Below are 72,089 nucleotides of genomic sequence, written 5' to 3' on the forward strand. Positions count from 1 at the left end.
GCCTGCCTGCCTGCCTGCCTGCCTGCCTGCCTGCGTGCCTGCGTGCCTGCCTGCCTGCATGTCTGCATGCCTGCATGCCTGCATGCCTTGCATGCCTGCATGCCTGCCTGCATGCCTGCCTGCATGTATGCCTGCATGCCTGCATGCCTGCATGCCTGCATGCATGCCTGCGTGCATGCCTGCATGCCTGCATGCCTGGATGCCTGCCTGCCTGCATGCCTGCATGCCTGCATGCCTGCATGCCTGCCTGCCTGCCTGCCTGCCTGCCTGCCTGCCTGCCTGCCTGCCTGCCTGCCTGCCTGCCTGCCTGCCTGCCTGCCTGCCTGCCTGCCTGCCTGCCTGCCTGCCTGCATGCCTGCATGCCTGCCTGCATGCCTGCATGCCTGCATGCCTGCATGCCTGCATGCCCGCCTGCCCGCCCGCCCGCCCGCCTGCCTGCCTGCCTGCCTAGCTTCCTGCCTAGCTGCCTAGCTGCCTACCAACCTAGCTACCTACCAACCTACCCACCCGCAGTGGCTGCGCGAGCCTCCTTCGTTGCACTGAGTGTCCCTGTGTGCATTCGAGTCACTACGTGTGTCAACCAACCCGATTAACGCCTAATGGCCACTCTGCTCATTAGGCTCGTGCCGCCACGGGGCGAGAACTCAAAAGCTGCTGCCTTCCAGGATTGAAGACGTCTTGGTCCTCGAAAGTCCTGATCGGACACCCGTCGCGTGCGTTCGATAACTGCGCAGCGCTCTGCCCGGTCGGTGCAACAGCCTCACTTCCATTCCCTGCGTCGGATGAAAGGCTTTTGCTATGAATAGCACTACAGGGCAGTGCATGCCATATGCCCGGGACAGTGAGACGTTGCGGCAACGTTAGACTTTCCCCTGTCACTAGCTCGCCGATCTCACGTCTGTCGTCACTGACCGTTTCCTGCTGAACGAAATGCTCTTTTCGCAGCGTCCTTGAGACCGCGTTTTTGGAGTTATGAGACTCACTTCCAACATTCCTGAACTCGCGTTGTCGCACCTGGTCTCATCTCGAGTAGAGCTAACCTGGGCGGCTGGATTATCGCAGTGCGAGATCACCGCCTTCAATACCGTGGCGCTGCGTTCCCGCAGGATACTTTCTTCACCTAACATTCCAGTTTCTCGACAAGCTGACTCACTTTTCACTTCTGCCTGGCTGTTTTTCTTTCGTTCTTTTGATATGTTGGAGTTCAGAACCTCCGTCATCGAGCCTGCAGAAATTTCATCGCTGTCCTGTTTGTTGGCGGACAATTTCGTCTGGATTGCCCCCAGATAATCACAATTCAGCTGCTTCTTTTCATTGCTATGCAATGACTAATGACCCCGCACGCACTACCGATTCCTTACAAAACCGATTAAGAGAGCTGTGCCTTAGATGTCGTCATCTTCATCAACTCCCATCAGTGCGCAATGAATCCAGAACACACCGGTAAAGCAATGCTGTCTTAAACCAAGCCTGGAACCAATACGGTAAAAAGTCCAATTCTCTGGAAATGTCCGCCGCACCCAAAACGTCTCGTGTTAAACTGCGCCTCACTCTCGCGCTGTGAAGTTGAGAACGTCGTCTTCATCAGCTTCCATCTGCTCCGTCCCGCGGCGGTGCCTGTTCACCGTCGTGTTCTACGTAGCACAAATCCGTGCTCTCGCTCCGATTGGAATGCAGTAAACGTTCTCTGTAGCCACATCTGATTCAAAAATACGTTGAAGGGATTATCAAAAATACGTTGAAGGGACATGGAGGTCCAATGAAGCTGGCGTATATCAATAGGTTGCCGCGTGCTAACCTGATTGGAAATGTATCATTATAAAGCTAGAAACAATCAAATTATAATTCAGGTGTGCCACCACCGCCTGTTTTCACAACTAAACTGCGGTGCATCAAAACAAATTGCATGCTTGGGCAATTTGGCTCAACATTAGACAGCGCTCTGTCTGTCTATCTCTTTTTATGTCTGCGTCCTTGCGCTGTTCTGATAAAGTGACAAGACATGTTTTTTTCTCTCTTTTTTGCCCGCAGATCACCAAACCTAGGCAACACCGCAAGTGGCTTCGGAATGGTCATATCGGAGTCCTTTCCGGCCTCAACGTAACCGTTTGACTGGAGTAGCGGGACTAAAACATTCCATTTTTAAGCCCAATTTTCTCAGCATTAAAGGCAGTGTGTTCTGCCTGAGAAACGCCAACATCGCCAAAAATAGCCTGAGAACTGATTTGTACTACGAACAAAAACATGTTTGAATTGTCTTTAGTGTCCTTTTAAGCTCTTCTCGCAAGGTCGTTGTCGCGGGAAAATGAACTTTCCACACACATTTCTTCAAAATAGTCGATGCCACGACAGCGCTGAATTAACTGCTCTCTACGAAAACAGACAGCGCGTAGCACAAGACAGAGAAAGATGAACGCGAGCAGCCGTGGCACGCGGCCCGCATCTTGGCTCCATTCTGCTTTGCCTCGAACGCTGTACTCAATCTTCTAGGGCAAGAGACCTCCAGACTGCAGCGGGGCCGTCCCTCTCGGCCTGTCTCTGGAGGTCCCGGCGAAGGCGGAGAGCGTCAAGGGGCCGTCAGTAAGAAACTCGCTGTGCCCATTGTTCCAGCGGGCGGCGATGTCTGGAATTTGCTACACCTGAGAGAACGATGGGCCAAGCAGCGCCGGAGCTTCGACGAAAGCGTCGTCCAGCGCAAGCCAAGAGGAAACCGCGATTGACGCCGGTGCTTCAGAGGACATATCTGCCGTGTCGAAGAGCGACGCACCCGAGGCGCTGGAGGCAAAAGACCACCACGAGGGCAAGATGAAGACCGCAGAGACGCTATCGTCGAACACGCTATCGTTTGACGCCGACCCGGGCCCCTCTACGAGCGGACTCAACACCCGAATGCTCCGAAAGAGAGCGCGTGCTCCAAGCAGTACGGATTCCAGCACAGAAAGTGAGGGCGAGTACAAAAGGCGACGCCGGTACTCTAGCACGTTGTCGCTCAAGGGCGGCACAAGCAGGATCATCGACGAGCAGCTTGTCCAGCCACAGCAGTTGGACAACTGATATTATGTCGACCGAGACCGACTGCTTGTCAAGTGCCAGTTCCTCGACAACTTCAACCCCAAGCAGTGGAAAGTACAGGCGGCTGCGGCGTTCAAGCTGGAGCTCGTCCAGCAGCGGCGGACGGAGCAAGCGGAAAGCTATAAGGGAGCATCGCTCAAGGAGCAGACCATCGGGCAGCACTCTCGGCGGCAAACGTGCTCCTAGGAGGCGAAAGCGGTCGACAAGCATGGCGTTCCGAAGCCTAGGAAAGGGAAAGGCTCGTCGAGCAGCAAGCGCGGTGTTTGACATACACAGAAAGCCACCGAGCACCAGCGAAAGCAGCACCGCACGCAGGCAGCTTAATTTCGGTGCCAGCACTTCATCCTGAAATTGCAGCCCCCGTGAAGGCACGTCCAGAATGGGGCAAGAATCAAAGAACCTCAAAAAGGCTGCTGCAATGGCGCCCTCAGGGAGTGACGCAGCTGGACGACGCAAAGGGAAGGCCGCGGGAAAGGCAGGGAAAGGTGGCAAAGGGAAATGTAGCGCTGTGCGCAAACCACCGCCGTCTGAAGGCGACCAGATTGGACTTTAAAGCAAGCCGCCAGCGGTAGCTGCAAAAGGCCGAAAACTGGAAGCTGGGAGCCGTGAAATGAAAGTTCAAGGCCCTTCACTCCTAGACCAACCTGCATGCTTGAGAATCTTCAGTGCGTCAAGAAAAAAATTGGCCATGTGCCGCCGCCACTGCACACTACGCGTGCGTATCAATCGCCATATTGGGAATGCTTTAGGCACTAAATTGAGACATCTGGACGAGCCTTGACCGATGACCGCCTTTAATTCCGCGCACACTAAGAAGTATGCTTGCAATTCGGCAGTAAATTCTCTGGGGCACCTTGAGAAGGTCTGGTGCCAGAAAATAAATAAAAAAAAATGGTTTCAAAAGAATGATCTCTATCAATTCAGTCCTTCGTAAACTCACATTAGTTTGGCGCACTGCTCATAAGAATTCTATGATCGTCATACACAGCCGCCGCGGTGGCTCAGTGGTTATGGTGCTCGGCTGCTGCCCCGAAAGACGTGGGTTCGATCCGGGCTGCGGCGGTCGAATTCTGATGGAGGCGAAATTCTAGAGGGGCATGTACAGTGCGGTGTTAGTGCATGGTAAAGAAACCCTGGTGGTCGAAATTTCCGGAGCCCTTCAATACGGCGTCCCTCATAACCTGAGTCACTTTAGGACGTTAAAACCCATAAACCATACCATCTTCATGCATGAATTGTAAACTGCTCACCCTGAGTCTCTTCAAGAAACCGTACAAGAGTTTACAACATTGATGAACGTAAACGAGTTCAGATTTCCTGCGGTAGTTCTGCTTTCTTCCTCAAGTAGCTTGACAGGAAGTAGACTACATCGAGATGAAGAGCAAAATGACCTATATGTGTGCGGCTCCCCCCTACGAAATCGCATATGCAGCCGTAATCTAACGGTCACGGACCTGGTTTATTAAATATCCTGCTGTTCTTGGCCCGGAAAGGCAGTGGGTCAGATGCACACTAAGCGATAGGGCAACTGATATTGTTAAATCGTGCAAAAGCCAAAGCTGGGAGCACGGCGCCTAAGGCCTTGTAAACGAGCTACATGTGGACAGCCCGGAGATGAGCCTTCGCCACTGGTCGTTCCAAATTTCTCCCTCCGAGAACTCGACGCCGGCCTCAAAAGCGCTAGCAGTGAATACTCCGAGATACGTAGTTGGGAAGCCAAGACAACTAGAGTTTGACGTCATTGCTAGGGATGCGAGATTGCAAAATATATGCTGCCAGCTCTGGCTCATCACGCTCAATTACGGTGAAAGCGTCTATTCATTGCCCCCCTATTAGTAAGTGTTTCAAAAAGTGGCAGCATTTAACGTAGTTACGTCGAGTAGACGTGCGAAAGCGTAATTTCCCTGGTTGGCTCATGGTTTTTCTTTGTTGGGTCGTCGGCATGTGTGGCGAAGATATTAGTTCGATAGTAGCATTAGTTTAAGAAGACGACGGCGTGCGGCGGGTATGGTGGGCTCATATTACAGAACCTGGGGTTTTGTGGCATAGGCATACTCAGATTTTCCTTTTGGGCACTATTTCCATGCAGTAAAGACAAAGAAACTGCTGCGATAGCCAGGGAAGGTGATGTGGTCGCGCCATCGCGGGTTCTAAACCATATATCTTAAATATCTTAAAGGCATACCAAAGCCTTCGATATTTCTTTCCCCAACAACTACAGCCGAAATCTCTTCGTATATAATGCGTCTAAAAAATAACTGTTCCGTTGGATCTGATAACATCAAGGGTGAGGTAGTGAAAGCCGTATCTGATATTATCGCACCTTTGTTGTCCCATATATGCAACCAAATGCTCAAAGAAGGCAGGTTTCCAGATAAATTAAAGATAGCAAGAGTTTGTGTGATACATAAGACAGGAAGCTATAATGATACTAACAATTATCGCCCAATATCCGTTTTGCCGGTCTTCTCAAAAATTGCTGAACAAGTCATCAATACCCGCCTTACTTCGTACTTCATTAAGACCGGAGCTATTGCGAAAGAACAATATGACTTTCAGAAAGTGAAATCTATGGAAAAAGCTTTACTTCACATAAAGGATAAATTAATTAACAATATAGAAAACAGAATTTTTACACTTGGGCTATTCTTAGACTTTAGAAAAGCCTTCGACTCGGTCTGTCACGAAATTTTGCTGCGCAAATTACAATTCTATGGGATACGAGGTTCCGCACTTAATCTTATTCAGAGCTACTTATCATCCAGAGTACTGTTCACAATGATTAACGACATACCTTCCAGCCACGGCCTTATACGCACTGGTGTGCCACAGGGCTCAATACTGGGTCCTATTCTATTCCTAGTGCACATAAATGACATTGTTAATATTCTTCCTTCCTCCGAAACAGTTTTATACGCTGACGACACAAATATTTTCTTTCATGACGCGAGTTTACAAGCAATAGAATGTAGAGCAAATCTCTGGTTAGAAAACCTTACATTATGGTTGAGGGCCAACAGGTTAGAACTAAACATCACGAAGACGAAGTATGTAATATTCAGAGCTAAAAATAAAGTCATAGATGATGAGCCAATCATATTATACAATTCAAATGTTTTACAACGGGTACAGTCAATAAAATTCCTTGTAGTTATATTTAATGAACACCTGCTGTGGACTGACCATATTAATCAAGTAAGAAAAAAAATTTCGTGATCAGTGGGCCTTCTAAATAAACTTAGGCTTCTATTACCGGTATGGCTCAAAAAGCAACTTTATTTCAGTTTAATTCATTCACATCTTCACTATTGTTTACTGATATCGGGAGACTCAACACAGACTAATTTAAATGCTTCGTTTTTACTACAGAAAAAGGCCATACGAGCAATTGCTAATCTAGGCGACTTGAATAGCACGAACCCGTGGTGGAACAGCTTGGGGTTACTGACAATTTTTCAATTAAAAACTCTTCGGCTAGCACTTGAAACATATAACAGATTTCATCTTGGAACTAATTTTTTTGCTACACCAGAACTACCACAAAACCCATATCCCCTTCGACACATGACAATAAGAGCACCAAAAGCAAGAACAAATTACGGATTCCAAACAATTAGATATCAAATGACTACCTTTTTGAATGAAAACAGAAATTTTCATGACCTCCTCCATCAATGCAGAACCCAAAAAATATACAAGGATTGCTCTGTTGACTACATGACTAACCGGTACATCCTGTGACATATTGTAAATTGATAACAGTTAACATGATTGTATATATTTTTTTCCTTTTTATAATTCCCTGTAACCAAACAGCACGCATCTTAACAACTTTGAAGATACCTTAACATTGTTGTACAGTTTTTTCTTTGTTTTTCTTTTAACATGCCAGCAAGTGTAATGGCGACCGCTACATTTATGGTATTTGTTTATTTTGTGTGTGTATGTGCTGCATGCAATTTGCTTACCCCAGGGAGGAAGGCCCTCGTCAGGCACCACGCCTTTTGGCCTCCTTCCTGAAGTGTATGAGACACACTTCATAAAAAAAAAGTCGGAGCAATATTTATGTTATTTATCCATTCACATAACTATGTCATAGCGCTGGATTGACGCTGCGGTTTCGACGTCGTTGACGTTGCTATGCTTTCGGCGGAAGCACATATACATCGCAAGATCTTGCTCGGTGTTTACCATCCGCGGATACTGCTTTCGCAGTAAAAGTGTTGCACCTATGGGATTAGGTGTGTTGGATACGGGGAGGATATTTTGGACCATTTCTGTTCTCGTTCTTTGTAGAACGTACGCTGTCGCGTAGCGGTTACGGCATTCACGGCAGTCAGGAAAGAACCAAAACGCTTCCGATAGAAACTCTAATTTGGATGGCTTGCGCCCACAAGGAGCTGAACGACTCGCCAGCGGCGGCGGCAATAGCCACAAGCGATTGAAGAAGAAGTGAATCGCCGTCGCTCCCGGGTGCGCACAGTCCAAAGCTGACGAAGAAGTTTTGAGATAAGGCGCATAAGAAGAAGAAGAAGAAGAAGAAGAAGTTTATTCACATCACATTACATGATGCAGGAAGCCTGCAGAAAAAGCTGCCAGAAGCCAGCTTGACAGGGCCGCAGGCCCCCTTTCATTGGCAGTTGGCGGAATGTCGTAAAGAAAAGTTTATACACAGCATATTTTATCACAACATGTAAAGAAAAAAAAAGTGAAAAAAAAAACAACATATTACAAGAAAAACGCTAAAACATATATACTGTTACCACATTTCAGTGTAACACGTACTCACATTTTTAATACATTCATGGGGAAATATCATAGACACAAAATCTCGTTTTACTTCGTTTTGAAAAGATCGCGCAGTGCTTTGAAAGTTATATTGTCGAGTTGGATATTTTTAGCTTGCAAACTGTTTAGTAACCGGGGTAACTTGTTTTGCAGCATTTGTAGACCACATGTAGTTCTATTTGTGTTAACCTTCCATGGTTCAAAATGACGCGTCTGGTATGAAACTACATTATTTTCTAGCTGAGCTATGTTCTGAATAGTACAATTGTTACATTTAGTTTCTTGTTTGAACAACTTGCAGAGCCGGTAGTCATAGGATTTTGTTACTGGAATTACATTGTATTTTTTAAATAATTCATGTGTGTGGTAGTGCATTGGTACGTTTTCGACAGCTCTTAAAAACTTTTTTTGGAGAATGAGCACTCTGTCTATATTAGATTTAGTAGTCGATGCCCATACCAAGTGACAATAATTAAGTCTAGGGGAGAAAAGACCATTATAAATCAGCATCAGAATGTGGCGAGGGAATGCATGGCGATTTCGCGAAACAATGCCTACTATTTGTGATAGTTTTTTTGTAATATAATCTATGTGGGCATCCCATGACATTGTGTTTTGAAAAATGACACCCAGAGTTTTAAAACTAGACACAATCTCTACAGGAGTTGACCGTAGTGTAATTGTGTTTTGTGTGTCTATGTTTTTGTTCCTAGTATGATACAAAACTGCTTTAGTTTTATCAGCATTAATCTTCAAGCTATTTTTTTGGGTCCATTCATCAAGCTTAGCAAGCGCTACATTTGCTGCAGCTATTAGGTGATCACTTGATTCTCCTGTGAAAAACACGCTTGTATCATCCGCATAATTCACAAAAGTAGCGGATGGAGCGATACCGTAAACATCGTTCACGTACAAATTGAACAAAAAGGGGCCCAGGATGCTGCCTTGCGGCACACCCTGGGAAACATGAAGTGCATCTGATAAAGAATCACCAATGGCTACAATTTGGGTACGATGTTTAAGGTAGGACTCCATAAGAACACCGGCCTTTCCGCGAATGCCATAATGTTCTAACTTCCTAATAAGTATTGCGTGGCTGATAGTGTCGAATGCTTTCGAGAAGTCAACGTAAAGGCCCAAGACTAGCTTACCTTTCTCCAAACCACTTAAAATGTGTTCTTTCTGCGTCAAGAGGGCAAGTTCAGTGCTAAATCCTTTGCGGAAACCGAACTGGCTACTAGCTAGCAATTTGTGCTTTTCTTGAAATGCTGTCAATCGGTTTAAAATAGCTTTTTCAAAGACTTTGGAAAAGACCGGGAGAATCGATATGGGCCGATAATTTCCCATATCATTTTTGTCACCTTTCTTATATAGCACGCTTACTCGAGCGACCTGCATTTTGGGCGGAAATATGGCCTGCTGAAAGCATAAATTAAGTACATGCATTAAGCATGGAGCGAGATAATGTGCAACGTGTTTGATTGGTTTCACCTGAATTCCATCTACGTCTTTGGCACTGCTATTTCTTAAATTCAGAATTATGCTTGCAGTTTCCGTTTCACTTACTGGAGTCAGAAACACCGAGTTATCATTACGCGGAAAGTTTGCTAGGTCATTGGAGCAAATGGCGGTGTTACCTTGAACAAAATGTTGGTTGAATGCGTTCGCGAGGGTTTCTCCTGTTAACTCAGCATCATGTCTTTTATCTTACACACTTTTTCAGTTCCTATCTTGTAATTTAGCATCGAGTTCAGTCTACGCCAAACTGCATCCATTTGTCCTGCTGCAGGCATAAATACATTGTCTAAATATTCACGTCTGGCTTTTTTTATATCTTTATCTAGACGATTACGGAAAGCTTTAAATTCTAGTAGTATTTTTTTGTCTTTGCTTTTGACAAATTGGTGGTACAAGTTATTCTTTTTTCTAATCCTCGGGGAAAGTTCTGCGTTAACCCATGGTTTTCGGATTTTTCTACCGTTCTTCCTTGCTACTAAAGGGAAACTCTCCTCATAGATTGGTTTCAGTATTTTCATGAATGTGTCATAGCAACGTTCGCATCTTCGCTACCAAAAACTTGATCCCACGAAGTGCGTGAAACTTTGCTATAAAACTTGGAAAGGTTGCAGTGTGTCATATGTTGAACGAAATATGTATGTCGTGCTTTATTTTTGCTGAACTGACTTTTGGCGCACAAAAATATAGGCAAGTGATCACTGAGATCTGACGTAAGTACACCCGCTTTGATTCTACATGCGTCAATATTTGTAAGGAACACATCAATTAATGAGGATGAACTTTCTGTCACTCTCGTCGGCATATCAATAGTGTTCCTAATACCATGCGTGTTCAACAAAACAGAAAAGTCAGTTTGCAAAGAAGCATTCATCATATTTATGTTAATATCACCACCAAATATAATACTATAACGATTAATATCAACAAAGGAGAACAGCGTTTCTAAGTAGTCAAAGAAAGGCGCCATCTTTCCATGTGGAGGACGGTAACAAACTACCAACAAATTGTTGTGAACAAGAACAGATACAATTTCATAATCATCTGTAACGATGGAAAAATTTTCAAGCAGTTCATAGTCGTGCATTTTGTTTATCAAAATGCAAATTCCGCCACCCCTTCCAGAGGAGCGATTTAAGTAACAAGATTCATACCCAGCAAGTCTATAAACGTCGGTGCTGTCCGTTGACCATGTCTCAGTTAGCAATACACAATCTAGTGACTCATTTAGCTCATCAAGAAGTAAATCCAGACCTAATTTTTTATATTTGATTGATCTTATGTTCAGATGAAAGCATTTGAATGACTGCAAAAACGGTTTCCCTATGTGTTTCTGGAAGTCGTGCGGCAAAACGTAGGACGCCATATCCATGGGTCATCCGCCTTTAGGCAAGCTTCTCCAGGTCGCCAACGCTCGATACCAATGCGGCATTCAGTCCATCAGCCTTTCGTACCAGAATTCGGCCATTGCTATGCCACACGTATTTGTATTTCTTAACTTTTGCCCAGTTCTTAGCTTCGAACAACAGTGCACGGGTTCTTTTCGTTAGGTTTTCTAGCACGAAGATATTTCCGTCTGCTTCTTGCAGTTTCTTTCTGTTTTGCCACCACGCGTCCCTGTCAGCTTGCCTTGCGAAACGACAAATTATGCCTGGGATCTTATCTTTTTTTGCTGGCAGACGGTGAACTGCCACTACATCATTCTCTGAGAGTGCAGGAAGTTTAATTTGGGCAGTCAGTGCATTTATCTTATCCAACAGGTTTTCTTTATCAGTTTCTTGGATGCCATGAAATTCTAGGTTGAGGCGGCGGCTCCTCCATTCAAGGTCATCAATGTCATCTTTCAGTTGAGCGACATCATCATTCTGTGTTTCGACCTTTTCCACCCTCTTCCTTAGTTCTTTCACCTCGCGCTCGTTCCGCTCTGTGCGTGAAAGCAAATCATCGTACTGGTCGCTTAACAGCTGCAATGAGTCTTCGATACCGTCAATCGTTTCTTTAAGAGGCAGCAGCTGGTCAAGCTTATCACTAATTGCCATCATCCAGATCCTCAGATCCACGCTATCATCACTGGCGAGTTTTGCATCCTGCGTAGCCGGCGTGCGTGCTTTCGAGCGCCTACAGAAGATGCAGCGCCAGGCTTTACGGTATTCATCTCCCTTTGTTTTGAGCGTAGCATCGGTAATTCCGGCGCATTTCCCAGTGTGGTATCTGTGACCACACTCACTGCAGTCAATAGTGCCATCTGACGAAGTGCAATCTACAGAACACACAGAGCACTGCAAATGTGGGGGCATTGTCACAAAACGTCACGCCTTGGCAGCAGCAGCAGCGATTGAAATGATACCTAAAACATTGATATGTGGACCTGACTTCCACTAACCTGCAAGATCACAATGAAAGATGTGGCTTGAGATGCTGCTCGCTCGTCGGTGCCGCTGCTGCCAATGCGAAAGAACCTATGGTAACCTCAAACAACACAGAACCAGTTGAGCGCGGTTACAAATACTCCAGATAAATCTCGTCGTATCTCAAGTCAGAGAGTGATATAGCCGCGTGCCCCGTGACTGTGATAATAAAAAAAACATTGCAAAGCTTCACGCCATTACCAAAATCGTAAAGAAGCATCGGCACAATCCTCCTTGAAATTTTCCAGTGGAGTAGCTTGGGCGTGTTGGTAGTAGATCTTTCTCAAAAATGCTCTCCGGTGTACATCTCTTCCTTCGTCCGTGTCTTCTTTGCGCTGTTTCGGGAATCAGGTTCTCTCAGGCCTGCAATTGAAAACATGTTAAGTTCGTTGCGCGTGGTGTATCGTTTCAGGCGCAAGACATGCACTACTTCCGACTGTGCGCGGCGTCGCTGGGATGCTGTTGCTCCATTAAAAACAGCCTCATTGTCCTAGCCGACATTGAATCATTTAAAGCCCCATATATAGCGGGGCAAAAGTTTGGTGCTGAGTCCGCAGCGGCGAATGGGCGTCCAGGTCCACGCACCGCACGGTCACTCGGCTTGTATTCCGTGTGGCGTTGCCGTGTGGCTACGGCTGTCGCTGTGCGGTTGGCCCCCAATCCGCCGACAAGCGAGCCTGTCTACTTCTTCCGCGGGCTGCAGGTAGGCAGCGACGTCGAGGTGCTCTTCATCGCTGACGTTCGGTAGCATGGTGTCTAAGCGTGGTCGTTGTCTCCTTGCCGGGGGCGAGCCCAAAGGCGTAATCTGCGTGTTCTCCGTAATCTACGTGTTATCCGGGTGCACCCTCTGAGCCCCTCTGCATTGCGGGCGCGACATATAGCGATATCGCTTGGTTCAAGACAGGTCGAGTATGAGCACAGGCGGCCAAACTTATAGCGTTCCCGTCCTTCCGCAGCTTACTGGCTACCGCGGGTTTAATACCTGCTTCCGTCGTCAGAAGCGCTCTGTGCGCATCTCGGAGTCCCCATGCTGCCTCGTACGATGACGTTCATATTTCGGTACTCACCGAAGAAAGCAAAGCGCTGCAGGTAAACATGAGACACGTGCTCGTGGTGAGTATGGAGCGATGATATGGTGTAATACTGCGTGCTGGAGCTTCCGCACACGAAAAAGAGAAAAAGAAGAGCCAACCATCATGTGCTAGTCTCTTACCTTTCATTTCGCAGCCGGCACCACAGAAAGCCCTGACTGCGAAAGGAGGTGCTGAAGCCAGGGCTGCCAGCAAGCTGCGAAAAAACGGGCAATCCTATCAGTTTGGCCGCACATGCTCACCCACAGGTGGTCTCGAGTCAGGTATTGTCGCTACATGTCGCGCGCGTACTCCAGAGCGGCGCGGAACAGCAGTTCGTGCGTTCTAGACAATCGTTTTGCCCTCTGTGCCCGATTACTTTTTCAAGTGTGAGTGTGTCACACTTCCGAACGAGGACGACGCCTATGCCCACGCTGCTTGCGCCTCTATTAATTTCTGTACCAGTGTCTTCGTTAAATTCCGGACGAACCGCAGGGGCAGTAAACGACGCTGAAGTTCCTTGAGGGCTTCAGCTCGCAGCGCTTACCATTCGAATGGCAAGTGTGCCTTTGTCATCCGGATGAGAGGTTCGAAGATGAGTGAACATTTTTTGACAAACCGTCTGTAATCCACACGCAGTCCGACAAATCAGCAGCCTGCTTTCTTATCATCAGGCAGCGGGCGTTGGGCAATAGCGGCTGTCTTCTGCGTGCAGGGCGTTCACCGACTTACTGATGATGTGGCCGAGAAACAGCTCCTGGTTGGCGAAGCAGCCCTTGTCAGGCTTCAGAGTAAGCCCGGATGATCTGATCGCGTTCTTTACTGCTTTGAGCCTCGGCAGCTATTCGTCAAAGATCGTCTCGAAGCCTAGAACGTTGTCTAGCCACACGAGGCAGGTTTGAAAATCTGAGCCTGTCAATGCCGTATCTATTATTCGCTGAAAAGTTGACAGTGCGGAACAAAGCACGAACTGCATGAGCTTGAACACGTATGTGACGGCAGTGTGATGAAGGCTTTCTTTTCTTGGTTTTTTTCATGAACTTCAGTCTTCCAGTACCCGTTGTTCGTATTCAGCGACGAGTAGTAATTGACCTGACAAAACCGGTACAGCGTATCGCCGATTACGGTCAAGTGGTAGATGGCGTCCTACGCCGTGTTATTCAGTCAGCAGTAATCGACGCAGAACCGAAATGTGTCATCTTTCTTTCTCAGCAGAAAAGCCGGTGCGTCCCGATGGCTCTTCAACGGCTGAACGACGCCATCGGAAGCATTTCTTCTCATTGGTCCAGGATGGTTTCATGATCTCGCGGGGACACAGGGTAGGCGCTTTCACCGAGAGGCCAGGCGTATTCGTCAGTTGTGATGCAAGGCTCTGCTATCGACGTTGGTCGGACTCTTGGCGACGAAGAAAACCATTGTCTGTAACTTCGAAGATTGCGGATCGGGTTTTGTCCATTCTTTGCAGGGCTGGGTTCATGTCGAAGTTGGGCGGGTTGTCTTGCTCAGGGCAGTCTGCAGCAGATCGGTCGGAGAGAGCAGACTCATCTTGAATGTCGGTGAGTTCGTCAAGAAGGCACTCGTCATGCCTGTAGTGAGGTGTCTATATTCTGCATTGAAATTTGTCGCTAGCGCCTGCCCATTACGGAAGCAGGCGACACGTCTGGCGATACAGGTATCTGTAAGAGAAACTTGATCCTTCCATTATTGATGCGTTGGACGCTCTCAGCATTCCCGACACCAACAGGGAAGATGATGCTTGACCGGGGTGCGACGCTCATTTCGACGAAGACTCTCAGGACAAGGTGACGTGCCCTGGTTGTTTTCGTCCATGGAATGATGAGCTTGGATCTAAGGTCGAATATTGCCCGATGCTTAGTCAGCAAATCCAAACCAAGCATAACATCGCGGGAACACTGCTGCAGGACTATGAAGGTCGCAGGATAGGTACAGGGTCGGTAAAAAGTTCCAACACCACAGGCTCTGCTTCTGAGCCTCATATCCTACAACATATGATGGCACCAAAGCTATCAATCTTTTTACACGGGAGAATTATACTTCTATTATCCTCTATAGACATTTTAGGCTTCGAGGTGTCCTAACCCTTACAAAAATGGATATCAACTTTCTTTAGAATTTGTATTAACATTCTATTGACTCTAGTAACCTTGTAGTAACTTTTACATTCTATCAACAATTGTTCATACAACGTTGATAGAAGTTACTTCTTTGTATGTACTCCTGTCAATAGAAAGTTACTAGAAAATAATTTTTACATTCTATGTACCTTTGTCAATACAAAGTTGGTAAACTGTTACTTCTTTGTATTTACTCCTGTCAATAGAAAGTTACTAGAAAAGCTGGGTGCAGTTTGACACGTTGAGAGAAGTAAATGAACAAACTGCATGGTGTTCGAGGTGATTAACACTATCTTGTTCGCATAATCGTGACGACATCTTACCTGATTGCATGGTGGAATCTGTTGCAGCTAGTCAACAATTTTACTATATCGAAAAGCGACCAACATTATTCGCAGCAAATGCGTTTGGAATGTAATCAGGATATGGGAAAACGTTTTAAAACAGAAGATATATTCCATTTTAATACTTTATGTTCTTTACGGACTGCTGTGAGCAGAAATACTCTAGAAAGTGACAAAACATTTTTGGTCATGCGAATAGATGCCTCAAATCATGTACTGTAGGCGAACACTTCAAAGCTATGAAAACATCCTTGAACACGAAACAAACATTACACTCACATTCCCTTAGCCAAGCATATTCTATTAACATTCGTTGATAGGAAGTTCATGCAATTTCCTTACTGCTTTCTATGTACTGCTGTCAGTAGAAACATACTATAGACACCGACAGAACGTTTTATAATGAGAATAAATGCCTAAATTAATTAAGTACTCTAGCCTAACATGTCAATGCAACTAAAGCAACCTTGAACACGAAACAAACATTTGCAGTCACATTTTCTTAGGGCATATTTTATCAACATTTGTTGATAGAAAGTTCATACAATTTTCTTACTGCTTATATACTGCTGTCAATAGAAATATACTACGAACCGAGAAAGCATTTTGGTGATGCGAATAAACAAATAAAAGCCTAAAATAATCAAGTACTGTAGCCGACAACTTCAAACCGGCAACTTAACTAACCTTGAAGACGAAACAAAAATTTGCAATCACATTCCCATAGCCGAGCACGGTGTGGATTTTTAGAAATTTCAGTTCAATTTTCTCAATACTAGATTTACTGCTTTCGCATTTTCGAGTGCGGGGAAAAGGGCAAAGTTCATAACAGAACATTTATCCCGAAATTCAGAAACGTGCCGTGAATTGAAGACATTTAGTGACAATTTTTGATTGTATAAAGTCTACGAAAAAAGTTGCCAGCAAACGAAATAATTTTGGTACAAAGTGAATGAATTCATAGAATACTCAAGTATTATTGCCTCGCACTTCAAGGAAATTAAAAGAACTTTAAGAAAAAATAGGAGCTAGTGACATATTGTGTTACATAAGCGCAATGATGACTTCGTTACAGCGAATCAGTTTCGCTGATGGCTCATTCTACACGAAAACAATGCTTTCTGCTGCGTATTCGTCCTTAAATTCTGTACTCAGGCAGTCATTAAACAGATTTCACATTTCAGAACTAACAAAGAATTTTAGCAGAGCTGTACAACAACTCTGCCAATTCGAAACACGTTGGTGTTGCTATTGTTGTAATTCTTGATAGGTCATATTTTAACGTGCAGTTGAACAGTGATGTACCGTACGACGGTGCTAAAACACACTAGCATTAAGAGCGTTTCGCTCTGAGGTTTCAGAGGGATTATTGTTGCGAGCTACAAAAAAATTCAAGTTTAGCATTGCACCGATGTGTTTCCACACTGATTGAATGACACGTTCTCGCTAGCCCAAATGGCGCCCAAGTTATATCACCAGCTTCCTGAACCTGCACCGCAAGCACACTTTCCCTGCACACTGCCCGCCATGCAAATGTGCCCGGTACACCATGCCACTCCACGTGGGAGCGCCCAATTCAAACCCTCGCACTACCCTTCTCCTCAAGCGACCAGCAATGGCTGATCGCACAGGACTGAAAAACCCCGCGCGAAAAGGGCCGCACCGCTTCGCGCTCTGAGTAAATTCTATGTAACGTGTGCAGGCTTACAGCTTCGAGAACTCAAGTTGCTTCGTTACTCAGCGACTGTACATGCGAAATTTCAGGTAACAGCGGCCCGCTGTACTCAACGGCGGTAACAAGGGCTTTGCATGAGGAAGGTGCACGGCAATTGGAGCACTATAAGCCCTCATTCTTGACTTGTTACATTTTTCGGTAGTACTGAGCCACAGAGGAGCTTCCAGTATGGAAAAAGCTAGGGTGAGAGCAGCCCCCACTTTGAGCACCGCTAAAGCACAGGCGCAGTGCCTCTTCCGCATCTTCACTTGCATCTCCTTCAACGCAAACACGGTACGAAGCTGTGGCGAGGGAAAACGTGGTGAGAGCTGTATTTTCTATCTTCCCGTAATGCAATGATTAAGGAATCCTGGAATAAAGTGTTGGGTTTTAACGTAGTCATACGGAGTAGACGCGCGAAAGCATGTGTTCATTCTTCGCCTTTTCTTACTGCCATCAGCGGACGTGAGGCCGAGCCGAGGACCGCATAAGGCAGAGGCAAAAAGCAATCAAGGAAGCACACAAAAAGACTACGGTAGCGCGACTGTCGGCGGGGCTCGCTCGAGCAAAGAGCGTGCAAGGTGTCCAATGACGTGATATAAACACACACAAAACAGAGGCGATGCTGCAGCGCAGCCTTGAAAGTTTCGCGCGTCACGCTAGAGCGGCGTGCGAACGCTCGTGTTCCCTAGGTACACACACGTACACTAAATCGCATGAGCCAAGCTGTGTAGAGTACGCTAAGCCACACAATATGCGAAAATAAAAACCGAAACCAGTAGCGTTTGGCAACATCATCATCATTCCTTATTCTGCGACGCAGTTACGGGGAGCTGAGTTATAGCCTTAGAACTAGGCAGACAGTGCAGCCGTGCAGCGGCTGCGGCTTTCCTGGCCCCAGATGCGTCGCCTGTAGCTGCCCGGCATGCTGCCCGGTTTTCCAAGCTTTCGTTCGCAGCGCCGCCAGAAACAGATGGTTGTGAGTAGTCGCATTTTTTCACCGCAATCATTCCAATTTGCTGACTTTGTAATTGAAACAAAATATTTTGTCGTTTAATGCAACAAGTTTGTGGCAAAAAGGGCTTTATCAATTTTTTTTTTAACGCGTGTAAAGTTAGGCGACATTAGCGCCACCTTTCCGTTCGCTGGCGGCGGATTGCGAGTCTCATGTTGGCCGTGCGCTACACTATCTTTTTTAGGACGCTGAAACGACTCTGTTGGCGGGGTGCGACGGTTGTGATGTGGGTGCGTTTCTTCAGTTTGTTTGTGTTAAATGTGCGGCCTCGTTAGTGTTGTGGTAGTGTGACTGAACTCGGAAGGTGACAGATGGCTCCAGTGCTGCGGAAGACGTTCTTACGCGCACGCAGTGCTCAAAAACTGCTCTGACGTACTGCACGCAACCACGCCGAGAGCGGCCGGCGCCCGATGCCCGATAGAAGAAACGGCTTGCCGTGAACGTTTGCAAATGTAAGTACAGAACTGGAAAATGACTTCTGCGATGTGTCGGGGGTATGATTGAGGGCTGCGAATGCATTTGGGTTGGTCTTCACGTCTTGTTCGCAGTGAGGTGCAAAATGCGGGCACCACGCGATCGTTTGCAGAGAGAAGGTGTTCTGACACGCTCGCTTGCCAACTGTGCAACTTTTAACCCGCCGCCTCACGCTGTTTGCGTCAGCTCCTCGGCGCAGGAGTTATGTGATAGAATTTGGTTGCACGCCGAGAACTATGGGGTGCTGCTTGATTCGTTATTCCGACTGAACAGGAGCAGCGCGTGAAAAGGAGACCATAAGAACGAAAAGTGCTTGTAGCGGCGTGCGTCTTTTGATTCTGCTGCCTGAGTGTTTACTGGATAAGGAGCATTGCCCGTTCTACGTCGCAGTCACATCGAGTGCTGTGTTTCTTGATAGTTCTGGTCAACGAAACGACGATTAAAAATAGCAGAACCATTCCATTGCAGTGCAGCTGAGGTAATCGCACAATGGAAGGTTTGTTGTCATTTTATTTTTTTACGTTCACTACATTTATGTCATTCCCCCATTTTCAGTCTGAAGCGATAAAAGTATAACGTGATTCGCGAATAATAGCTTTAAGAAAAATATGACAAGCTTTGTAAACCATTTTTTTGCTAACTATTTAAGGCATAGGTAATTAATAATTAGCTGCAAGGTGAAAAACGTAGCGCAAAGAGACGAGGACACAGAAAGACGGACAACACACGGCGCTAACTTCCAACAATGGTTTATTTCAGAAAGAAAGGTGGTTTTATAACAACATCACGACCAACACGCCGTCAAACCATGAGCTAGCAAAGCGTATCAGCCAGATATGCGAGCTCTTTCGCCATCAATGATACAGAGGGGGTACTAACACAATCATCTTTCAAAAGTGATATCCATTCCGCTTCTGTGATTTCTCGTGTCAACCGGTTATTGTGCACTTTTAAAACCATGCATTGTTCAAGAAGCGGTATGCAGTGACACGACCGGCAGTGGGCTGACAACCCTTTTCCACGCATATCATCTACGTCACGCCCATGCTCTCGAAGCCTATCATTCAGGCATCTGCCAGTTTGCCCTACATACTGCTTGCCACAGGAAAGAGGAATTTGATAAATGACATTTTCAATACAATTGACAAACTTTTTCCTATGTTTTTTCGTACAACCAACACCCTTTTTAGATTTTTTGAAATGTTTCGTACACAGATGACTAAACTTCTTAGGCGCCGAAAAAACCACTCTAGCTCCCGAACGTTGCGCTATTTTTTTGAGATTATGGGAAAACTTATGAAAATAAGGAATGACGGCAACTTTTTCTTTCTTACTCATGGCTTCCTGGTTATCCTGGCCTTTTTTACCTTTTTTATTGCAGACTTTTTTCAAAACACCTTCCGCCACAGACACTAGGACATGGGAAGGGTATCCAGCATTCTCAAGCCTCTTGCACTGCTGAGAAAAACTTTCATGCATGAGGTGCGGGCAAGACTTCTTCAGAGAATTAAAAAATGAAAGGCTGGCAATAGATCTTTTTACGAGCTTAGAATGGGCTGAATGAAAAGGTAACAATGGTTTTTCGCCGCGAGGTTTGAACATCCAGCACGTCCGGTCATGATGCATTGTAATGCTGATGTCAAGGAATTGGATAACCCTGTTTTCAGGTAGTTCAAACGTTAGTTCAAGAGGAATAAAAAAAAAAAATGAGCCGCCGCGGTGGCTAAGTGGCTATGGTGCTCGGCTGCTGACCCAAAAGACGCGGGTTCGATCCCGGCCGCGGCGGCTAGAATTTCTTTGGAGGAGAAATTCTAGAGGCCCGTGTACTGTGCGATGTCAGTGCACGTTAAAGAACCACCCCAGGTGGTCGATATTTCCGGAGCCCTTCACTACGGCGTCTCTCATAGCCTTAGTCGCTTTGGGACGTTAAACCCCACAAAACCAAACCAAACCAAGAGGACTAAAATGGTTACGAAAAAGGGTGAGAACATTAAGAACGTCATCCTTAAAGGAACTGTCATTACTGTTATCACTTTTGAAAGATGATTGTGTTAGTACCCCCTCTGTATCATTGATGGCGAAAGAGCTCGCATATCTGGCTGATACGCTTTGCTAGCTCATGGTTTGACGGCGTGTTGGTCGAGATGTTGTTATAAAACCACCTTTCTTTCTGAAATAAACCATTGTTGGAAGTTAGCGCCGTGTGTTGTCCGTCTTTCTTTGTCCTCGTCTCTTTGCGCTACGTTTTTCACCTTGCAGTTATGAACCAACAAGCCCAAGCATATACCCTTCTGTAATAATTAGCCTCCACTCATGAACACATTGGACTGAACAGCTAGAGGTTTTAATGGGATGTGGCTTCTGTGATGTTTATGCAAGCATGGCTCTAATGCAGCCTTTCTTCAAATGCACCCGCAGTCAAGCCCTGTACAGCTGCTCCACCGGTATCATCACGCTACTTTTGCACCAGCTTTCATCTGTCATCGAGCCAATGCTACCTCAACCAGAGGCAAATGACATCAAGACCTGCTGGTTCAGCCTATCAGCCATTGACACTGGATATCAAGCATGTGCCACTTGTAAAAGGATAGGTAGACAAGTGGGTATATTTTCCTTGTCTTTTCTAGCCTGCCAAAAATCTTCTGGTCCAGGCTCCCTCTCTCTTTCGTTTTTTTTTCTTTTAAAAGAGGACCAAGAGAAAGGGAAAAGATATTGCGGGCGTCATGAAAGCACTCCCCTAGTCAAGTGCATTGTGTTATAGTGTGAAATGCTTTCTATAGTTTTTTCTCTCATGCCTCTCGTGCTTGGAAATCTTGACCACTGTATAGACCAAATTAAAACAATTATCTGCTTCATGACCTTTATACAGCAGTCTAAAAGCAGCAAATAAATTTTATAGGTTTACTTCAGCAGTACCTACCTCTTACAAGGTATGGCATGTTTGAAGTGAACCAGTGATGTGATAGGCATGGCCTAACGGGCAATGCATAATTGAATATTGGCGTTCAAGTGGAGCACTCTGCTTTAGAAGCATATTTGTTGCTAGCATCAATAATTGATACCTTACCAGGTTATCCTTGCATTACATGAAACCCTGCAAAGCTTATATTTTACCTGTACAGAAGAAAGGTGCTTATTCGATGTCATGAGCATTGCTGAGGTTTTCTTTCACACTCCCTTTGTCACAACTGACTGCACTGTACAGTTGAAATGCATTTGGAATTGAGTATTGGTGCATTGCTTTTTTTATGCATGCCGACGTTCAGTTACTGATTGCATTACACTAGCTGGGCCTAAGTCAACAAATATTGCTGTGACCTTAACAAGACCCCTGGCTTTACTTGAACCGATGCATTTGATGTTGCCTTTCTCCCGTGCCATCAAGGTTTGTAATAAGCTGTGTAAATAACTTATTTTCTTTCTCGAGGTATTTATTGCTGCAATTAGTGACAGGTAATTTCCTAAAGAACAACCTAAGTGCACATTTTTATCTTCTTTGGAACACTTGTTTGCTTGTTTCCCTTGTATTCTTAACTTATACAGATATGAGCAGGCCTCAGCACTAGAGGGATGTGCTGCGGGACAAATAAAAAACTACCAGTCCAGCTGCTCCCTTAGGGGCACGTTTCTGAGGCTTTTATCGCTTGTAGTTCTATGCAGCTTTACTTACAAGTATTGTATCTGACGCAGTGTGTGCCTTAATATTTTGATTCATTTGCTTTAGAGTGTGCCACTCTTGCCCTGACGAACTTGCTCACCTTTGAACTCTTTGTTCATACATTTTCCCCTAACACCTGGTATAGCTCCAAATGATACATTATCTACAGCAACATGTGCATTATATTGCAATGTCTTTGTGACATCACTTTTGAAAACAAAAGCTGCCTGAATTTTTGTGCAGACAAATCAGAAACACAAAATAATTTTTATATTTTATGGCCTGCATGTTATCTTCATATGACTGGAATGGCTAAATATCTCTTCGTGGTAGCCTAATTGGGTCATCATCATCATCAGCCTGACTACACCCACTTCAGGGCAAAGGCCTCTCCCATGTCTCTCCAATTAACCCTGTCCTTTGTCACTTGCCGCCACTGTATCCCCGCAAACTTCTTAATCTCATCCGACCACCTAACTTTCTGCCGTCCCCTGCTACGTTTGCTTTCTCTTGGAATCCACTCCGTTACCCTTAAGGACCAGCGGTTATCTTGCCTTCGCATTACATGCCCTGCCCAAGCCCATTTCTTCTTCTTGATTTCAACTAAGATGTCATTAACCCGCGTTTGTTCCCTCACCCACTCCGCCCTCTTCCGATCTCTTAACGTTACACCTATCATTTTCCTTTCCATAGCTCGCTGCGTTGTTCTTAACTTAAGCTGAACCCTCTTTGTTAGCCTTCACGTTTCTGCCCCATAGGTGAGTACCGGTAGGATACAGCTGTTGTATACTTTTCTCTTCAGGGATATTGGTAAGCTACCAATCATGATCTGAGAGAATCTGCTATATGCGCTCCACCCCATTCTTATTCTTCTAGTTATTTCCCTCTCATGATCCGGATCTGCGGTCACTACCTGCCCTAAGTAGACATATTCTCTTACTACTTCCAGCACCTCGCTACCAATTGCGAACTGCTGTTCCCTTGCTAGGCTGTTGAACATTACTCTGGTTTTCTGCATGTTAATTCTTAGCCCCACCGTTCTGCTCTGCCTGTCTAACTGGTTGATCATGCTTTGCAGTTCTTGTCCTGAGTGGCTTAGCAAGGCAATGTCATCAGCGAATCGCAAATTACTCAGGTATTCTCCATTAACTCTTATCCCTAACTGTTCCCATTCCAGTCCCCAGAATACCTCCTGTAAGCAGGCATTGAAGAGCATTGGCGAGATCATGTCTCCCTGCCTGACACCTTTCCGTATTGGAATTTTATTGCTGACTTTATGGAGAACTATAGTAGCTGTGCAATGGTTATAAATATCTTCCAATATTTTCACATAACACTCTTCCACACCCTGATTCCGCAATGCCTGCATGGCAGCTGAGGTTTCCACTGAGTCAAATGCTTTCTCGTAATCAATGAAGGCTATATATAGGGGTTGGTTATATTCTGCGCATTTCTCTATCACCTGATTGATAGTGTGAATGTGGTCTATTGTCGAGTATCATCCTTTACGAAAGCCTGCCTGATCATTTGGTTGATTGAAGTCTAAGGTTGTCCTGACCGTACTAGCGATTACCTTAGTAAATATCTTGTAGGCAATGGACAATAAGCTGATTGGTCTGTAATTCTTCAAGTCCTTGACGTCTCCTTTCTTATGAATTAAGATAATGTTAGCGTTCTTCCAAGCTTCTGGTACTCTCGAGGTCACAAGGCACTGCGTATACAGGGTGGCTAGTTTTTGTAGCACAATCTCTCCTCCGTAAAATCTGCTGTTACCTGATCCTCACCAGCTGCTTTCCCTCTTTGCATTGCTCCTAAGGCTTTCTTTACTTCCGCCTTCGTTACTGGCAGGATGTCCCATTGCTGTGCTCGACTGCCTCCCTCAGTAACTTGATGATTACATTTGCTACTGTATAGATTTGTGTAGAATTCTTCGGCTAATTCAACTATCTTATCCATATTGCTGATGACATTGCCCTGTTTGTCTTTTAGCGCATACATCTGGTTTTTACCTATGCCCAGTTTTCTCCTCACTGATTTTAGGCTACCTCCGTTCCTTAGAGCATGCTCGATTTTCTCCACGTTAAACTTTCTTATGTCGGCTACCTTGCGCTTATTTATTAACTTCGATAGATCTGCTAGTTCTATCCTGTCTGTGGAGTTAGAAGTCCTCATGCTTTGGCGTTTCTTAATCAGATCTTTAGTCTCCTGAGATAGCTTGCTGGTATCCTGTCGAACCATCCTACCACCTACTTCTGCGGCGCACTCTGTAACGATAGCTGTAAGATTATCATTCATTGTTTCAACACTGCGGTCGTCTTCTTCAGTTAAAGCGGAAAATCTGTTTTTCAGCGACAGTCTGAATTCCTCTACCTTCCCTCTTAATGCTAACTCGTTAATAGCCTTTCGCTTCACTAGTTTCCTCCGTTCCCTCTTCAAATCTAAGCTAACACGAGACCTTACCATTCTGTGGTCGCTACAACGGACCTTACCAAGGACCTCCACATCCTCTACGATGCCAGGGTGTGCACACAGTATGAAGTCTATTTCATGTTTAGTCTCACCATTGGGGCTCTTCCACGTCCACTTCCTGTTTGCTCGTTTGCGGAAGAAGGTATTCATAATCCGTAAACTATTTCTATCTGCGAACTCTACTAATAACTCTCCCCTACTGTTCCTAGAACCTATGCCATAGTCACCTACCGCCTTGTCTCGAGCCTGCCTAATTAGGTGTAACACGTTAATGTCAGTTCCTGTGAATATCATTCAGTCTTCGAATGTGGGGGCAGAATTGAACACAACAGCATGTTATAGCTTTTTCTTGTTCAAGGACGCATTACATTTAGTTCTAGTCTTGTGACTGCTGCTTATGCTATTACTCAGCAGCCTTATCAAACTCGCTCGGAGTGCTGCATTTTAGTGCACATTTAACTGATTGTTGCTTCTCCGTGTTTGATTCTATTAGAAGTTACTATAACTGTATACTTTGAATGTTTTCTTGTGCAGTTCTCTTGCTGCTGCATTCTGCCATGGAGGAGGCTACCTGTTCGTGCGCACGTCTCATCACTAGGACGCTACCTCTTCCGCTGGTGATGCAGACAAGTAACGACAGGGTTAATTGGAGAGGCATGGGAGAGGCCTTTGCCCTGCAGTGGGCATAGGCAGGCTGATGATGATGATGAACAACAAGCAGGCTGCCTGATATTGAGGACAAGTGTCAGGATAGTGCACCAACAAAGTCGCTTGAGCATTTCTGTGCTGATGCATTTTTATTAAAATCAGCTCATAGCTTAATATCTACATCCATGGGGACATTTTGCATATGTTTGGCATTTGTTTGACTTTTAATTCGCTAGTGTTTGCAGCCTTTAATGTTGGTCTTAAGACAGTGTAAGCATTGTTTCACTGTGTGGGATTTTTTAGCTGTTTTGGAGAGATGTGTGTGTATGCATGCAGTTTTTTTCCACGGGTTTGTTATGTGGCTCATGGAACTTTCATGTTACAGAAGAATTTATTTCGTTTCTGTGTTGTACAGGAAAGTGAGCAGTATTTATATGCACCAGGTGTTTCAGGGAAGAATAAGTAGTTTTCAAAAATATGGCTTTTGCTGCATAATATTACCAGTGTTAGCAGACACCAGAAAGCCGGTGAGGTGTATTTAGTAAGCTGGTTAACTAATTTCTGATAATTAACTTTTTAACTAACACAGGTTTGCAACTGGTTGCAGTTAGAGACTTTTAGCCAGTTGTTCGTAGTAGCCATATCAGTTTCTGGAATGTACAAAACATGATTACTTTCGCCAATGTGGCTCGACAAAATTTGGCTGCATCGTGCAAAAAGACATGCGCTTTTGAAAGCACACAGGGAAAGAAACCCCTCCAGTGCATGTAACTGCTACAAATCTCTAATGGCAACTAGACGCCTAACTCTGATAGTGAAGGAATCATATTCTTAGCAGTAAGAAACACACACAACACCAAGACACACACACACACACAGGACACCCACTAGACTTCAACTATCTTTACTGGACACTTGTACAACATAAATATGTATCACTGAGCACACGCAGGTGCCTCGTCATCCGCAACAGGTCTAACTACGCCCTGCCCTCTCCTGCAAGGCATACGGTTGCGCCGATAAACAATCTCTTTTTCTGCCAACACCAGGGAGGGAGTGCTTACACATGTCACCCGCCTCTTGAATACGAAAGACTTCGATAATTTTTCTTTCTTTTTTCTCGGCTCCCAGGCCTTTCGTATTCATGAGGCGGGTGACATGTGTGTAAGCACTCCCTCCCTGGCATTGGCAGAAAAAGGGATTGTTTATCGGCGCAACCGTATGCCTTGGAGGAGAGGGGAGGGCGTAGTTAGACCTTATGCCGATGACGAGGCACCTGCGTGTGCTCAGTGATACATATTTATGTCGTACAAGTGTCCAGTAAAGATAGTTGAAGTCTAGCGGGTGTCCTGTGTGTATGTGTCTTGGTGTTGTGTGTGTTCTTACCGCTAAGAGTATGATTCCTTCAAGCCGTTACCAACTAGCCCAACTTAATGTTTTAACAAAGTTTCTGATAGTGAAAAGGTTCATTAATAAAAATTAGCTAACCAGCTTATTACGTAAGACTCTTCACAAGTTTTCTGGTGCCTGCCAGCACTGGTAATACTATGCTGAAAAAGCCATACATTCATCTCAATATTCCTGTTTTTTGAAAATTACTTAGTCTTCCCTGAAACACCTCGTATATATGTAAGAAAAACCTAACGGGATTTAATTGACAATGTTTTGGTTGGAGGGCCAGTCGTTTTCAAGTGTACTACAGCATTTGAAGCGCACAGCTTTTGTTTCGAATGCTATACTATACTCGAAAAAGGCTGGTCCTCCAGCCGAAACATCGTGAATTATAACCTGTTATGTTTTTCAATTGCTGTGTGTCAGTCATTGTTACTCAGAGGGAACTGAGGGGAAGCGTGCCGAAGGCAATATTCTGTTCCTCTATTGTTCTCCATAAAATACTTTGATGCATCATGCATGTGTTGTAGCGCGTATGTACACTTGTGCACAATAAATGTAATAATTTGCATTTTGCTTCTATTATTCTTTAAGCACTCCAGGATAGTGTTCACAAAATGATTTTGAAGTGATAAAACTATGTTGGTAAAAGTGTTGTACTGTGTAGTTAACATACACTTTTCCAAAAGTTGATGTAGGAATTATACTTTCTTCGTACTTGAGTCTTTTGAATAACGGTGGCCAATTGTCGGAAGACCGTTGATAGGGTGTTGGTAGACATTGTCGGTATGTGGTTGATAAGAAATGTAAAGACTTTCTATGTACTTGAGTCTTTTGGATAACGGTGGCCAATTGTCGGAAGACCGTTAATAGGGTGTTGGTAGACATTGTCGGTAAGGGGTCAGTAGGAAGTGTATACAAACTCGATAAGGGGATGATAGGAAGTATAAAGACTTTCTATGTACTTGAGTCTTTTGGATATCGGTGGCCAATTGTCGGAAGACGGTTGATAGGTTGTTACTACAATGTACAAAGGCGTTTAAAAGACTTTCTATTCAATGTTGATAGGTTCTATTAACAATTGTCGAAAGACTTTCTAAAGAATGTTACTAAAAATTTTTGTAAGGGAACTGCCCGACTATAAGGCCTGAAGGGAGACCCTGTGGCGTGGGAACTTTTTACCGCCCCTGCACGTCCGTTAAGCTTTACTCGTGCGGTGGACCGTCCCGATGGCAGGTGGCTTTCGGCGGTTCGTGTTTGCGCGCCGTCCAAAATGATGGTCACTTTCTGGAACTGAGCCGCAAACTACTCTACTCTGTCCCCTGGTGGCAGAGTAGCTCGCTGCTGTATTCACCAAAGCAGTTACCGCATGATCTTTGATAGCCACTTCAACGTTGGTGGTTCGTGCACTCGCATTGCACATTAGCCTTTGAGTTTGGTATCGGCTTTGTCTGGTGTTGCGATCGTCGCTTGGGCACATGTCCTCGTTCTTCTGGGTGGTGCCGTCGTTTTCAATTGGGTGTGAAAGTGTTTTTCGCGTGCGGCGTCAACGCAGTGGATGCGGCAGGGGCATGCGTCCTTGTCGATCCAGGATCTCCGCCAGTTCGCTGGCAAGCAGCCCCACCTACGAAAGTTGCTTTCTTTTGTTTCATTCCGTGGGGCTAAGGTACCTTCTCCGCACTGCCAATGCGTAGCTGCGGCATGGCGATGCGAAGGGTGCGGATGACGGCGGCAGTGACTTCGATAAATGGCTGGACGAGTACTTGGCATGGCGCAAATAGTCCTTTATTTCTTTGGGTCGCTGCCTGGGACGCTGTGGCGTGCGTCGAAAGAGAAGCCAGGATGGCCCATGCAGTGGTATGGGCAGTGCCACAGAATGTTGTAGGCTTCCCCGCAATTTCCCTGCGGAGAACGGGAGGTTGCCAGAAGTTCTGCAGGCGTCGCATTTCCAATGGCTTGCATGCATACCTCGGCAATATCACGAGTGCTGACTCAGAAAATTTTGGTCAAACTATAAGCTTACTCAAACTCAGATAGGCCCGAGCTCGCTCAAACTAATTTAGGCTCACAGCTTCAGTTCAGTTTATTACATTAAAATTTCCCGTAGGAGGTAGGCTTTATTAAAAAAAACATCTCGTTACATGTAATAATTTAAGAAAATGGTCCTTTAAAAGTTTTAAAAACGAAAATGGGCAATTGGACTTAAGGGCGGGTTCACAATGGCGAGTCTCGGAGGTTGGGCGGCAGGTATAAATATATTTGTTACGCTCTCTCCCAGATTTCCTAGTGCTTTATAAACCGTAACTAACTGACCGAAATAGGTAGCTCGGCGATTGCCACTCTCCAGCGTGAATCCGCCTTTACTTCGACTCACTGCTAATTGTCTTCGACTCACGACTCATCTAGATTCTCTCTCATTTCGACTCAAGACACACATTGCCTCACTGAAGCGTTCACGTGGCACGCACCCCAAGACTGAGACGCCCGACAAAGGACCCCCGCCCATCGCGCCGCGACATCCTGGAACTCGGGCAAAACTTCCGACACAACCCCACACGGATTATATCTGTTGTGTGCGCGCGAAACCAAGCACGCGTGTTATCGCGTACTGTCTGCGCATGCTCACTGCCCGGCTATCTCTTATCGGGTAGCCCGTGCTGGCTTTAAAAGACCGCTCGCACGGGCCCACCGCGCTCAGTATGTAACCTGTTGGCTTCCTGCCAAGTAGCAGGAATAAACGTTCCTTCGATGCTACGTCTACGCCGCCCAGTTCTTGGATGCCAGACATGACATATTGGCGACGAGGATGGGATGACCGCCGTACGGAATTCGCAGTGTGAAGAACCTGGCCTCTGTGTAAAAGCTTCCCGCCACGAAGATTTCCCTGCGGTGAAATTCCTGAAACTGGCATCACGGCAGTCGAAACTTCCAAGTGAGTCATGAGTCACATCGGCCACATTGAACCTTTCGACGAGACCACGAGTGACTGGCGCTCGTACGAGGAAAGGTTGAAAGCCTATCTTTTGGTCAACGATGTTCCAGTAGCAAAGAAGGTTCCTGCTTTCATAAGTCTCATCGGCGCGAAGACCTACGCGCTGCTCAAGTCGCTGACGGCACCGGACGCACCGTCGTCACGAGAGTTTGACAGTCTTCTGAAATTCCTGAGCGATCACCTGGCGCCGCAGTCGTCCGTCATCGCAGAGCGTGCGAAATTTTACGAGCGGTCACAGCGAAGCGGTGAGTCCATTACAGAATTTGTCGCGGAACTTCGAAGGCTGGTGCAGAGTTGCGAATTTGGAAGTTTCTTGGATGGAGCGCTCTGGGACTGTTTCGTTTGCGCCCTGCTCCGCGAGGACATTCAGCGTGTATTATTCACAGAAGACAAGAAGCTAACCTTCCAGAAGGCCGTAGATAGAGCTCTTGCCATGGAAACTGCAACTAAAAGCGCGGCGTTCACGCATAACAGCGCATCCCCGGCGTACGAAGTGAATAAGGTTCGAGGCGAAAAGCAGTCTGTGATGTCGCCAAGCTGCTTCCGTTGCGGGTCACCCAATCATTCTAGCGAAGCATGCCCTCATATCGGCGATACATGTTATCATTGTAACCGAAAAGGGCATATTCAACGTGCCTGCAGGAAAGGAAAGAAAGCTAGGGAGGCAAAGCCCCGGAAACGTGTGAAGATGCTCACGTCCGTCCGAAACGAGTCGTCTGTCCCACTTAAATCAGTCAACGCAGACCCATTTACTGTACCCGTGAACGTTGACGGTGTCCTACTGACGATGGAGCCTGACACCGGGGCAGCCGTATCCGTCATATCATGGCGCGAATTTCAAAGGCTGTTTCCACGTAAGCGACTTCAGCCAGCATCGTTAAAGCTGCGCACGTATACTGGGGCTATGGTAAAACCGAAGGGTCTGGCGAAAGTCGTCGTGCGCCACAACGACCAGAGCGTGGAGCTTCCCCTGTACGTCGTGGACACTACAGGACCGGCACTCCTCGGCAGAGAATGGTTGCAAGATATTCGTCTGGATTGGAAGAACCTAGTTTTTTTTTAATCACCTTGGTCTCTCTCGAGAAATGTCAAAGCACTGGCAAGAAAAGCTGGAAGCCATGCTAGAAAGCCATTCCGAACTTTTCAAGGATGAGCTAGGTACCATCACGGAAGAGCAGGCCGAGGTTGTCCTTCGCGAAGGGTCACAGCCGAAGTTTGTAAAGGCAAGAAGCGTTCCCTTTGCTCTGCAAGGTGCAGTAGAAGCTGAACTTGTGAAAATGGAGAAGCTTGGCATCATAACGCCTGTTGCTACAAGCGAATACGCAACGCCCTTGGTACCGGTAGTGAAGAGGGACGGAAGCCTCCGACTGTGTGGCGATTATAAAACCACCGTAAATCCCTGTCTGGAAGTAGACCGCTGCCCGCTACCTCGGATAGATGACCTTCTAGCAGCGCTTGCAGGAGGAGAGGAATTTTCGAAGATCGACCTGAGTAGGGCCTACCAGCAGGTAGTTATGGCGGAAAGCTCCCGGAAACTACTGACGATAAACACGCATAAGGGCTTGTATACTATGAACCGTCTGGCTTTCGGCATTTCGTCCGCCCCAAGCATATTTCAAAGAATTATGGACAACATGCTGAAAGGGTTGCAAGGAGTCAGTTGCTACCTTGACGACATCCTGGTCACAGGCAAGACCAAGCAAGAGCATTTCCGTAACTTGGAAGCCGTCTTGTCAAGGTTGCAGGAACGCAGTGTGCGCATCCGGTGCGATAAGTGCTCGTTCTTTCAACGAGAGCTCCGTTATCTGGGCCACGTCATCAACGCCGAAGGTGTTTGCGCATCGCCTGAAAAGGTATTGGCACTGCTAAATGCGCCGGCTCCAAAAGACAAGCAGCAACTGCAGTCATTCCTTGGGATGGTCAATTATTACGGCGAGTTTGTTCAGCGTCTCTCGACTTTGGCACAGCCGTTGTACAGGCTGCTAAAGCAAACAGAGTGGACGTGGGATGCGTCATGCCAGCTTGCTTTCACGGAGATAAAAGCAGCTTTGGCTTCCCCTCCAGTTCTTGTCCATTATGATCCGAAGCGACCGCTTCAACTTGCCTGCGACGCATCTCAGTACGGCATAGGCGCAGTTCTTTCGCAGAAAATGATAAATGGATCAGTTCGACCGGTTGCCTACGCATCCCGCACATTGTCAAGTGCCGAAAAGAACTACAGTCAGATCGAGAAAGAAGCCCTTGCCCTCGTATTCGGCGTAAAGAAGTTTCACTTCTACGTCTACGGAAGGTTCTTCACGCTTGTGACTGACCATAAACCACTGCAAACAATTTTCGGCCCGGAAACAGGCATTCCCGCGATGGCAGCTGCCCGCATGCAGCGTTGGGCGCTGACGCTGTCAGCCTACAACTATGCTCTTGAATTCAAGAAATCTACCGATAATGCGGAAGCAGACTGTTTATCGCGCTTGCCGCTCGACAGCAGCGAAAAGCAATCGGCAGAAGAAAGCGAAACTTTTTATTCGCTTCGTTTGGAAACGCTGCCTGTCACAGGCCAAGACATCGCTCGTGAAACGAGGCGTGATCCTTTACTAAGCAAGGTACTGAACTTCACAAGTGCTGGCTGGCCGTCGCATGTCGCTGATAAGGAGTTGAAACTTTTCTTCGACAAGCGTTTGCAGCTCACAGTTCATCAAGGGTGTTTAATGTACGGCATGAGAGTAGTTGTGCCTCCAAAACACCGAGCCTTCTTGCTTGAGGAACTTCATCAGGGTCATCCCGGTATCGTAAGATGCAAAGAACTCGCGAGGAGCTACGTCTGGTGGCCTGGTATCGACGCGGACCTTGAGCAACACGTGAAGAAATGTGAAGAGTGTCAACAGCAACGGAACGAACCAGCACCGGCTCCGCTTCATCCATGGTCATGGCCGACTTCGCCGTGGCAAAGAGTTCACTTGGACTTTGCTGGACCCATGAAAGACAAAATGTTCCTTGTTGCTGTGGACGCACACTCAAAATGGCCGGAAGTTTATGTCATGCAGAAGACTACGGCGTACCACACAATTTAGTGTCTCCAAGACCTGTTCTCGCGTTTTGGCGTACCCGAGACCATCGTGACCGACAACGGACCACAGTTCGTTTCCGAAGAATTCAAGAGCTTCGTTAAAGGCTTCGGTGATCGTTATATCGTGAGTGCAGCGTACCATCCAAGTAAGCTAAACTGGGCTAGTCGGAGCAATTGCATCTTCGAAAAACGTAGCGCGAAACACAAGACACAGGTAAGGTGAAGACAGGACACGAGCGCTCGTGTCCTGTCTTCACCTTACCTGTGTCTTGTGTTTCGCGCTACGTTTTTCGAAGATACCATCCAAGCACGAATGGCCTTGCGGAGAGATTTGTACAGACAATGAAATCTGCGTTGCGGAAAGGACGACCCCAAGACTCCTTGCAGGCAACCTTACAGACGTTCCTGATGACGTACCGCAACACGCCGCATGCGACTACAAGAGAAACTCCAGCAAACCTTTTCATAGGTAGACGACTGCGCACGAGACTCGATGCAGTCAAGCCTTCTGTCGGGGGAAGAGTGGCTCAGCAACAGCTCTCCGATATGGTGCGACGCAAGGCACGTGAGCGACTTTTCAACATCAACGATGAGGTCCTCGTGAGGAATTGCAGAGGTCCTGAGAAATGGGTCCCTGGCACTATCATTCAGCAGTCTGGCCCCGTTTCATTCAAGGTTCGAGTTAAGACGAATCGTGGGGTGCTCATTTGGCGTCGTCATCAAGACCAGCTACTGCTCAGCATCGACAGCTCAAAGCAGAGCATCATGGAAGATTTTATTCCAGATTTCGGGCATCCTGAGAGCGCCAACGAGCCACTTCCAGCTGCGGCCCCTGCGGCAACGAACGACCCTCCAGGGGAGCGACGCTATCCACAGAGGGACCGGCGACCTCCTGATAGATATCAGCCATAGCATTCGTTGCACTGTATAATGTAGCAAAAGGACTTTGCGCTCATTAGGAGGAAGCAGATGTTGTGTGCGCGCGAAACCAAGCACGCGTGTTATCGCGTACTGTCTGCGCATGCTCACTGCCCGGCTATCTCTTAACGGGTAGCCCGTGCTGGCTTTAAAAGACCGCTCGCACGGGCCCACCGCGCTCAGTATGTAACCTGTTGGCTTCCTGCCAAGTAGCAGGAATAAACGTTCCTTCGATGCTACGTCTACGCCGCCCAGTTCTTGGATGCCAGACATGACAATATCCAGCAAAGGTCCTTCCCCATTTAGTAGTAAATTAGGAAAGGGGGAGGAACAAAACGCCGCCTTCGTCGCTTCCGCGGAGTCTCTTCTTCGGTCGCCCGCAGACTGCACCAAGCTACCTCGCCCTCACGCGTCTTGGCCACGGCAGTAAATCATTCCTCCGCTCCACTGACAGGAAACTAGGAGGAAAAGAAACACTAAACGCACACCGTCGTCGCGCAAATACGGGCCATGATCTGATCTTGAGCCCGCACTCAGTCACGACTCAGATCATGTTCGTAATTTGAGCCCGCACTCAGTCACGACTCAGATTATGTTCGTAATTTGAGCCCGAACTGACTCATTATTGAGACCATGATCTGAATGTGAGTCCCCACACAGTCACTACTTAGATCAAGATCTGTACGTGAGAATGAGTGAGCCCGAGTGAGTAGACTCATGAGTGAGTCCGCCGGCCTATGCTTGCAGGTGGTCTGTAAGTGGGTCGGGAGGTGTACACTGACGGCGTTGTGGCACCACAGGCTCACACTAGGCTAGGACCCCAGTTACGTAAGGTGGCTGCGTAGCTCCTGGCCTATGGTTCTTGTGGTTCACTGGAAGAAGACGATGTGGAGGTTGTAGGCCAATCCTCCCATGTGGGTATGTGATTAAAATTTTGTTCGAGGAATCTCCCACCGACTTACTGGCACTTATAAATTAATCTCTTAAGGGGCCATGGATTCCAAATGAGTGGCGTCTAGCAAAGATTATCCCGTTCCTTAAAAAGCAGGGAGATGGTTATGTGTTAGACAATATAAGGCCCATTTCTTTAACTTCGAATCTCGTAAAGTTAATTGAGAGGTTGTTGCATGCTAGAATAATGTCCGTTATATGAGAGACTGGGTTGTTGAACCCTTGCCAGATAGGTTTCAGGCCAGGATGCTCTATATGGTGTGCCCATACCGATCTGGAGAGCCGCATACAGTTAGCTCGTCGCCGAAACCAATACGCAGCGCTTGTTACTTTAGATGTGTCTAAAGCTTATGATAGCGTTGAGCACAGGACGCTTTTGCAAAGACTACAAGCTGTAGGACTTCCGAGATACTTTGTTGCTTGGGTTGCTGAATTTCTTGCCGACAGGGAATTTTACTGCTTCCAGAACGGTGTTTCATCAAGCAAATTTCGACAAGCGAGAGGAGTGCCCCAAGGAGCGGTCCTCTCTCCTGTACTTTTCAACATCTTACTCAGCAGTATTTCCTGCAGTCCTCAGGTGTCCACCTATGTGTATGCTGATGACATCGGCTTTTTTGCTTCAGAGAACGACATTTCCTCTTTGTACAAGTCCTTACAGTCCTACCTGAATGTCCAAGACCAATGGTTAGGAGACATTAATCTGTTCCTTAATGTCAATAAATGTGCTTTATTGGTTTTTCCGCTCTCTCGTCCAGTTGATATATCTATTGCTTACCGGAACTATGCAATTCCTCAAGTTCAAAGTGTCAAATACCTCGGAATAATTTATAATACTTCTCTTTCCAGGCGGGCCCATATCGAGCAGATCACTGCGAAAGGAGTACGAGCAGTCGGTATGCTGCGCAGGCTGAGCAGTGTTCGTTCTGGCATGAGAAGGCACTCACTTCTTATGATTTATAGAATGTACGTCCGTCCAGTCTTAGAGTTCGGCTGTGTTTTATTCTCTGGTGCGCCAGCGTATAAACTTCGCCCCTTGATTCTCTTGGAGCGGTAGGCGTTGCGCCTTTGTTTGGGCCTTCCAAAATTTGTGGTGAATTCCGTTTTGTACCTGGAACCGCGTATTCCATCATTGGCTTCTTCCAGATTTCGGCTCTTAACGGCGAAAACGTTTGTAAGAATGTGCGATTCTTCGCTTCATGCCTCCAATTTGATCTTCCTTCGTCAGCCTCGGCCATTTTTCAACGAAACCTGGTCTCGTTTCCGTACCACTCAGATATGTTTTGTGCAATCCCTCCTTGACCCCTTAAACGTCCGCATTTCGGACATCCTTCCGGTATGCGCCAACTCTTCATCTATTCAGATTGTCTTCGATGACATCTTTCCAAAATATGCAAAGTTAATGCCTTTTCATTTGCTCAACGGTTCATTGCAGGATTACCTGCTGTGCTTTAAATCTCTTGTGTTCAGAGCGACAGACGCCTCACAGTGTGAAGAAAAGGCCGGTGTTGGCATTTTCTCTATCTCCCGTGACTGCCCATTCTCACTCCGCCTTCCCGATTACACCCCTATTTTTCTGGCCGAATTTCTAGCAGTAGTCTTGGCGTTGCGCAAATTAAACAGCTCCTTGTCTTCTGTCATAATTATGACGGATTCATTATCGTTGTGTTCCTCTCTCACCGCGCCTACATCTCAGGCACTTCGTTTAATCAAATGCTTGGTTCCACCCCACGTGTGTTCATTACGGTTGGTCTGGGTGCCTGGGCACAGAGGTGAGGTTGAATGAGGTTACCGATACCCTGGCGAAGGCATCTCTCTAAGGCCCAGTCGTATACATGTGCTTCCACCCAGCGCATATATTACGGCGGCCAGGTTTCGGAGGTATCTGCTATTGAAAGAATTCGCAGCATCAGCTCTGATGCTGCGAATTATTTTATTTCTCCCGAATTCCGGCATCTCCTTTACCCGTGGTGCAGTAGAGCATGGCGATCACGCAAGCTTGAGGTTTCCTTCGCGTGTCTACGTTGTCGCGTGTCTCACTTAAACTTCTACCTTTATAGATCTGGTCTGGCGGTCTCCCCATTGTGCCCGTTCTGCGGAGAACCCGAAACGATAGATCATTTCTTGTTGACCTGCCGCCGTTTCTCCTCTTTACGGAGCCGCCTGCTGGAGCATCCGTTACGACAGCTAGGTCCAAGTCTGTCAGCTGGGGTTGCTCTGTCTCTTGGGGCTTCCTCCCTTGGGCACAGCAACTGGAATGTGCTCTCCGCCATACAAAACTCCCTTACAGACACTAAACGGCTGCCGTCTTAAGCTCTGCTCTTTCTCATGATCGATATTTCTCTGGAACGAAAGCTTTCCGGAACATGGAATATTTAGCCCCGTTCTCTATTTAAGTCACCGATCTCACAGTATTTGTTTAGCTTATTTCAATTACACATCTGAGTTTCTTTCATTTATTAAGGCGGAAGCCTTTAATGTCTCATCGTTGTAAGCAGCAGTTGTCGACAGAAAATGTCACGCTTTTCAATTGGTGGAAACGGTCGTGACGTCACAGTGCGCGAATTTCAAACGGGGCCATTTGTACTTTGGCTAGTAACCATGCAACCAATTGAAGGGATCGTATAGTGATGCTCCAATTTAGTGGGACTGAGCTTAGTTAACTGCTAAATTACCCAATTAGCCTAATTTGCTCTACTAGTCAGGCCATATAAATAAATAAAACCGATTTAGAAACTGGTCGAGCTCAGGAATCGAACCCCGGTCTTCGGCGTGAGAGACGAGCATGCTATCCACTCCGCCATGCCAGCTCGATGGTTTGGAAAGAACAAAGGCGCGTCTAGTGAATACGGTGTCTTCACTCACTCTCATCCTCCTCCATTCTCTTCCCGCGGGGTTTAGGTGTCCACCGACAAATGAGAGACAGATACATTTCCTTTCCTCAAAAACCAATTTACTGACGAGCGAGGCGTACAACCGAATGGGCGATGGCGTTCTATGGACTCCTTGGCAGCGTTGCAAGATGCTGTCGCGTTCCACTCTTAGGGGCATCAGTGACCACAATTCAGGTCAAAAAAGTGCCCCCCCCCCCCTGAATTTTGTGAGACAGTTACTGCGTAATTTCCTTTCCTCAAATACAATTTTCATTTTCTTCATTACGGCTCCTCTTTATCTATCTTCTTTCACTCACACTTCCTCGTTTCCTCTACGGTGCGGTTCAGGTGTCCACCGAGATGACAGAGAATTACTGCGCCATTTCCTTTCCTCAAAAAGCGTTGCGTTCAAAGGGCAAGGCATCGCGCTGAACGGGTGGTGTTCCGTGGACTCCTTGGCAGCGCTACAACGCGCGGTCGCGTTCCACTCCTAAAGGCGAAGCTTAAGCGTCATTAATTAGCAGTTAGTTAGTATTCAGGCATTAATCAGTAATTAACCATTAATTAGTGATTTGTCATCACTTAGTAATTAGTAGTCAATTATGTGACGCCACCGGTGCCACAGAAACAGCGAAGGTGGTGCGGAAAACGCTTCCGCCTGTACCCACTTTAGACAGTCAAAGTGCCCCCTGAATTTTTTCCCAATTGCTATTATTATCATTATTATTTTATTTTTCCCCATCATTATTTTCTTGTTTAACATTTTGTGCACCTGTCAGTTGCCGCCTGTGTCTTGGCCAATCCCCCGCAGTGGGTACGCGCCATTATCTAGAGGAAAACAACAACAACAACAATGTGGGTATGTGCCACGTTCTAAGACGAAGAAGAAGAAGGCTTTGTTCTCCTTCGTTCTACGTTTTGTCTTCAATTCTCCGTTATTTTTCTCTTCCGATTTTCTTTGTCTCGAGTTTTTTCCCCTCGCAGACTTCCTCCTCTTTAGCTCAAGGTAAGAGTGTGGCTAAATGCTATGTAGGTTTCACTCTTTAGGTCACTTCCTTGCGTGGCGAGTACGGTCGTGGTTTCTTCGCTGGTCATGGTGGAGCCGTACGGCAGCCGTGAGCCTGCTCGTGGTGGTGACATGGCGTCCGAGGACGATGCCTTCGACGCAGGAGACCTCATGTGTGTGGCGCTTTAATGAACTAGAAGTCGAAGAGCACCAGCCAATTGAGATTGAATAGATTCGACATGATTAATGGCATGGTTACTCTTGCCCAGAGCCTCCGCAGGGAGCGAGATGTCCTCTCTGCTAGGCTGGAGGAAGTTCCCTGTAGATGGTTCTTGAAAGCCATCCTCCTCCTCATCATCATCATCCGCCTGACTACACGCACTGCAGGGCAAAGGCCTCTCCCATGTCTCAGCAATTAACCCTGTCCTTTGCCAGCTGCACCCACCGTGTTCTCGTAGTCGAGGGTTCGACGGAATCCCGTCTGGCGAGGAGGGAACATAGCAGTAGAAAATGGGAACACTGGCCAAAAAGAAGAAAAAGGAAAAAGAAATTGACATTTCGGGGCCCGTACGGGTCCCTTGTTCACAGTGAAGCGGATGGGCGAAGGTGGTGACTTATGTACGGTGCACGTCAAAACGTCGAAACAACGGCCACCGGAAAAAGTAAGCGGGCAAGCATCCCCAACGCTCCAGGAACCAGTGAGGCCTTAGCAAGGGTCTTCAAGGACTACAATGTCCATATCGCCCACGTGCCACCAAGTAAACTAAGCAACAACTTGTCAGAGTGAAAGACCCGGTTGAACGGAACAGATTTCCCGGAGTGGTATACAAGATTCCCTGCAAGGACTGCAATGCTTCATACATCGGCGAATCAGGCAATTTCATTAGGCGCTTGAAACAACATCAGAATGACGTCGCCAAAGGCCACACGAAAGAAAATGCCTTGGCTGAACACTATCAAGCCGCATCACATAACATCGATTGGGACAACGCCTCAGTCATCGCGACGGAGAAGTATTTATCTTCCCGCCTGCTTTTAGAATCACATCCAAACGACACCACATGTTTTAAACCGAACGCGGGGTAATCTTCCTGAGATATACGCATGTTCACTACGCCAGCTGCACCGTACATAAGTCACCACCTTCGCCCATCCGCTTCATTGTGAACAAGGGACCCGTAAGCGCCCCGAAACGTCAATTTGTTTTTCCTTTTTCTTCTTTTTGGCGAGTGTTCCCATTTTCTACTGTCGTGTCCCCGCAAACTTCTTAATCTCATCCGCCCACCTACTCTTCTGCGGCCCCCTGCTAAGCATGCCTTCTCTTGCAATCTACTCCGTTACCCTTAAGGACCAGCGGTTATCTTGCCTTTGCATTACATGTTCTCGCCAAGCCCCATTTTTCTTGATTTCATCTAGGATGTCATTAACCCGCGTTTGTTCCCTGACCCACTCTGCTCGCTACCGGTCTTAACGTTACACCTAACATTTTTCTTTCCATAGCTCGCTGCGTTGTCTTTAACTTAAGCTGAACCCTTTTCGTTAGCCTCCATCCACGTTCCTTCCCCATAGGTGAGTACCGGTAAGATACAGTTATTGTACACTTTTCTCTTGAGATATGTTGGCAAATTTTCATTCATTATAAGAGAACCTGCCATATGTGCTCGACCCCATTTTTAAATATTCTTCAAGTTATTTCCCTCTCAAGACCCGGCTCAACGGTTACTAACTACCCAAGTAGAAGTTCCCTTACAACTTGTAGCATCTCGGTCCCAGTTGTTAAATGCTGTTCCTTTGCTAGACTGTTCAACATTAGTTTAGCTTTCTTCAAGTTAATTTTTAACTCCACCGTTCTGCTCTGACTATCATACTCATTGATCATGCTTTCCAGTTGTTCTCATGAGTGACTTAGCAACGCAATGTCATCAACGAAAGGCAGATTATTTAGGTATTCCGCATTAACTCTGATCTCCAATTGTTCCTAATTCTGGCCTTGGAACACCCCCTGTAAACAAGCGTTGAATGGCATTGACGAGATCGCGTCTCCCTGACTGACGCGCACCCTTATTGGAATTTTATTGCTGATTTTGTGGAGGACTATGATAGCTGTGCAGTTGCTGTAGATATCTCAGTATTGCGCCATTGCGGAAGGCCCCCTAGCCCCTGGATGAACCAGCTATCACCTAGGCACCTACCTCATCTTCAGTGACCCGACCGGGGCCTTTACCTCATCCTCCTCTACCCACTCCTCCCACAGGACTCCAGCTCTCCAGGAACCATGGAGTATAGTCCTGCAGCTCTGGACCAGCCTCCCAGCAGCCACGTAGCTGAGGAGATCCCCTCTCTTTCATCACAAGACACTGAGGAGGAGGGGTGGATCCTGAAGGAGCCTCGTAGGCTTCGACATGGATCGCCCCCCTCCCCCCAGAGACAGTGGAAAACCTGGTGGGGACACTCCTCTTCCGACCAAGGGATAAGGCCAGCTCCTTCAAACGCCACTTCAAATTCAACATTACTGCGGAGCTGGCCACGACAGCAGGTGTCGCATCCGTCAGGATCAATCCCTCGCGGAACATCGTGGTCATGGACGGTGTCACCCCTGAGGCCATGGCAGCTCTTCTAGCCCTTCGTTGCCTGGTTGGGATGGCTGTGCGACCGTGGCCGGCTGCGGACAAGGGCACCTCAACAGGCTATGTCCACTCGTCCCTGCTGGCCTGGAAGAGGCCGAGCTGCCAGCAGCACTGGAGGCCCCAGTACTTATCCTGGGGGTTCGGTGTGGCCAGGGCACCACTCTGCAGATACGCTTCAGGGCGTTACAGCCGCCATCTCACGTGACGCTCTCGAAGCTAAGACTGCCAGTGCGGCTAGCCCTTCCACGCCGCATCCACTGCGGTCGTTGCGGCCGCCTAGACCACGTGACAGCCAGCTGCACTCAGCCCATGCGCTGTCGCCGCTGTGGCCGCCACCACGGGACTAGTGCCTGTGTTGCTCCAGCACCACGGTGTTCAAACTGCACTGGAGTTCACCCAGCAAACACCCCACCTGACCTTGCTGGCAAAGAAAGGCTTGTGGCAGCAGCAGTGGTGGCCGCCACTGAACCTGTCTCCTGGAGAGCGGTCAGGTCCAACTTCCGATCCCACGAGCGGACCTACGCACAGGTCAACCGGCTCAGGACTTTCCCATCCCCTGGTCGTTACACTTCCCTCCCCCTGGGCGGATAGCTGGAGCAACTTACGTCAACCCTGGCTGGAGCACTCCAAGCCCCTCATGCTGCCCCTCCCAGCGGCTCCCCAGGCATCACTAAGCGCGTGGCAGGGACTGCAGCAGCCAAACCAACATGGCTAGCCTTCCACTGGTGACCCCCCATTCGCGGGTCATGACCCCCGTCCATCCATGCCCCACGCCCAAATAGAGCAGAGCTCATCACCTGCCTGGAGATGGACCCCCTACCCCCAGATGTCTTGGCTCTGCAGCAGGCCTACCTTTACCCAGACGAGATTCATCTCCCGGTCTACGTGGGCTACAGCAGCAAGACCTTCTGACCACCTGCATGGCGGACCCCTGCCTACACAATCTCCATCCGCCTGGCAGTCCACCTGGCAGATCCAGAGTGGTCCTCTTCGTCCACACGGCTGTCCTCCAAGCAGAAATTCCGGTGAGCAATGCGGTGGGGGCCCCCAGGGAGTGTGTCTCCGTTTGAGTCTGGCTCGTGGGGATTGAGACGACAGTCGCAAGTGCTTATGTACGTCCCGTAATCCCGTAGGATGCTCACTACTTACCCCAGCTACTTAGCCTTATAGGCGGCGACTGTCTCCTCTGCAAGGACTTCAGTGCGGCCCATCCGCGGTGGGGCTCCCGCAGGGCAGATCGCCGCGGCCGAGACCTGATCGCGGCTCTGCACGGTACATCTCTCCATGTATTGAACACTGGGATTCCCACGTTTGTCTGGAAGAGTGGTGTCCGCTCGTGCATAGACCTGAGTATTGTAACACAACGTTGTGGCTATAAGTGAAACCCCTACCCGGATACGTGGCGTTCTGACCGCTATACCATTGCTCTCAGCCCCAAGCTGGAGAGGAGGATCGATGGGCGCATCTGCAAGGTCATCCACTGGGACCACTGCCGGGACCCCCTAGGCAGCCTGCCCCTCCAGGGTGATGTCCTGTCCAACGTGCAGAGGTGCGCAGCTGCGGCCACTATCACCTGCGAGGTTCCCCCTGGCCAACCTAATCAGACCTCAGGCTGCTCAAGCCCAGCGTTAACAAGCAAAGAGGAAGGTCCTGCTGACCGAGCGACTGCAGGACTGGACCACCTAGTTGCGGCTCGACGCCAACTGCAGACGTCACCACAACCGCTGCCGTAACAGGTCCTGCGAGGGCATCTGGACCTAACTGGTGGCTGCCGGCAGCCCGACCAGGGCGTGGAGGCTCTTCCACTCCCTCCTGGCTCCTCGGACAAAGCTGAACCCACACCTGGCCATCGCCATCTCCTTGGGCACCAGCCTTCAGGAGCTAGCAGGCCGGCTGGCAGATGCCTTCTTTACCAGTGGGGTCCCCTAACCACCATGACAGGGTCCTCCACTGGGCATAATCCGAGGGGCACCTCCTCAGGTAGCGGCCATCGCTGCCATATGCACAACCCCCTCACGAAGCGGGAGCTATCTGCAGTCGTCGGCCGCTCCAGGCACCGCACACCACTAGGCATAGATGACATCACCATCCAGATCCTCTGGAACCTGGACGAGGACCTGCAGGCCAGCCTCCTGTCTTCGTTCAATGAGGTGTGGCAGTCTGGAGACCTCCCAGAAGCAGGACGGCCCTGACCGTCCCAATCCTGAACGCGGGCCGACCCCCAATGGCTATCATCTGCTACCGGTCAGTCTCTGTCACATCTGTCTCTGGGAAGATGATGGAAGCTTGGCCCTGGAATGGCGGTCCTGGGTTGGCCAGGTCACCGGCCACTTCCCAGAACCGCTGTCTGGGTTCCATTGCCACCACAGCACAGGTGACGCCATCGCGGACCTCTTCTCGGCCCTGGAGGATGCCAAGCACAACAGCCACATCGTGTGCGTGGCTCTCCTCGACATACGGGGCACCTTCGACAACATCCTTCACGAGGCAATCCTGGAGGCCCTCACTATGATGGCAATCTCCAGCAAACTGCTACGGTATGTCGAGGGATTCCTGGCTAAACGCCGGGGAAGTGTCCGCAGGAGGTAGCCTGCAGAAGGTAGCCGTCAGGAGGTAGCCATCTGCAGGAGGTAGCCGTCATGTTGATGGACGGCCACCCTGGCGTGACCCAGATCTACACAGATGGCTGTGTACTACCAGGGAGGTGTCCCTCCGCACTGCTGCCTGCACCGCCCCCTCCCTCCAGATGAACAGGCAGGCGAGGCTGCCGTTCGCTGCCTCGTAAGCAGCGGCAGAACTCGCTGCCATCCACCTGGCTGCTGACATCCTGGAGGAGCGCCTAGATGTCCGCGACGCAGCCATCTACATCGGTTCCAGGGCCGCCTTCCAGCACCTCCGGAGTCCATTCAGAAGTCCACCCATGGTCTGCAGACTGTCCATTAGACTGGACTACATCTGCTCCAGGGGCACCCGAATTTGGCTGTCCTAGGTTCCTGGCCACATCGGTCACCTCAGCAGTGAGGCAGCGGACACATTGGCTAAGGCAGCCCATGCCCTGGCTCCCCTTTCTCCTCTGCCATCTGCCCCCTGGACCTGGCTAGGTGCATCGTGGACAGGAACCTTCTCCTCGACCATCCAGATCCCCGGGTGACCAACGGCCTGCCACCACGACCGCTCCTATCCTTGGGCCTTAACAGCACGGAGCAAAGCTTCCTCCCGAGGCTAAAAGTGGGTTGCGCCAACGCGGGCTGCCCCCTACAGCACTTTGGTCTCATTCCCTCCCCTGTGTGCACACACACACAGGTAGGCACACATTGTGCCTACCCCGCCGAAACATTTTACCTCCTGTGAGAGTGCCCTGCCTTCTCAGCCCAAAGAGCCGTCATGGCGACAGGCCGGCGGCTCATGGGCCTCCCATCCACCGCGCAGAATCACCTCCTTTACCCCCGCGGACACCGTCCTGCCAAGGCCTTTCGGGTCTTCGTCACTTTCCAAGAGGTCACCGGCCTCTATGGTCATCGGTAAGGCCTTAGGCAGCAGGAATTGGCACTGACACTGCGGCGGCACGCTTTCTCTCCCTCTACATCTTTCTCTTCTCCCCTACCCTCTTCTATGACACGCAGGCAGTGGGCGTGGTGCCTAACCCACCATTCAGCAGGCCCGCGTCAATCCCCTTTTCATCTTTTCTCTCATTCACTGAAGAGGAAGACGCCACCGCAGACGTTCTCTCGGGAACCTTTGGAGTGAGCGGTGGTGTTTCGCTTGCGGTCCTGCCCTTGTTCGGCGTACCTGTCGCGGCAGTCGCGTACCAGCTGTCGGCGCGCACGGACGTGTGCGGCAATCTCTCCGACGAATACGCACGCGCTCGTCCGCGTGGTGTTCCCCGCTGCTGCTGTGGTTCGCGCCCGCTGCATCTTTCCACGGCTATTTGTGCATGCTGTTGGTGAATGTGAGGTTGTTTTCCGTGCCTAGATCCATGGATTACCCTCCGTGACCTGCATGGTGCGCTGCAGTTGAAAGCCATTGCCTGTCTGGTACTTCCTGAAGTGTCCGGCGTTATCCCCCCCGAGAACAACTCCACTCAAGAGCGCCTCGGGGAGCCTACACCTGCACCCCAACCAAACAAGGTCTACAACATTTTTAACCTTTCCCGCGCGTTGAAGTTAGAGCATGAACAGTCGCGCTGCTGTCTTAACGTATGTGTCCGCACTAGCGCAGCCTTCTCTGTCCTATAGCTTAGGGCTACTTTTTTTTTCCTTGCATTACCACAGACCTTAGCGCAGGTATAGGTTCTTTTGTTAACACAGTAAGTGCAGCCTCCAGCGCTCGTCTCCTTAGTGTTTACTGTCATTAGAACACCGTTTCTGTGCCACTGATTTCATCCTGTCTCTTGTTCCGAGCTATTCCAGACCCTCGGCATTATCTTTCTAACGTTAAAGCAGTGCCTTTGCATTTTTCGGTTTTCTGTTTCGCGAACGCTGGACCGCAGCTTTACTGTTCCGCTGTTATTTCTTTGTTTCTCTTCTCACTTTTTTTCAGCGCTTTCTTTGTCTTTATACAGCGTACTGCGCTACCCCTTTTAGCATTTTCGTGTTTTTACGGCAGCTTAGCGGCACACTACTTTTCTACCGTTTGGGAACGGCTTTCTTGCTTTCTCTCGGAGAGCCTTGTGAGCTGCGCAGCCTCTAGGTGCTGTTGCTAGCTCCTCTCTCCCTTTTTCCTCTCCTCTTACTTCTTTCACCTGCGTCGTCACTCGTGGTGCAGACCTACACGTACTGCTTTGTTTCTGAGCGTCCATTTCTCGCCCTAACACTCGCGTGCCTAATACTGCAGTGACTCCCGCCCCTGCACTCCCCCTCGTTTTCCTTCGCATCACTTGCAATCCTAACTTTTTTCTCTTAGTGTATTTCACTCCACAGGTCACCAGCGCCGCGACGGCTGCAGCGGCGTTAGGCCTCGCTTTTCCTTGTTCTTCGCAGGTATTTACACAGATCGGACCCGCCAAAACCAACATGGAGGACGACTTGGATGGCACGGATTTCATCCCAACGGGTCGGCGTATCCGCACCATACTGGAGAGGACAGCCCGGCACAGGGCCTCTAGCCTAGAGTGCGACCGTTTTTGAAGCGGTAGCTTCACTACTAGAGGTCTCGGGCTGAGATCGCCGTGCGTTGCCGGCGACCTTCAAGGCTCAGCTAAGGTTAAGAAATTGGACAGGTCAAGGTCATTTCAAGGTCATAACGGGGACGTTAAGATGATAGACGTGATAGATTTTAGGCTGGACGAGGCGCCTAAACGCGGCTTTTATGTGATAGGGCGTGACGTCACGCCATCTTTAACCCAGTACATGACGGAAGGAGCGCCGGCGCGCCTAGGAATAAGTCGACTTACCGTGTTCATGTGCTAGGCCGTGACGTCACGGCCTCCTAAACCAAGTACATAACAGAAGTAGCACCAGCACCCCTGACGTCACGCGTTCAGGTCAGCATAAATAGCAGCTGCGGAGTCGCCTAGAAATAATAGCCATGGAGTCTGGTGCTGAACAATGGTAGCTCTTCGACCAGCTCCGCAGCAACACCTGCTACTTCTAACGCAGGTACCCTCGAGCCACTGAGCCCCACCCAAGTACCCCGGCAACCCGGCGCCCACCAACAACGCAACGGCCTCAGCTAGGCTGTCATCCGAGCCTAACGTAGGTGGCAACCATCTGGCAGGGGAGGAGCCAACGGACACACGGTTAAATGCCTTGGACAACCTCCTGTGCACGGCCATCCAAGAGCTCCAGGCCACCCCATCACCATTAAGCAGTGACTCACCGTCAGCCAGTCACTTGACATACCCAGGAGAGTTCTCCCAATAGGACTCTGGACAGGCATCGGCAGGAGTCCACTCGGCCTCTAGGGTGGGTGCCCATGCCAACTCGCCCACTAATCCTGAGCTCTCAGGTGCAGGTGAAGGGGACGATCCCGATTCAGGTGGATCCAGGTGACCGCGACAGCGCCCGTTCTTTGTTCTGTGTCTCTGCTTTGTTCTGTGCCATTTTTTTGCACTGTCCACTAATGTTTCAGGCCGGATCAAAGTCCAGTGAAGGCCACGCTTCTAGCCTCCCACAGACGTCCAAGGCTGACCACGGTACATATCCGCCCCTTACAGCGGACCCTCTCCCTCAAGGACATGGTGAAAGAGGACTACAGCCTTCGTCTACAGCCAGCCCAGAGCTCTGGAGGTGCGGATGAACCGGAAGCGCTACATCATCGCAGCAGACGTCTCCACCGAGGCATCCCTAGACCAGCTGCTGACCTTTACAACCCTCCACTCCGGTCCGGTCGACCTGACGGCAGCATCAAAGCTATTACGGGGTCGGCCGCAAAGTGTCCGAGAACGACATCGCAGCTACCACTGCGACGACAGTTGACATTATTGGCCTAAGGCTCCGCGACAGTTCCGTAACGGATCGCTTTGCCGCCCCTCCCCCTGACCATGTATTTATCGCTGATATGCGTTTCAGGGGCGCCCTCCCATGGCCCGGCCCCTACAGTGCTTCCAGTGCATGCGCTACAACCACGTGGCAGCTTCCTGCACCAGGCATCTGCGCTACTCGACTTGTAGCGGCACACACCACCACGGGGAGTGCTCGGCCACTCCCCCCGGTGCCTCCACTGCGGACGGCGTCATCGGGCTGCGGACACCACCTGTCCCCGGTAGAAGGAGCAGAGCCAGGCCACCACAGCGCTCTGCAGGACGGCCAACAGTGCGGACCGACGCACGGTCATCGCCGAGCTCTGACCACCCCAGCAGCCCAGCCACTGCGCGAGTCACCCCTCTGCGGCCAGGTCCTCGACAGTCCGGACGGGAGGCCCCAGCTATGCTAAGGCTCTCGGGAGACGGAGCAACAGGCCCCCTGCTTGGATGCACTGGAACCGCCACCTCCCTCGGTCGAGGCCGTCCAGCACTCGGTGACCGCTCCTCTGCTGCAAACCGTCCAGACCCTTGTGCACCAGCTTCCCCCAGTTCAGGAGCTCTCAAGCTATACGAGGCTGCTCCCGCTGCCGAGAGCCCTATCGACCGTCATCATGGCCAGTCTCGATAAAGAAAACACCGCAAGACCACGCGTCGTGCAGTGGAATGTGAATTCCATGCGCGCACGCTTTGACGACCTACAAGGCTTCCCCGCACAGTCATCTACGTCAGGAACAGCATCCCCCCACCGTCCTGGCACTGGCTGACCCGGACATGGGCCACTTGGGGATTTGTGCTGTGCCCGTCCGGAAGGGCAACACGGACATCTCAACGGCCTTAGTCTACCTACCTCCTAAGTGTGCCTTGGGATCCATCTTGCCTCGTGGCCTTCCAGGCCTGCCTCGGTAAGGATGCCCAAATCTGTGGTGATTTTTATTCTCAGCACAGGGAATGGGGCAGCCGAGCCACAACCGCGAGAGGCAGGAAACTCCTGGATGCCATCTATACTGCCAGCCTCAGGGTCCTGCAGGGCATCGCCGCTACCTTCAACCGACCAGGATGCTTGTCCATCATCGTCCTCGCCCTGCTGTCGGACGCCTGCCATTACTGTTACAAAAGAGCAGTGGACTGCGTGGGCTTGGACAACTTCCCTACCTTCCTGAAACTTTCCTCTCGAAGGCGACGGAAGGAAAAGGGGCACAGCCACAAAGTGGCACTTCTTCAGGAATCTCGTAAATGAAAAATGACCTGATTTCTCGTAAATGATATTCGTCATGCAGCAGACTTTCTGGCCCTCCTCGGCACGTGTGCCTAGAGCGCTACCGCATCCTTCTCTACCCCAGCGCAGGCCTCTGCCCCCGACCTCCGACTGCTGGGCCTCCGAGTGTCCAAGTGACGCGGAGAGCGGAAGGCGGAAAGAACGTCGCTGCCTGCAGATTGGACGGCCTACCAACGGATAGACTGTGTCTGCTGCCGCCAGGCGAACCGCCGTGCTCGGGAGCGCTGAACTGGCATCTGCCGCCCCATCCGGCCTGCCCGGCAGTCGGCTACAGCCTGGAGCTTCCTGCGGTCACTGTTCCAGGTCGCCACCAACCGCAACCCGGTCCTGGGAGCGGCCATCGCCCTGGGAGTGTTATCAGGTACTGACGGAGCAGATGGCTGACCACCTCTCCAGGACAGCCCACGCGGCCCTCAGCCTCCCGCTGCCCCCCTCCCCCCCCCCCCCCCCCCGACACCACTGAGCTGCGCCTGCGGGCTGTGTGGGTGTGGCCACACTATGCAACGTGCCGATCACCACCGACACGCTCCACAGGGCCTTCAACTGATCCAAAAAGAAGAGCGCTCCAGAGGCAGACGGGCTCTCGCTGCTGATGCTGTGGAACATGGATCCCCTGGTAAAGGCTCGTCTCCTGACCGTGTTCAATGACACCTGAACGACCGGCACTCTACCGGCATGTTGACCACAGCCATCGTGGTACCCATCCTCAAGCACCGAAAGCCTCCCAGGGAGCTGCCTTCCTACCGACCAGCCTCGCTGACCTCGGCTGCCTGTAAGACAATGCAGTCGACGGCCCTCGAGCGATTCACCCGGATCGCAGGGGCCGCAAACTTCCTCCCCGGGAACCAGAAAGGCTTCCGCAGGCACCGATACACCGCAGACTCCATCGCGGACGTAGCCTTCTCCCTCAAGGAGGCGAAGCGTCATGGAGACGTCGCCCTCCTGGACGTCCAGTCGGCTGTCGACAGCTGGCTCCACAACACCATCGAGCTGGCTCTGGACGAGCTGGGCATGATGGAAAACCTCCGACGCTTTATAACCTCCTTTCTCTCTGACCGTTCTATGCGGGTACAGGTAGGTGGCAGCCTGAGCACTGCTAGGCTCATCACCTCCGGGGTACCTCAGGGATCGGTCCTCAGCCCCTTCCTGTTCAACCTGGTCATGGCAGGCCTCCTTGGCTCCATGTAGTAGGGCCGCTGCCACAAGGTTCTCTGGTCTCTGTGCGCGGTCGATGGGGCACTCTGGGTCCGAGCACTGAGGAGGCAGATCACCTCAGCCAGGCAGGCCCTCCAGCGTGCCCTCAGTGGGCTGCAGCGGTTCCTGACGACCAATACCAAAGAAAACGCCCTCCTGTCCCACATCAACCGAGTCGGACGAGCAGCCCAACGTCTCCTCTAACGAGGCAAAGGCTGGAGCCCCACATGGGCCATCCGACTGTTTGAGGCAGCGACCACGTTAGCCATCCTTTACGCCTTCCCTCGTGTCAACCTACAGCCTGCCCGCCTTAATCGCTTAGAGCTCTGCCACAAGAGATGGATTCGCCGCTTCTCGGGAGCCCCACAGCGATTGCAGGTACCGGCCACCCTGGCAGAGGCGGGCGTCTAGCCGCTGAACCTCCTGCTTCTCCAGAGAGGGCTGAGGCACAAGGGCTGGCTCTACCGCATTTCAGATGGAGGTGCCCTCCGTTATCGAGTGAACGGCAACCCCAACTGCAGGGTGAGGAAGCTGTCTGCAGCCTATGTGGGGACAATTGGGCCAAACGTCGCTCCCCTGTTGCGGCACTCCGCCCGACCACCGCAGCTTTCTTTGAAGAGTGCAAAGCTTCAACCCTCCTCTTCACCGGCGGCTCTGGCGGCGCCTCAGTCAGAGTAGTTCCCGACCTGCATGCTCTGCTTCCCGGGCCGTTCCACAGCAGCTGAACTGCACCATATCTCCCAGACCTCTACCAGCGTCCTTCATGCCCAGCTTCATGCCCTTGAGGCCGCCGGCTACCAGGTGTCTCTCCACTGGGTATCTGGCCATGCTGACATCCAGGCCAACAGGAACGTCGACACCCTTGCCAAGGAGGCGCACAGCAGCAGGTTGCCAGTGACTACGAAAGTATCCCCCTACGACTTTGCCCGTCCGCTACTCAAGTAGGGGGTACGGGCACTCCACCCCGATAGGCTGGTCGCTGCGTACCGGCCCTTCCACCGACTCTCGAAGAAGATCGCCTGTTGGGAACGAACCCTCCTGCTGCGACTTCGACTCGGCTGCTCCTTTACGTCAGCGCGGAAGTTCGTCGTCGGCCTGGCTCCCTCCCATGCCTGCCGGTCGTGCGGCGATGCGGGCACTTTGAGACACTTGCTGCGTGTGTGCCCAACATTTTAACTGCACCGTCACTGTCTCTTTGCAAGTTACCGGGACCAGTTGCTGTTCCCGGCCGGAAACAATCTCTCCGCCCACTGAATCCTGCTTGCCTAGCTTTAGGAGACCGGCCTGGACGCACCTCCTCTTGGCCTGCGCCCCCTCACTCGGACCTTCGGCTCCCTGGACATGTGGTCCTCTGGTCTTGCGACTCCTTGGACCTGCGCCCCCGGACCGGGACCATGACTACAGCAACGACACAGGCGCCGACTGCATATTCCTCTGTCCCCTCCCATCCCCTGGACACCAAGAGTAGTCCCACAACTAAGGGTAACTTAACTCGCGTCCAGTATCCTCTCCTCAGAATATCCCAATGCAACCACCACCACACCACAGATACTTGGAGACAGAACCAGTCAGCGGGGCGAGTTTTCCTTCCCTTAAGGCGGAAGCGAGGGGTCAACCGAGATGTGAGACAGATACTGTGCCGTTTCCTTTCCTCAAAAACCAATTTTCAGTTCCCTCTTCCTTCCTTTCTTCTTTCACTACCTTCTTCGGATCTTTCTTTCGGCTCGGTTCTGGTGTCCATCAAGATGTGACAGTTACTGCTCCATTTTCTTTCCTGAAAAACCTAACAAAACAAGTGGGCCACCGGCGTTCATTGGCGATGGCGTTGACGACGTTGCAGAGTGCATTGATTTTAAGAAACCAAGGGCACACGACTGGCTCCCTGCGTCAGTGGACACCTCACTTTCGCTTTCATGGACGTAGCGTTAGTGTCCACCTGCAAAATCTGCTTTGGCTTGGTTTGTGAGTGCTGAACGTCCCATAGCGACTGAGGCTATGAGGGACGCCGTAGTGAAGGACTAAAAATTTCGACTACCTGGAGTTCTTTAACGTGCACCAACATCGCACGGTACGCGGGCCTCTAGAATTTTGCCTCCATCAAAATTCGACCGCCGCGGCTGGGATCGAACCCACGTCTTTCGGGTCAGCAGCCGAGCGCCGTAGCCACTGAGCCACCGCGGCACCTAACAACAACAAAAAAAACTTCTCTCGCTCAATATATCGTGGTTAGCAATGCTAAACCGGGAGCAATTTTTGCGTTGAGCAAGCAAAACGTGCTTATCAAGAGGAACTCTTGCAGATTTTTTTGTGCCATAGGTGGTTATAGAAATAAAGAGCAATAACTTATGTAGAACAAGGATTTCCGTCTGAAGTGCTTGCAATTGAGTAATAATAAAGGGAATATTCATGGTAAAAAAATTGGACGCCATCATTGGACGTCATTTTCCCTTAAAAGGTGCCTGGTACATGCTGGAATAAGTGTCCACGGCCTTCCAGTATGTTATTAGCGACACGTGCTGGGTGAGCTCGCTAAAAAATTTGCTAAATCGGACCCTTGGGCGGAGCGCAGGGTTTCCCGAATTGATAGCATGGCGTCGAGCACTACTCCCTCCCCCCCCCACCGGAGAAGAAAAGCGATGAGTCGACTAGGAATCACCTTCTGTGAAAGTAGACAACAGCTATTTATCTGCTGCTTACAAAGAAGCAGTGGAAGAGAGCACGCCGCATATATAACTAAAGCTGTAACTGTCACTAATTAACTGTGTCAACGTCCTACGCGAAACGTCATGCGCCGGTAATTCCTAGCGCAACAGGCAAGCCGCCGTATAGTTCGCTAGTCCGAAAAATTTGCTGTGGTTTAGCTCTGGTTAAACCTCGAGTAACGCGATAGCTACAGCTGGCGGTGTGGAACTCGCTCAGTCGAATTACAAAGTCAGTCTTTTGCCCCTCCGTTTCGCTGGGTGTTCCTTCTTCACCTTCGCCCCTGAACGTGGATTCCTCTCTCCCCCTCTCCACTCCCCCCTCCCTCGCTTTCTCCGGCGCGCCGTCAGCGGCTGCTCCGCACCACGTGACCAGCCGCGGCGCCGCCACGCTGAAGACTCGAAATGGCAGCGTAATGTAGGCGCACGGCGTGCACACCAACTGCGTGCTCTGGCGTCACTCCGCGCATGCGCGCAACTGACGAGGCGGGCGGCTACTGCGCCGTCGGCGCAGGGACGACGCCCGCACAATGGCTGCGGGCTATGACGTCACTCTGTACATGCGCACAGCTGGCGGAGCGGTGGGGCCACCGCTCAGCACGCAGCCACGTTGACCTCGTGTAGCGGCTGGCCTAGTGTGGCTATCGCTACAAAAATTCTGGGGGGCACTTTGCTCCTACTGAAGCCCGATGAAGGAAAAGGCATTTCCGCCTCTGTTGCTGCCCCTGTTACTGTGTTGATGATGTCATAGGTGACGTCACGCGCATGCACTCGCAGGCTGAAATCGGAGCAGCACTCCATAGGTACACTATGGTGGTGACGTCATAGATGAAGTCACGTGCATGCGCAGTGCATTTCCGGTTGCGACATACTGCGCCATTTTATTACGTCGTCAGTTTTTTTTAATTAGTTATATTCAGTTTTTAAAATTTATAAGTAATTTAATTCAATAGTTTCGCGTTACGACATGCTACACCATGGCGGTGACATAAGCAGTTTTGTTTTTACGTTTTGATTGATTCTTAAGTAATTTCGTGTACGACATACTACGCCATGCTGGTGACGTTATCAGTTTTACAGCTAGGGTGGGACAACTGCGGTCGCACACGCCGGCGAGTCATGAGCTTATAAAGACTTTCGCCTTAAAATTGCATACTATCCGCGATAATGGCGCAGCAGTCATCAGCTACCGCGGGAACAGAGCGCGAAGATGGCTCTGGGGCAGCGCGAACGCCGTGGCATCTGTACAGTGGCGCCCAACGTTTATAGATACTTTTTTAGTTCCATAACTCCTCCTCTGAAAGCGGGCGCTGCTTGTACCCGGGCGGTGAGAGGGCGCTGCAGTCGAGGTTTGCGCCGTCGCCGGCGCGCGCGCGGCTCCTCTCCTGCAGTTACTACTTAGCCCGTGCCCGGGTTTGTCGCTGCCTTTTTTTTTGTCCTTTTGTGTTCCTGTGCGCTGTGCGAACACGTGGTCCCCATCGTGCACTCAGAACGACAAACGCTGCTGGTCGTGAAGCAGCTTTCGAGCGCGACGATGACAACTTGCTTCGTGCCCGGCTGTACCAGCGGGTACAAGACCAACCCAGAGAAACGCCATCCGGACGGAAGCAAGAGGAAATATCAAACTCATTGCATCAAATCAAACCGTTGAGTCCCTGCGGGTGACATTGATGTCAGTGCTGTACATTATAGACTTCCTACACAACAAGGGCGTCAGCTATATTCTGACACCGAAGTTAAACCAAGACCCGCTTGAGGTAATTAGACTGCACGTTGAAAAAGCCTAGAAATGCTCATATATAATGTTTTCTTTTTTTAATCCAGAGATTTTTTGGCCTAGTGAGGTTATTTGGAGGTGAAGAATACCACCCTACAGTGACGAAGTTTAGCCAATTATTTAAGCTGCTTTCTCTTTACACACCTGTTGATTGTTTGTTTATTGGGGTTTAACGTCCCAAAGCAACTTAGGCTATGAGGGACGCCGTAGTGAAGGGCTCCAGAAATTTCGACCACCTGGGGTTCTTTAACGTGCACTGACATCGCACAGCACACGGGCCTCTTGAATTTCGCCTTCATCGAAATTCGGCCGCCGCAGTCGCGATCGAACCCGCGTCTTTCGGGTCAGCAGCCAAGCGCCGTAACCACTGAGCCACCGCGGCGGGTACACACCTGTTGAAGTAGCTGTGAAAGGGAACTGATCGTGTCTTACTTAGTGCCTTCAAACTTCAAAAGCCTCGAAGAAAAGCGTCGCGACGCCCTCATCCAGAAAAAGGCTAGAAAGAACAGTTCTGGCAGGAGCTGATGGCGATACCTTTCAGGGACCTCTCCAGTGCCTCCAACGACCACAGATACAGGGTTCCATCACCAGAAGAAACAGCCCTGTACTATTTTGGCAGGCTATATATGTGGCTTTCAAAAAGAAAACTAAAGCGAAATGTGAACTCTGCAAAGCGGACGCACTTGGCAGGCAGGATTCTCTGCCGCGTGAGGCTATGCTCCTTATTGAGCGCGAGTATGTCAGTGGCAGTCTCGCGTACCATTCCGAAAAGATGTTTGCCTGTGTAAGCGCGGTAGAGGGTACTATAAAACAGGCTACAAAGGGCGAGTTGTCCGGCCACCTGTTTTGGAACGTGCTGGATTCTCTTGTAAAAAAAGGCACGAAGGGTGTTGGTTGTCCAGAGCATGCTGAGGTGTTCACAGCTCAATTAATTTACTTTTATTCAATGACGCGCATGCACTTCTTTGCGCGAACAAAGTGCTTGGAAAATAGTAGCGCCGTTAGAGCTCAAAGAGAGCGAAAGAAGGCGAAGCTTGTCTCACAAATCAGTTGACAGCAAATTTGTCAACAACGATGTTTAGTGGGTTTGTGAATAAAATTTTTCTATTTAAATGCCAAGGGCCTTGAGTTGCTCTTGCATTTCGCCTACACCGGTATCGAACTCGCGGCTTTCGGGAAAGCAGCCGCGGGCTGTAGCCACTAAAACAGCGGCGGGTTTTATTTGCACCAGTATTGCTGTAATAAAACTTAAAAGTAATTTTGCGTGAAATGCGATACACAACAGCCAGTCGCGAAAAACTGGTTCGGCGGATAAACCGAATCTATTGAAGTAGAAAGGTTAGGTTCATCTCACGAGAAGCAGAACCGAAGCATGCATTTCGTCATTGCCCGTACAAAACGGCCGCTTCTGACACGGCTCAGAATACCGCTCTTAAGTTCGCAAACGCGCTAAGCACACATATGTTATGAAATACCTCCGGGCAAGAGCCGGAAACAAACAACAGCAGTCGCGCAGCGATGATTCGAATGCGAGTGCTCGTGCAAAACGCTGCACGCTAGCAGACGACTCTCGCTCTCCTAGCTCAACCCGCGATTGCAGCGCCGCGGTGGCGGGGACGGCGACAGGCCGCCTGCTCCCTACGGGCGCTGCGAGGAGTTATGGAACTAAAAAAGTATCTATAAACGTTGGTGGCGCCATCACGCGCCACTCGCTACGATCAAAGAGCACACCGAGCGTTAGCGAGCGATTAGGCAGGCTGCACGCAAGAGAAGAGGCGCATAGGCCAGCTCTCGACACCAAGTTGCCCGGCAACTAGATGGCGCTGCTCCGCGTTTTCATTCTGAATCCGTGGTCAGTTGTATTCTTTCCACAACTGTAGATATGGAATGATGACTCCAGTGGCCTCCTATGCGTGTTTTTTCTGCCATAGATGTTGTAAGCTCGTGAGGATAGCCACTGATACTTGGCAATCAACTTGTTTCTTGATGCTGCGCTCTACTTGGTGATTACAAGGTTTCTTAACACACTGCGACAAACTCTTACATGCACGCTCCTTTTCACTAACTTAGAATGCGCAAAATGATAACCAGCTTTTTTCTGTTTTTACTAGGTACGTCCAACACGTGTGGTTCCAACTTACTTTTATGTCTAAGCCCAAGAATCTAATCACAGAGTTCCCTGGAAGCTCGAACGTGAATTCCAGTCCAGCAAAAACCTCTCGGAAAATGTCTAATACGTATATGCTTCTGAAGAATCGCTTCGCTTTCGCAGATGGGAAACAAGCAGGAAATGCACGGCCCAATAGTAATACCACTTTTTTGCACATACAATTTCGAGCCGAACTGCGCAACCAGGGAACTGAAGTATTTTCCCAGCATGTGTACGAAACTTCAGACGCCAATGCCACACTCGCTTTGGAATTTGACAGTCCCAAACCGACGAATACATTCTTCAACCGCAGTTTTTTTTTAGCGGTGAAAGACAGACTGTTTCTCATTTTTTGGTTTGGTTTGTTGGGGTTTAACGTCCCAAAGCGATGTTTCTCATTTTTATTTTTTGAAATCGATACATAGAAACTTTAGTGGACCCATCGCCAGCTCGGCTAGTAAAAAGTCCAAATAAAAGATATTCACAACAGAAAATGGCAGACATTGAAACAAGTACAAAAAGATGTTACATACTAGAATCCCGGCATTGCAAGTGTGTATATCACAGAAATGTTCTGAAAAAGAAAGAACAAACAAAAAAGAATGGCTAAACCCCTTCTGTTGGTTTTGCAGGTGGTGTCGTGGTTTTTGGATGCGACAACGAGCACTTCCCATGGGCTACCACTAAACCAGCCGGATCATCTAGAAAGCAGCGTGTCACAAGATGCAACTGCCTGCGCACTACCCGTGCACGCATTCCGGCTTGCTCATCTGGAAAACGTGACGGTGGAACTACGTTTTGCCGAGAAGAATCACCGGACAATTACTTCATCTGCAGTGGATCTACAAAAGCGGCAGTCTTGCGCGGGCCTCTTCAGAGGGCACGACACTGGCCTGTGGGACAGAATGGCTAAACGCCTTCTGCTGGTTTTGCAGGTTAGTTACTGGCATAATGTTGATTCAAACAGAAACGACAGTAGATTTGCAGTAGTCCTGCCGTGCCATCACAGGTGTCGCGCAATTTCGAGTGATTGCTGGACAGTGTTGTTGTTGCTGTTGGCGTCGGGTGATATTGAGGAGAATCCGGAGTCTACAACAGAGGAATACTTGCAGATGATTGCCGCCGCGGTGGCTCAGTGGTTATGGTGCTCGGCTGCTGACCCGAAAGACGCGGTTTCGATCCCGGCCGCGGCGGTTCAATTTCTTTGGAGGATACATTCTAGAGGCCCGTCTACTGTGCGAGGTCAGTGCACGTTAAAGAACCCCAGGTGGTCGAAATTGGCGGAGCCCTTCACTACGGCGTCTCTCATAGCCTGAGTCAGTTTGGGACGTTAAACCCGATAAAACCAAACCACACTCGCAGAAGATTGTAAAAAATCAGGCAGAAATGGATTGCAGATTGAAAGCTGTTCAAGGCCAAATCGGTGAGCTGAATGCAAGGACGGAAGGGTTATCGGACTTTCTAGCGGCATTCAAGGAAATGAGCACAAGAATTGATAACCTTCACTCTATATCATCAAGGAGCAAGCTAAAATGTTAGTGGAATTTGAAAGCCGCGGCCGGCGTAACAATCTTTTAGTTTTTGGGCTCCCTGAACAAGACACTGAGTCAGAGTCAGATCTTTGAATACCGGTTGTAGACAATATTTTCCACAAGGATCTTTGTGTTCAAGTTACTTCCATCGAAAGAATTTATCGCCTAGGAAGAAAGAAAACAGGAGCTACTAGACCAGTAATTATGAAATTCTATTATTCCAGGGCGTTCTTAAAAACTGCTACAAACTTGAAGGCACGTCTGTGCCTTCAAGTCTACTACGGATTTTACTACGGAAGTGTTACTTCATGCCGTTTATCAACTGCCTTTACGCTCTTGGCAAAGTCTACCCTTAGATGAGTGTCCTGGGAAGCCGTCGTTGTGTCCGAAACAGTTCCCAGAAGAGCTTCAATGCAGGCTCAACCTGCTCATCTGCAACCGTCGCACTCAATACGACTGCATGAGCGCAAGTCACTTTCTGGCAGGAAAATGAAGTTTTCCCCTCCACTGCCCATCCAAACACTGTTTCGAGCGCCGTTAGCCGAGCCTGAAATTTTTCCACCCTGCCACTTAGAAATTCCCAGAAGTGATCTGAACCGTCAAGGATGACAACCAGGGGAGTGTTGGCATGTTGAAACTCAACACCTGGTGACAGTGAGAGCTCGCGCAGTGTCTTCCTGATCTGTTCGTCGAAGCAAGAGATGGCTTGATCGCATATAGTAGGTGTCTCGAAGGCTTCAAATTTATATTCTCTTATGGGGTCACGTTTTCCCTTAGACGCACTTCGACGCGTCGGAATGTGCGCTGCTTCTGCACTCCTCCGAAAACTCCCGTAGTTCGTACTTCGGTTCCTAAGAGTCGGCAAAGGAGCCGTCGCGAGAAATTTTCAGAAATGTAGCTTCTTTGACTTCCGCTGTCAAATAATATTCGAGACATTCGTTTTGCCTTCGTCCCTTTGTTCTAAGCGGCCACCTTCGGCTTTAGCACACCTTGGGGCGATTCTCTTCTCCTTCGGAAGCATGCAGGATTACTTCGCCAGCTCTTTCGGCAGCTCCCTCTCCATTCGATGAGTTCTTAATGAAGGCGGGATCGCACATTCAGGTCGCACGCCTCCGGGTGTATTTCAGTCTCACTCTGCAATTCTTGTCTCGATGCCCTGGCCTGGTACCGCGAAAGCACCTGCCCTTTGACGTTAAAATTGCCTTCTATTTTATACACAGATTTGAATTGCAATCTTCCCCTCTCTGATTTCTTGATCCGCAGATTGAGTAGGAAATGTTTGATGCTGAGCCATGCAAAACTGCGGCCGAGGAGGGTCGAATGCTCCCTCTTGATTTCTCATTTGGCCCGTGAAAATGAGACGCTGGGTTACCGGGTGCAGTGTCAGGTCGATGCTCGAAGGCTTTCCCACAGCTTTCCAACTCCAGTCTGAAGAACCGAAGTAGAGACTGGAGCGGTGTCCGGTTGACCGTCGGTGTTGCTGAGTATGTCGTGGACCGGGCACAGGCTTCTGCCGATATAGACGACGTACTCGGTGCATGTTGGTCCTTCGAGTGCGCGCGGTGGTACGCGAAAACGAGCTCCCTTCGAAGTGCACGAAGCAGGACGGGATACAGCATGGCGTTGTAACTGTCGTGGCCAACACCTAACGCCCTCAAGCCTCGCATATGCACTTGCACGTCGTCGTAGATCTGCTGCAAGTCACGTGCATTTCCCGTAGGCATCACACACCGGATATCGATGACCCCTTCATGTGTTCTTGTACCAAGGCCGCTTCATCGCCAAATCGCTGCTTAAGGATTTCGATGGCATCGATACAGCACGGAACTCTAGCTTGAAGGCCGGCGATGGCGGCTTCAGCTTCTCCAGAAAGCAGCGACTTTAGGTAGTTAAAGCGGTCAACAGGGGAGAGGTCCGGATTCGTATGAATGGCTGGCTCAAACTGCTGCCAGAACGGCTGGCAATTTTTTCTCCTTCTGTCGAATTTTGAAAGTTCTAATTTTGGGAAGTTGTATCTTGTGATGTGCAAAAGCCGTTGAAGTGGTAGCTGATTCCTTCCGGCTTTCATGATTTGTCTTGCGGTTTAATCTGCAGATGCTGGTGGCAATCTTATCCAGATACTCAAGGACCTGTTCAAACTCAGCGTCTGCCTCGACGTCTTTGATTTCTGGCTCGACCGCGGAGGCCACATCGTTGAGCTGCCGTTGCATCAATTGTAAGCACTCGAGAAGAACGCTCACCGTTTCGATGTCGGGTGCTCTCTCGGCGGCCAAGATGACGTCAGCTGCGTTAGTTAGACGCGTCGCTGATGCTCTGACAGCCTTTCTCTTCTTCTTCAGCACCTCCATCTTGTTGTCGTTGGGGTCAGGTCGATCTTAGAAATCCGCTCCCGGGTTTCGGCACCAGCAATTTTGTTGTAATTGTGCGTCGCTGCCGCTATTCGATGGCTTAATCATAAATGATCAGACTAGGTCCAGTCGATGAAAACTTAACTCACTGAATGTATTTACACATTAAGTACAAAGGATCAATATCCAACAATTACACATCTCTCGGAACGCTCGAGCAGTCAGCGGAATAAAACTTCATAATTATTCAGAAAGACATATTCCGAAGTTTTTTCAACAAAGTTGTAAAATGCACAGGTTTTGTGTCTGCATTTTACAACTTTGTTGAAAAAACTTCGGAATATGTCTTTCTGAATAATTATGAAGTTTTATTCCTTGGCGATATAAATCTTTGTCTTTTGGGTACAATGTCCATTGCAACAAATGATCGAGATTTCTACAACAGCTACGGATTTGTGAACTTGATTTCCTCGCCATCAAGGGTTGCGACAACTCTGAAACACTTATGCGTGTTTTACGATCATTTGCAATACCAAAGTTACCTCTGGTGTTTTAACATCGAGCGTTAGTGACCATATGCTATATTTTTTTTATAGTTCCAGGTCAGTCAACCTAAACAACACACGAGTAAAGTGCAAAGTACAGCATTCAGGAGAATTGAAGAAAATAGTTCATCACAGTTTCAAAGCGTTTGTGCCGGCACCGGATGGAGCAATGATGCGTCCTCTTTGAGAAGAGGACACATCTAAATCGTACACAATTTTTACATCAACAATTCTAGAACAGCATAATGCAACTTTTTCACAATCCACATATAAAACATATTTGAAGTCAAGACACCGGATTTTAAAAAAAAGCTATGTGACCACATACAACAAAACAATCAACTTTTTTCTTGTTTCACTAAAGCGAAAGACATTGGCATTCCCTGTCAATTAAAAAAAAATGCACTAAGTTAGGCGCTGACCTTAAGAAAGCAAGAACTTATTATTATGTGCGAAAGATATCCAAATTTAGCGGTACAAAGAGAACATGGAACACCCTTAACGATCTTCTTGGCAAAAAAAAAAGCCAACGCACACGTTTCACTCCACGTACGCGGTGCGAACTATGACGAAGCTGATTTAGCTAATGAATTTATTAAACAATTCTTATCTGTCTTTCCCCGATAATCTAGCGATGGTTTTCATGAAAACGGCTCAGTGTATATAAACAGTAAGCAAAATGTTTCAACGTTTTGTCGCCATGCACTTATCTTGAAATAATTACCCTCATATACATTTTACGTACTAATAGTGCCTCAGGTATTGATGGCATTCCTTCAATCCCCTCGAAAAAGGTAGCAGATATTCCTGTGACACCTCTAGCGCACATAATATTTTGCGGAAGATAGGCAAATTTCCGCAGGAGGTCAAAATGGCTAGATTCTCTTGTATTCACAACTGGTGTGACATTAATAATTTAAATCATTAACTGCCCATCGCCATTCTTTCAGTTTTCGCTAAGATTGCCTGACATGTTATTAACACACGTATGTCGCTGTATCTAGCCAAAATAGTGTTATTTCTAAGCAACATTGCAGATTTCAAAAAAAAGAAAACAAGTGACGTTGCTTTGCATGAAGTTAAAGAAAAGTTAACTTAAAACAGAAAATAATTTGATAATGGATGGCTTGGAGATACGACCATAGCTTTCGATCCGGTCAACCACAAAATATTGCTGAAAAATATGGAGCGTTGTGAAATACGTGGTATTCTTTATCATTATTTGCAAGTAAAAGTCACAACCGACTTAAAAACGATCATAAACGGTTTTTCATGCATGATCAAACAGATTGCATCTGGTGTACCACAGGGCTTCGTTCTGGCACCTACGTTGCTTTTAATGTATATTAATGATGTAGTTAACCTTTGTCCACCAGTAGTAATAAAATCTAAGCAGACAATACGAAAGCATTTTCTGCAAGATCACACATGAATATTTTAGAAGAAGCTTCTAATAATTAGTTATCCACTTATCATTCTGGTTAAAAACAAAACAACGTCGTCATACGCCCACTGCACCGCAAAAGCCTCTCCGATGTCTCTCTAATTAACCCTGTCCTTTGCCAGCTGCGGCCTCTGTATCCCCGCAGACTTCTTAATCTCATCCGCCCACCTAACTTTCTGCTGTCCCCTGCTACGCTTGCCTTTCACGCTTAAGGACCAGCCCTTATCCTGTCTTCACATTGCATGCTCTGCCCAAGCCCATTTGTTCCTCTTGATTTCGACTAGGATGTCATTAACCCGCGTATGTTCCCTCACCCACTCCGCCCGCTTCCGATTTCTTAACATTAAACCCATCATTTTTCTTTCCATAGCTCGCTGAAACTTAAGCTGAACCCTTTCCGTCAGCCTCCATGTTTCTGCCCCATAGGTAAATACCGGTAAGATACAGCTGTTGTATACATTACTCATAAGAGATATTGGTAAATTGCCTTTCGTGATCTGAGAGAACATGCCTTATGCGCTCCACCCCATTCTTATTCTTCTAGTTACTGCACTCTCGTGATCCGGATCAGCAGCTACTACCTCCCTAAGTAGATGTATCCCCTTACCACTTCCAACATCTCGCTACCAACTGTGGACTACTGTTCCCTTGCTAGACTGTTCAGCAGCTTGCTAATATTTAGGCCCACCGTTCTGCTCTGCCTGTCTAACTCATTCATCATGCTTTCCAGTTCATCTCCTGAATGACTGAGCAAAGCAATGTCATCAGCGAATTGCAGATTACTTAGAATCGCAGATTACTTAGGCATTCTTACATTAACTTTTACCTCCACCTTTTCCCAATCCAGACCTCGGAACACCTCATGTAAACAGGCGGCTATTAGCACTGGCGAGATCTTCTCTCCCTGCCTGACACCCTTCCTTATTGGAATTTTATTGCTGACTTTAAATAGGACTATGGTAGCTGCGCATCCATTATAAGTATCTTCCAGTATTTTTATGTATGACTCTTCTGCACCCTGACTCCGCAATGCCTGAATGACTGCTGAGGTTTCCGCTTTCAGATGCTTTCACGTAATCAATGAATGCTATATATAGGGGTTGGCTATATTCTGCGCATTTCTCTATAACCTGATGGAGAGTGCGAATATGATGCCTTGTCGAGTATCCTCTAGGAAAGTTTTGTCTGATCATTTGATTGATTGAAATCTAAGACTGTCCTGATTCTATTAGCGCTTACGTTAGTAAATACCTTATAGGCAACGGACCATAAGCTATCAGTCTGTAATTTTTCCAGTCCTTGACATCTCCTTTCTTATGAGTTAAGGTAATGTTAGCGTTCTTCTAAGCTTCTCGTACGCTCGAGGTCGTACGATATTGCTTATACAAGGTGGTGTTAAGAACGGCGCCAACAGGAAGCATCCAGCACCCATGAACGCGAGATTTCCAACACTGGGTCGCTCCTAGGGATGGCGTCCAGGCCTGCGTCTCTCCGAGCCTGCGCGTCGTCATCGTGAAGCGTGTTATGCGTTCGGGCCGCTCAGCCACCGGGATGCTCTCAAGAAAACCGTCCTGGCGTGCGTCTCTCGGCGTCGTGGAGCGTGTTGTGCCTTCGGACCACTCAGCCACCGGGACGCTCTCAAGGAAGACGTCCTGGCCTGCGTCTCTCGGCGTCGTGGAGCGTGTTGTGCCTTCGGGCCGCTCAGCCACCGGGATGCTCTCAAGGAAGACGTCCTGGCCTGCGTCTCTCGGCGTCGTGGAGCGTGTTGTGCCTTCGGGCCGCTCAGCCACCGGGATGCTCTCAAGGAAGACGTCCTGGCCTGCGTCTCTCGGCGTCGTGGAGCGTGTTGTGCCTTGGGACCACTCAGCCACCGGGACGCTCTCAAGGAAGGCGTCCTGGCCTGCGTCTCTCGGCGTCGTGGAGCGTGTTGTGCCTTCGGACCACTCAGCCACCGGGACGCTCTCAAGAAAGACGTCCTGGCCTGCGTCTCTCGTCGTCGTGGAGCGTGTTGTGCGTTCGGGCTGGTCAGCTACCGGGACGCTCTCAAGGATGGCGTCCTGGCCTGCCAGGCCAATCAGCCACCAAGACGCTCCTGAGTGGACGAAAAGGGGCGGGAGTCTGTGCCGACTCTATTTAAGGACTCCCGTCTCCTTTGTTCGTGTCATTCCCTGGTGTGTTCCATCTTGGCACGTAGCTTGCTTTTCGCTGCTCCTTGTAAATATGTAAATAAATTCAGTCTTCTTTCCCCACCTCTTAACCCCTTCGCCGAGCGCCACTCCTGTCCTAGTGGTGGGAACGGGCGTCGTCTTGACCGTGGGGTCGAGCCACGACCCCGAACCTTCATCCCCAACAGTAGCTAGTGTTTCTAGCACAATCTCCCTTTTATCCTTCAAAATATCTGCTGTTACCTGATCCTCAACAGCTGCTTTCCCCCTTTGCATTGCTCTGAAGGCTTTCTATACTTCATCTTTCGTTACTGGCGAGGTGTCCCACTGCTGTTCGCTACTACCTCTCATTAACGATCTGACTACATTGGCTACTGTATAGAATTGTGCACATGTATACTTGAGTAGTGTTTGTTGGTGGGCTAGCTTGGTATGCACGTTACACTTTATGAAATAAGGCGCTATGAAACACGAGACGAAAGAGGACGACGATACAGACGCCATCGTCGTACTCCCTCGTCTCGTGTCTTTTGTAGCGCCTTGTTTCTTGAAGTGTAGCTTGTTATGAAGAAGGCTCGGCTACATTAACTATCTGCTCCATATTGCTAATGACATTCTCCTCTTTGTCTTTTAGCGCATACATCTGGTTTTTACCTATGCCTAGTTCCCTCTTCATTTCTTTTAGGCTACCTTCGTTCTTCAAAGCATGCTCCATTTTCTCTATATTCAACTTCCTTTTGTCGCTACCTTGCGCTTATTTATTAACATAGATAGCTCTGCCAGATCTGTTCTGTCCGTAGGGTTAGACGCTTTCATCCTTTGGCGTTCGGTAATGAGATGTTTCTTCACCTGAGATAGCTTGCCGATATCCTGTCGAACCATCCTAACGCTGTACTTCTACTGCGCACTCCGTAATTATAGCCGTGAGATTACCGTTCATTGTGAGATAATTAAGATTGTCTTTCTCATTTAATGCCGGATATGTGTTCTGCAGCAATATCCTGAATTCCTTTACTTTCTCACCGCTCACTCGATAACGGGCTTCCGCTTCATTAATTTCTTCCATTTTCTCTTAAAATCGAAGCTAATACGAGACCTTACCATTCTGTGGTCGCTACAACCTACCATTCCGAGTACCTCCACATCCTCTACGACGCCAGGGTGAACGCATAGTATTAAGTATATTTCATTTTTCTCTCACCATTAGGGCTATTCCACGTCCACTTCCTCTTATTTTGTTACCGGAAGAAAGTATTCATGATCAGTACGTTATTTCTCTCTCTGAATTCTACTAATAACTCTCCCCTGCTATTCCTGGAGCCTATGCCGTAGTCGCCTACCGCCTGATCTCCAGGCTGCTTCTTGCCTACCTTCTCATGAAGTCACCCATTAGTGCAGTGTGCACTGCACTGCACTGTACTAAAACCAAATAGATCGGAATTAAATATACGAAAAATAAAGTGTATAACATTCGCAGCCGAAAATAAGGAAATTACTTCGCATGTGCAACATTCTGGGACAAAAGTTTCGAAAATTTGAAAATTGTAAGACATTCTTATGTACATATAAAAATTAATGGTTCATTCATGGCTTACCGGAAACCCACACATACCGGGCGTTACCTCAGTTGCAGGTCAGTTCACCCAGATTGTCAAAAGCGTTCAGTTGTCTCATCGCTCCTCCGACGAATGACAGTATGCTCTAGGCGGGAAGGCCAAGCATCGTAATCGGAGCACGTACGACTAGATTTGACGACCTGCGATTGCCAGGTGCACATCATTGACTCCATGCAGCGAAACCTTGACCCCTGGGATGCAGCCCACCGGAAACACCGAAAAGCGAACGGCACTCCCATACGTCCCTGGCGTCAGTGATACATTGCACGTATATTACGCTCCTATTGTGTGCACACTACCCATGTACCATCTCAAACACTGAGGAGTCAACTTGTGAATGTCATGAAAGGGCTGAAGAAAGAAAAATTCCCAGGCGTTGTGCACAGGGTTCCATGTGCCGACTGCCCATCAGTATACAACGGTGAAACAGGAGACTATGCACGAAGAATACGTGAATAGATGAATGATATGAAGAACCAGGCGCAAAACAAAATGCGCTTGCCGAGCATTCATTATCTGCAAGCCACAATATCAACTGTGCAGAGGCAGGTGTGGTCGCCAAAGAGAAAGACAAGAAATCACGGCTCTATCTTGAGTCATTGATTATTCAAACCAGAGCGCATACTATCACTCACAATATCGGGAATTTGCCATCTATCTACGCCAGATGCCTGGGATCGTACATACGCCGCATATAAGAGGCACCGCCAGAACGTTTTGCCTCACTGCGAACAAGGCTCCAGCCGAAACGTCATTGCGTCATTATTTTTAGTCGTGCGACTTACTAGTATCTACCATCTCGACCAGACGAGATTCCGTCACATCCTTGACTACAGATAATGGTTTAGGTTTATGAGGGTTTAACGTCCCAAACCGACTCAGGCTATGAGGGACGACGTAGTGAAGGGCTCCGGAAATTTCGACCACCTGGGGTTCTCCAACGTGCACTGACATCCCACAGTACACGGGCCTCTAGAATTTCGCCTCCATCGACATTCAGCCGCCGCGGCTGGGATCGAACCCGTGTCTTTCGGGCGAGCAGCCGAGCGCCATAACCAATCAGCCACCGCGACGGGGTACAAGTAATGGTTCATTGTTCAGACAGGTAGCAAAATCTTTCTTTTGAAGTTCTTGCATAGATCGCATCGAACTGTCAAGACTGCCATAGAAAATCAATGGGGAACGCTTTTGTCGATAGCAAAAACGTTCATAGAAAAAATACAAGACTGCCGCTCGGTGATTTGCGGATATATTGATTGCTATAGTGAAATCTTTCATTGTTTATAAAAACTGCACCTATACACGGTTTCCCACTCAAAAACGCTTTGGTCCACAATTGATGGCTATGTTCGAACAAAACCAGCTAACTCGTGTCAGCTCCAAAATGTTTCTTGGAGTTCTTTTTAGGAGCACTTACTCTCGACAGAACACAGATTACGTCTGCATAAAAATGGCTCGCTCAGATGGTATCTTAAACAAATTTCGCACAATTCTACCCCGAAACAGTAAATGAAAAAGTCATTTCCCTCTAGAGTTTTCCGATGCACAGTATTCTTTGCCATTCTGAAGAGCGAGTACTTCAATCAATCTTGCGAAAAACTAATACTACAAAAAGAAGCGGCACAAGCATTTGATAATCTGCCTTTTAGTGAGACCACGAGGCCTTCCTTTTGCATTCAGACTGCTTGTCATGACGGCCGCATGCAATAGAAAACTTGCTATATATATCACGAATCTTATGAAGGAATAGAATAAGATTTTTGAGATCACGTATTTAACTGCCCAAACTCCTCATACAATGCATCGAAATTTTGCACAAGCTGTGTGTTCCAAAAACTGACGCACATAATACCCAATACAACAAACACCTACCCTAACCTAACTGAACTGTCACTACAAAACATATCTGATGACAGATGCAGAAAAAACTATCCATTATTATTTTTATAATAGATAACGTGGCTTCGTGGCCTCATAAAAACTTCCTTTCTCCTATTTGCTTTATGCCTCTTAAACTGTGATGTTTGATTGATCTTTGCATTTCTTATTATTTATGCTATAATGTACTATCGGGGACAAAAGTGGTATACTCCACGCGGCGGGAGCCGGAGCAAAGGAAAACTGCGTTGCAACGCCACCTACAGGCGCAATCTCGGACCCAGATAACCAATCTGTGACCTTTATTATCAGCAGGCATGTCGCTTGGCTCGTTTGTTTCAAAAATGCGCTGCTTCCACGGCAAGTTAGCCACGCGCGCGCGGGCGTTTGATCGCATCATGACGGTGCGAACGCCGGCTCAGGAGCCATATCTCGAACGCGCGTTGTTAAAAAGAAGACACAAAATGAAAAGACGGCCACCAGATTGCTACTGCTGCGGCGCCGCTCGACATTTTGGCGAGCAAAAGCACGAAACATTGAAACGAGTAAAAAAACATGCCTGCTGATAATAAAGGTCACAGATTGGCTGTCTGGGTCCGAGATGCCGCCTGCAGATGGCGTTGAAACGCAGTTTTCCGTTGGTCTGGCTCCGGTCGCGTGGAGTATACCACTTTTGTCCCCGATAGTACATTGTGTTAATTGTGGAAATGTGTTTGATTGCCAACTGCTATTTTATTTTTATTTACATGGGATGGGCAGGCATCTGTAAGGTGTTGTAAGGCTTCTTTTGCTTACTATCTTCCTATTTTGCAGTCTGCGTATTGACAAAACGAAATTAATAAAGAAAGATCCCTGGGAGTCCTCGTACCACTCCTGGGGCAGTGGCACTGCGATTAGCTTCGCTAACGAAGCTAATCGTACCCTTGGTTTCATACGGCGCAATCTACGTTTTGCCACCCCATCCATCAAATCATTAGCATACATAACTTTTGTCCGTCCTAAACTAGAATATGCTTCGGCAATATGGGATCCTCACCAGTCTAACCTCTTTGTAACCTTAGAAAAAATACAAAATCGAGCTATCCGTTTCACTTATTCTGACTATTCGTACTACACTAGTGTGTCTGCCTTAAAAACTAAAGCTAACTTACCCAGCATTGAAACGCGACGAAAAATTTCTCGATTGTGCCTCTTTCATATGTCTTATCATTCATCTTTAGGAGAATCAGTCATATCACCTGCTTATCGCCTCTCAAGCCGTATTAACCACCATAAGGCCGTCTACGCCCCCACCGCAAGAACTACCGCTCATTCTCGATCTTTTTTCGTCACGTCATCCCGGGACTAGAATGATCTACCACAGGACGCCGTGCATCACATCAACGCCATCCATTTTAAGAACGCCATCAAGACCATTATTGTTTAACTGTCATGCCCATCCCTCATGTAATGCCCCATACCAGGGGCCTTTGAGTTATCAAATAAAACAAAAAGTGGTGCGACACTGGCCTGGGATGGTAGGTGCTGCCACCTGCGCACCTTGCACAATCCAGGTTCTCCCGAGCAACCTGGCGCAACCAATGAATAACCGCCACCTACCGGGTTGCATGAGGACGCCATCTATTGTGGGTACCATCGAGTGTCAATACCCACGCACACACGCAAACAAGCGCGCGCACACAGTACACGCACACGCAGGCGGGTTTCGCTCAATGGGGCAAGTGACGCTCCGCAAGGCGAAAGATAGAAGTGAGAGCGGGAATTAATAATAATAATAATAATAATAATAATCTCTTTATTTGTGTCGTAGGGTACACAGTTGACACTGGAGGCCGGCAGTAAAAGCTGTCAGAAACGACAGCTTGACAGAGCCGCAGGGCCCCATGCACTTGGCAGCAGTGCAGTGGCAATGCTTATATGCAAAAAAAAGATGCTATACACAGTACAGCTCACAGTACACCCTGATAAATAAATTCTATTTTTTTTTACAGAATACAACATAAAATTTTGTGATATATGGCATAAATTAATAGAAAGAACATAGAATAGAACATACAACATGATGGATAGAACATAAAATTACCGTGGCTTAAGGCATTGAAACAATGACAGATCAGTTCTATGACCTCATAAGAACAAAATACACAGGCGGTTGTAGGCAAGAAAAGATAGTCAAGATTACAGTTCACTCGACAGGAGCAAATAGCATGGATACAATACGATAAAAATAAAAATAAAAATCCGGTAGGTAAACATGGTCACTCAGTGTAAGGAGAAATTATTCAGTTGAAAAGGATATGGGTGTAGAAACAAACTCAAGTATTAAGAAACAGAAAAAGAAGTGTACTTGCGGATTGTCAGGGAAAATCAGGCATGATCATTTGGACATGTAGTATTTTCTGATTTCTTTAAATGGATATATTTGTAATTGTACATTTTATTTATTTAATTTATTCAATAACCTCGGCAACTGATTTTGCAATGTTTGATGACCATATGTTGTGCGGTATGTTTTTACCGTCCAGTATTCGCTGTAACGGGTGGCATGACTTGGGGTGTTGTTTTGTAGATTCGCTAGCTGTTTTAAGAATGTACCACCATTCTTTACTTCCTGTTTATAAAGCTTACTCAGTCGGTAGTCATACATTGTCATAATAGGCATCACATCGTATTTTAAAAATATTTCATGGCTATGAAAGCGACTACGTACATTTTCTACTGTACGAAGAAACCTTTTCTGCAATATATGAAGCTTTTGTACATTTTCCTTTGTTGTAGATGCCCAGACTAACTGACAGTAGTTTAACCTTGAGGAGAATAGGGTGTTATAAATGGCCAGCATAACCTTTCGGGGTAGAATATTTCGATTGCGATATATGAGGCCTATAACTTGAGAGAGTTTTGCTGCTAGATGGTTGATATGATAATCCCAGGATAAAGTTTCATGAAAAATAACACCTAAGGTTTTAAAAGTAGGAACAATTTCAATGGGAACAGAGTGTAAGGCTACATTTCTGTTTACTGTTATGTTTCTGCCCTTTGACCCGAACAAAATGCATTTAGTTTTGGACACATTGATTGTCAGGCAGTTTTTCTGAGTCCATTCCTCTAAAGCATGTAGTGTAGATTGTGCGGAGTCACATAATTCTTCAACATCTTTTCCTGCAAAAAAAAATGCTCGTGTCGTCGGCATATATAATAAATTTTGCAGTGGGGGAAATATTAGTAATATCATTTATGTACATCTTGAACAGGAATGGACCCAAAATACTGCCCTGCGGTTGTGGGGACGCCTTCGTCCCCTGCGTTCGCTTTCCCTCAACGCACCCCACTGTTGTTAGCTGCCCCCCCGAAAAGCACTCCTCTCGGTTCGGTTACTGTAACTAACACGGGAGGGCGCTCGCGTCGCAGCGACACCAGCGCCACGGATGGCGTTTTGCTGCGCGCTCGCGGGGAGCGACGGGGTCTCTTCTCTCTGGGATCGGGAAGCGAGCAGACGTTTCGCTCGCAGCTTCGCTCTTCGTCGACGGGCGCCTCTCGGTCGGAACTTACTCCCGCCGAGCCCGTCCCGCTCGACCTCGGAGTTCCCTTTGCCCTACCGTGGGCGGACGTTCGCTCGTAGCCGTGCTGGTGAGTCGGACATCCTAGATTCCTCAGTGTATTTTGTTGCTAGCTGGCGTTATTGTTGTTATAGCAATAAATGCCTTGTTTGTGTCAGCCAGTGTGTCGTTCCTTTGTTCCCGTAGAGCACGGCCCGCCGTGGTCGGCGTGCGCTCAGTAGCGTACGCGACCACGGGGTGGGGTCCGCGCGGTTTTGAACTGAGTAAGCCGCGCTTAAACGGGGAATACGCATTTATCTCCCCCATTTTAGCC

General features: G+C 48.5%; 1 protein-coding gene and 1 long non-coding RNA gene across 2 annotated transcripts; one reads left to right on the forward strand and one right to left on the reverse strand.

The window, feature by feature from the left end:
- Positions 1 to 10,760: 10,760 nt before the first annotated feature.
- LOC149325987 (uncharacterized) lies at positions 10,761 to 11,672 on the reverse strand. Its single transcript, XM_089562944.1, has one exon. It carries the CDS (start codon positions 11,670 to 11,672, stop codon positions 10,761 to 10,763), a length of 912 nt encoding a protein of 303 aa, XP_089419070.1.
- Positions 11,673 to 18,261: 6,589 nt separating this feature from the next.
- Positions 18,262 to 26,184, forward strand: LOC149325988 (uncharacterized). The gene is made up of 3 exons (XR_016285996.1): positions 18,262 to 18,513; positions 20,954 to 21,134; positions 25,197 to 26,184. It is a non-coding gene; the product is annotated as an uncharacterized LOC149325988 (long non-coding RNA).
- The last annotated feature ends 45,905 nt before the right edge of the window (positions 26,185 to 72,089 follow it).

Source organism: Amblyomma mixtum, chromosome 10 (assembly GCF_055824585.1).
Source record: "Amblyomma mixtum isolate Tamu chromosome 10, ASM5582458v1, whole genome shotgun sequence".
NCBI classification, from domain to species: Eukaryota; Metazoa; Arthropoda; class Arachnida; order Ixodida; family Ixodidae; genus Amblyomma; species Amblyomma mixtum.

Bases quoted from the DNA above. Each gene is read 5' to 3' on its own strand.
- LOC149325987 (XM_089562944.1), bottom strand. From the start codon at position 11,672: ATGCCCCCACATTTGCAGTGCTCTGTGTGTTCTGTAGATTGCACTTCG.